Source organism: Cajanus cajan, chromosome 11 (genome assembly GCF_000230855.2).
Source record: "Cajanus cajan strain Asha chromosome 11, NIPB_CcT2T_4, whole genome shotgun sequence".
In the NCBI taxonomy this organism is placed as follows: Eukaryota; Viridiplantae; Streptophyta; class Magnoliopsida; order Fabales; family Fabaceae; genus Cajanus; species Cajanus cajan.
The window spans coordinates 36082061-36153580 of NC_138527.1; the positions used below are offsets into that span (position 1 = coordinate 36082061).

General features: G+C 31.8%; 8 protein-coding genes and 1 long non-coding RNA gene across 19 annotated transcripts; 7 read left to right on the forward strand and 2 right to left on the reverse strand.

Moving 5' to 3' along the window:
* The first annotated feature begins 8281 nt into the window (after positions 1 to 8281).
* On the forward strand, positions 8282 to 12607 carry LOC109800761 (uncharacterized). The gene is made up of 5 exons (XM_020361620.3): positions 8282 to 8488; positions 9614 to 9731; positions 10079 to 10178; positions 10540 to 10629; positions 12252 to 12607. The coding sequence occupies exons 1-5, from the start codon at positions 8428 to 8430 to the stop codon at positions 12384 to 12386; spliced, it is 504 nt and encodes a 167-aa protein (XP_020217209.1). The 5' UTR covers positions 8282 to 8427; the 3' UTR covers positions 12387 to 12607.
* A 4141-nt stretch (positions 12608 to 16748) lies between these two features.
* Positions 16749 to 26716, forward strand: LOC109800813 (protein PIN-LIKES 7). Of its 2 annotated transcripts, none has more exons than XM_020361694.3 (11): positions 16749 to 16891; positions 22248 to 22465; positions 22613 to 22692; positions 23859 to 23983; positions 24201 to 24322; positions 24422 to 24637; positions 24929 to 25048; positions 25170 to 25270; positions 25364 to 25416; positions 25515 to 25700; positions 26046 to 26716. In XM_020361694.3, exons 2-11 carry the CDS (start codon positions 22328 to 22330, stop codon positions 26168 to 26170), a joined length of 1266 nt encoding a protein of 421 aa, XP_020217283.1. In that variant the 5' UTR covers positions 16749 to 16891; positions 22248 to 22327; the 3' UTR covers positions 26171 to 26716. The 2 variants fall into 2 exon arrangements, with proteins under 2 accessions (XP_020217283.1, XP_020217284.1); XM_020361695.3 differs by having other exon boundaries at positions 24422 to 24631.
* A 955-nt stretch (positions 26717 to 27671) lies between these two features.
* Positions 27672 to 35075, forward strand: LOC109800128 (serine/threonine-protein kinase/endoribonuclease IRE1a). The gene is made up of 6 exons (XM_020360837.3): positions 27672 to 28155; positions 28265 to 29706; positions 30451 to 30623; positions 30887 to 31133; positions 32566 to 32869; positions 34457 to 35075. The coding sequence occupies exons 1-6, from the start codon at positions 27817 to 27819 to the stop codon at positions 34598 to 34600; spliced, it is 2649 nt and encodes an 882-aa protein (XP_020216426.1). The 5' UTR covers positions 27672 to 27816; the 3' UTR covers positions 34601 to 35075.
* Positions 35076 to 35968: 893 nt separating this feature from the next.
* On the reverse strand, positions 35969 to 42376 carry LOC109800990 (glutamate receptor 3.6). 4 transcript variants are annotated; one of them, XM_083066333.1, is made up of 8 exons: positions 42249 to 42376; positions 41541 to 41895; positions 40680 to 41432; positions 40081 to 40538; positions 39370 to 39647; positions 39159 to 39190; positions 38660 to 39066; positions 35969 to 36681 (listed from the first exon to the last, which is right to left on the reverse strand). In XM_083066333.1, exons 1-8 carry the CDS (start codon positions 42249 to 42251, stop codon positions 36229 to 36231), a joined length of 2739 nt encoding a protein of 912 aa, XP_082922459.1. In that variant the 5' UTR covers positions 42252 to 42376; the 3' UTR covers positions 35969 to 36228. The 4 variants fall into 4 exon arrangements, with proteins under 4 accessions (XP_082922459.1, XP_020217527.1, XP_082922458.1 ...); XM_020361938.3 differs by having other exon boundaries at positions 40081 to 41432; XM_083066332.1 differs by having other exon boundaries at positions 40081 to 41432; positions 42203 to 42281.
* Positions 42377 to 42417: 41 nt separating this feature from the next.
* LOC145953015 (uncharacterized) lies at positions 42418 to 46943 on the forward strand. The gene is made up of 2 exons (XR_014430540.1): positions 42418 to 43201; positions 43837 to 46943. It is a non-coding gene; the product is annotated as an uncharacterized LOC145953015 (long non-coding RNA).
* LOC109800250 (glutamate receptor 3.6) lies at positions 44355 to 49545 on the reverse strand. Of its 7 annotated transcripts, none has more exons than XM_083066337.1 (8): positions 49052 to 49545; positions 48380 to 48676; positions 47543 to 48287; positions 46944 to 47329; positions 46583 to 46860; positions 46365 to 46396; positions 45866 to 46272; positions 44355 to 45033 (listed from the first exon to the last, which is right to left on the reverse strand). In XM_083066337.1, the coding sequence occupies exons 2-8, from the start codon at positions 48659 to 48661 to the stop codon at positions 44557 to 44559; spliced, it is 2607 nt and encodes an 868-aa protein (XP_082922463.1). In that variant the 5' UTR covers positions 48662 to 48676; positions 49052 to 49545; the 3' UTR covers positions 44355 to 44556. The 7 variants fall into 7 exon arrangements, with proteins under 7 accessions (XP_082922463.1, XP_082922462.1, XP_082922460.1 ...); XM_083066336.1 differs by having other exon boundaries at positions 46944 to 47401; XM_083066334.1 differs by having other exon boundaries at positions 46944 to 48287.
* Positions 49546 to 56314: 6769 nt separating this feature from the next.
* On the forward strand, positions 56315 to 59730 carry LOC109800475 (putative protein phosphatase 2C 47). Its single transcript, XM_029271859.2, has 4 exons — positions 56315 to 57006; positions 57467 to 57661; positions 58023 to 58228; positions 58350 to 59730. Exons 1-4 carry the CDS (start codon positions 56839 to 56841, stop codon positions 58903 to 58905), a joined length of 1125 nt encoding a protein of 374 aa, XP_029127692.2. The 5' UTR covers positions 56315 to 56838; the 3' UTR covers positions 58906 to 59730.
* A 1419-nt stretch (positions 59731 to 61149) lies between these two features.
* Positions 61150 to 63344, forward strand: LOC109801120 (Pentatricopeptide repeat (PPR) superfamily protein). Its single transcript, XM_020362118.3, has one exon. The coding sequence runs from the start codon at positions 61314 to 61316 to the stop codon at positions 63168 to 63170; it is 1857 nt and encodes a 618-aa protein (XP_020217707.1). The 5' UTR covers positions 61150 to 61313; the 3' UTR covers positions 63171 to 63344.
* A 4118-nt stretch (positions 63345 to 67462) lies between these two features.
* On the forward strand, positions 67463 to 69081 carry LOC109800654 (amino acid transporter AVT3C). Its single transcript, XM_020361465.3, has one exon. It carries the CDS (start codon positions 67557 to 67559, stop codon positions 68817 to 68819), a length of 1263 nt encoding a protein of 420 aa, XP_020217054.1. The 5' UTR covers positions 67463 to 67556; the 3' UTR covers positions 68820 to 69081.
* The last annotated feature ends 2439 nt before the right edge of the window (positions 69082 to 71520 follow it).

Consider the following 71520-nt stretch of genomic DNA (forward strand, 5'->3'; position numbering starts at 1 on the left):
ACATCCTATCAGAGCGAAACCCAAACAGAAGCCTAAGCTTCACCACCAACATCCTCAGCCTCATGCTAATTATCTGCATCATAATTTAAATATACACAAAAATGACAAGGGAGTGAGAAACTTCTCACTCAGTTGCAGATATAGAAATAAAAGTTAAATAGCACACACACACGCAATATAATTCACATATATAATCAATCTCACATATATGCTTATGTATAATGATTTTCTTGACTTGACTCACTAATGTATGCATGTGGCGCCATACGGAAGTTGCAGAATTCATCACTGGTGACCCGAAGGCACACCTATACAATTGTCGGTGACCCTAAGGTACACCTATCATTGGTGTTCATACACCTCGTTAGCATATCGTGGGTGACCCAAAGGTACACCTTGTTAGTCGTGGGTATGCGGCCTCAGCGGCACACCTGGAGTAATATGTGCATATGATGCATGTCATACATTCACAGACTCAACCTTTAGCATGTTACACATATCATATTCATATTTCATAATTAAGAATTATTTCAATAATCCAATTTAATAGTCCAATAGTCCAACAGTCCAAACAGTCCAACAGTCCAAACAGTCCAATAGTCCAACAATCCAACAATCCAACAATCCAGAGGTTGCTTAAGTATCATATTTTTCAATAATAATATATTAAGATCTTTTAAGTAAAGTAGGAAGCTTAAAAGGTAATATAAGATAATAAGGAGGCTCAGCCTTCCATTTAAATAATAGATTACAAATTTATAAATACTTAGGAGGCTTAGCCTTCCATTCAAATAATAGATTCTAATATGTAAATAAATAAGATATAAAACAAAACACATCAATAATACATATTCAAAGAAATAAACAACAGGCAAGGGATCGGGAGCCAATCCAACAAACAGACTATTTAACAATTATTTCTACACCCCCAAGCAAGGTTTCCCACTCCCCCCCTTACCTGGATAAATAGGAATTTGGGCAGAATCTCCTCTCTTTTTCCTTAAACCGGAACCGGAACTAGAGCAGAACCTTCTCTATTCTCCTCCTCTGTTCACAACCTAGGCAGAACCTTCTCTCTTATTTTCTCTTTCTATCTCTCTAGAATTCCTTCTCTCTAAACTTTTCTTCTCTCTAGTTATGAATTTTCAAAATCCTTAGGTCCCTATTTATAGAAATTTTGAAGTTACTATGCACTATGCACTATTCATTAAAATAATATTATAAGTTACTATGCACTATGCACTATTCATTATTATATTCAAATTAATTAAAATTTTGAAACGGAAAGAATCCGCAGCCCACGTTTCAGCTAGGGATGGCAAAACGGGCCAGCCCGGCCCGTTTTGGCCCGGCCCGCCATTGGCCCGCCAAAAACGGGGCGGGCCGGCCCGGCCCGCCAATGTAAAACGGGCTGGAGATGCTGGCCCGCCCCGCCTAAGGGTGGGCTGGCGGGCTGGCGGGCCAGCCCGCTTACAAAAATAAAAAATAAAAAAAAATGGAAAAAAAATTTATTTTATGGTTAAATAAAATTTTTTTTGCTACAAATAAATAAATATAATCATATGAAATTAAAAATGCATACATATTGTACTTAATATATGTTCAACAAAAATAAATTACAAACTTAAAACAAAATCAAATAGAAATTAGTCCATTTACACCAAAATCAAAACTAAATTATAAACTTACAAATTATTTATACACTAAATTTTTTGATAGTCCACAAACAAGTTTAAATACAATTAATTAACTTTAAATTTTTATTTTAAGAATATTAGAAGCTCTCTTGAAAGAAGATGTCTCTACTTTTTTTCTTAATCATCTTCATCCTCATCTTCTACATCAAAATAAAATAAACATAAAAATAATTAAATTAAAATATATATATATATATGCGGGCCGGCGGGTTGTGGCGGGCCGGCCCGCTATTTGGCCCGGCGGGTTGGCGGGCTTGGCGGGGCGGGCTTGGCGGGTTGGCGGGTTGAAATGCTTGGCCCGGCCCGCCAATTTTTGGCGGGCCAACGGGCCGGCCCGCGGGCCATGGCCCACTTTGCCATCTCTAGTTTCAGCCGCCCCTTCACTGTGCAATTGCATAGTAAAATACTATTCATTAAAATAATAATATAATTACTATTCATGAATAGTAAAATACTATTCATCCAAATAATTTGAGTTTTACGTTTTTTTTCAAAATTACTATTCATATGAATAGTAAAATACTATTCATAAATACGTATTCGTAAATAGTAAAATACGTATACGTAAATAGTAAAATACATAAATAAAATACTTATTCACATAATAATACATAAAAAAATATTTCTTTTCATTAAATAAAATTTGGGATGTTACAGGAGGAGGTGCATTTGGAAGGCTTGCACCATTTTAATTCTATCCAAGATTTTGTTGGTGTTATTCTCCTTTTGTGTTGAAACTCTCACCTTGATAATCTATATATCTTCTTTGATTACTCATTTAGTTAACTTTTTACTGAGGTTCCTCCATCACTACTTCACATTGTCCTTGTAGATGCATGCCTCTACAAATCTTACACTCACTAATGTAATATGCACAAGTAAATGCAGATGCCTCAGATTGAACCTATTGGATTTGTTGTGACAACCTTTTCATTGTCTTATTCAGTATCTTAATTTATTGTGTTGGAACCTAACTCATATACTCCCTTCCATGGTGCAATTCTTGTCTTATGGGATCCGTTATGATTGTTGAAAATATTGTCAATGGTGATAACTACTTCTTTTGGTGCCTTGTAATTAATATTTCCTCTAGCCAAGACATCTATGATGAGTTTAGTATCATACAACAGTATGTCTAGAAAGGTGCACATGTGGTCCCTATAATCTAGTCCATGGTTTGGGTATTTCTCAACAGATTTCAGTATCTATCTCATGCTTCTAATAGTGACTCATCTGTCTTCTATTGAAAGTTGTTGATGACCATCTTACATTGCTTGATTTTCTCCAAAGGAAAGTACTTCTCCAAAAATTTATTAGTCAAATCATCCCATGTAGTGAAACTATTGGGTGGGATTGATTGTAGCCAAAAGCTCGCTCTCCCAAACAATGAAAAAAGAAACATTGCTAATTTGATGGTGTAATCTGGAACACCCTAATATTGCATGGTGTTGCAAAATCATGATAAAATCAAATAAGTGTGTATGAGGATCTTTGTTGTTGGCTCCAGATAATTGATTCCCCATTATAAAATTTAGCAATGTCAACTTAATCTCAAACTAGGTTGCGATAGTAGTAGGTCGTGCAATGCTATTGAACTCCATAGGGCCACAATGTGTCATGTGGTTGACCATTATTCTCCTTTTTGATTATGAATTAAGGTTAGGAAGGGGAGGAGGAGGAGCAACATTAAGATTAGTATTTGCTCCTTCATCTGCCATTAGCTCAAATCTTGGAGTGTTTTGGCTCGTTAGAAGTCGTCTCTTTTGTAGAGCATTTCTTTAGCAAGTCCTTTCAATTTTTGAATCATAGTACAACTTTACGATTGAAGTTTCACCTTGCATAACACATGATTCAGGCTAGAAAAAAATAAGTGAGATCTTACAAAGATAAAAAAAAGGTTGTTTGAATAAATTTTTAAAAAAATAAAACAAAATAAAAAAGTCTAATTTAATACCATATTATAATTAAACAATTATAGGATGCAAGTCTCTGACAACGACACCATTTACTTGATACACATTTGGAAAATATATAAATTGTTGTAGGTAATAAATTAGATAGAAGCCTAATTTATCGAATCTACAAGAACTTGAGTACTTGAGTTATAACTGTTTAATCTAATTTCGGTACTAAGTAAATGATTTGGTAAAACAACTAAATTTGTTTGACAAGAATTATCAAATTTAACCAAAATAAAATAAAGTAGTAAATTATATAAAGCTTAAATTTATGATGGATCAGTTGGAAATTGAATCATTTACTTTTCCTATGTAAAATCTCTTAATTTCTCATTCAATATAAAGATTATACAGTTAATTCGATAGTTTACAATTATATTTAAACTCTAATTTCTTAGATAAAAAATATTATGTTGTTTTAAAAAATAACTTTATGTTAATTTTTGCTAAATAATCATACATTAAGATCCGAGACCAAAAGTCAACTATTAAAATTTTATATATAATTATGTTACGTTAGTCGGATACATGAAAAAAGAAGCATGATAAAAATATCAACGAAAGACTAAAAAGTATAATAAAACATATACGAGTTATATACATGAAATGAATAATAATGCATGTCCATTAGAGAATATCGATTCAATTTGGATCGGTTCCATTTTAAAGATTATTAACCGAAAATTGATCCGAAGTAATCGGTTATGCATGAAAAAAAAAGTTATTTATTTATTTCAACTTAGGATTCTTTAATTGTATAGGATTGGATGAGCCTAATTAAAACCGTGTCATCTATTTTTGAGGTACAGCCTTGAGAATAATGATCGAAAAGAACAAAGTCAGATAATTTTTGCTGAGAGACTGGGAAACATACGCGTTGAATCTTCTTTGCTAACCCAAACGCCCAATCATTTTTCCTCCTTTCATATTTCACATTTGGACCAAAGTCTCCCCAATGGGTGGACCTCAAATTACTGATCAATCACTGTTATATACAACCAAATGTCGTTTCTTCAATTTGGATGTATGTTTCATGATCATCCAAGCTTGTTCATATGGAATAATAATTTTCATTTCATAGAAAAAAAATATATTTTGAGAGAGAAAATAAATCAAAGAAGTGTACAAACTCGGTTTCGATTTGACACGTAGAAGAGAAGTAGGGTCTAGGGCATTGAACATATCTGATTTATTTGACATTTGTCGTTTCACACATGTGTTCCACATTTCCTTTTCAAACCTGTGAGGAAGAAAAAGACAAGTACGTAGTGGACAAAAATGGGGCACCATCTCACCTATAAGTCAGGTACTAGAACCATAGAATGTTAGAAACGAGTTATTTCCCCAGTTTGATTGCACAGTTATTTCCACTGCTCATGAACATGGGAATATGATCTATAGACTTACGCAGTTATGCGGTATAGATGTATATGTTAGACCATCTTCAACTGTGATTCTTATACATTTTTTAATTTAACAAATCATGTCATTCAACTTTGAATTTGCATAACTTATCAAAGAAATTTCTAAATTTCTTATATTTTGTTACCAATTAATTACTCAACTCTTAAATATGTTTCCTTTCTTTATATTTATTTTTGTCCCTTAAATTAAAAATAAATATTTTTAGTCTATATAATTTTAAAAAATATTTTTTAATTTCTCATATCACAAGTAACATATTTAATAGTGACAGATTTAGACAATCATACAGTTAGTTTAATGTGATATTTCTAGGATTTAATATGAACAAAAATACCTAAAAGTGATTTTTTGCGATAATATTTCACATGTTCACTAATGAAATTTGACCATAATGATTCAAACAAACTTTTTTTTCAAATTATAGGGGTTAAAATAACTTATTTTAAATTTTAGGGACCTAAATAAATTTATTATAAATTTGAAGAATTAAAACTTATTTAAATCTCTAATTAATGTTGTTAGTTGACACTCATGAGACACATTTACTCTTAACCTGAATTGATGATATAACATAAAGATAATAAAGTGACATAATGTGTTACATAAAAAATGAGTATAATATGTTAGCGATTAATACATCACAAATTAACATGTAACAAAATATATGAAAATTTGAAATTTTGGTTATAAAATATGCAAATTCAAAAGTTAGGTGGTAACATCAGCAAAATCATGAAACATGAGTGATAAAAAAAAAGTGTAATTAAATCAAAAAAATAAAATGGATCCCCAAAAAAAGAACTAGATTAGATTTTATAATGTTGGAGTAGAAAGTAACAATGTTCTTAAAATCCTTCTTAAACCTAGAAGACTAACTAAGGTGGCAAAGTGGACAGACACACCCTGTTTAAGGATGGGTTAGTAGACTAGCCTACCAAAAATGAAAAAGAAGATTTAAATTTTTTTAATTAATTTTAAAAGCAACCAAATTTGAGAAATTTAGTTAAATAATTTAAAGTATATTAATAATATATTATAATCAACTTAAAAGAAAACTTTCTAATCTAAATTTTTTAGAAAAATTAATTTAACTATATTTCAAAACTTAAAATTATAATATATTACATTTTTTTTATACTAATACTAGACCAACTTTAGTCATATAACAAATATTTATTTTAGGAATGATTAGTTATACATTGATACATGTAATATTCAAATTTAAAAATGCATTACATATATATTATATAAAAAAGTGGCCTAACATACTAAATTAGGGAGTTCACGGAAAAGACCTTCTATCCCGTCCTATTTATTTTAAGGGGTTTAGAGCATAAGCTCGTCAAATCCAACCTACTTCACCATTCCCATAGAAGAGAAACAAAAATTGAGATATAAGAACCCAAAATAACTATGTTCTTAGCAAGCATGATTAGTAAGGGAATAGTGTATGATTTGGCTGTCTTGGGGTTGGTGCATGGATAATGATCACCATAAATAATAAATCAATTTCGTTCATGGGAACAAACCATTTCGTAGTAATAAGTTGCTCGATCTTTGCTTGAACTTAATTAGAACTCAGATTTAAAATTTGAATTTCATGTTTAATTAATATAAATCAACAACAACAACCATGATTGGGTTGGTGTTGATTAAGCTAGCATGGATCTCCCAGTCCCACGTGGAAAATGTACGTTAAGATACAAACTTGAAACTTCACCAAATGAAATGAAATGAGATCAGCACCCTCACAAGCAATGGATGATTAACCATGCATCTTATTTCTTTATATAAATGGGGAGTATTTTGCACTCTATATAGTATTCCAAATGAGACCATCATCTAATAATTAATACGGGACAAGGTTAAGAAAAAACGTGGTCAGAACTAACTCAGACATATTACTTAAAACTTGAGATTCGTCAAATCAATCTATACATTTAAAATATTCTATAGAATATTTTATTTTAAAGGTGTTTTTATTCTATGTAATATTTTATTTAAATTTAAATTTTTAAAAATAATATTTGTAATATTCAAATTTATAGGTGAGTCCGGCCGTTATTTGGTCACCATTAATTTCTGAGATCTGAGATGATTAAAATACCAAGAATTAAATTAAGTATATTAAAAAAAGAGGATATATTATAGAGACTAAATTAAAATCAATCACTATATATTAAATTTGAATTTTTATCTTATGTGACTTTAACACGAACATATTTACATAATTTTTAATTTTTCATATAATTTAATTTTTATTTATCACATTTATTTATAAATTAATTTTTAATATTTTTAAAATAAATTTGACAATAAATTTTTTAAATATTTTTAACATCTTATCTAAATAATAATTTTATCATATTTATATATAAATTATAATTTAATAATTTTAAAATAAATTATCAATAATTAAAAAATAATTTTATACCATAATATAAATTATTTATCATAAATTTAAAATATAATTTATATTCATAAAAATACATATTTATATAAATTTTAAATATAACCTGTATATTCAAATATAATATTTATTTATATATATAACTTATTATAACATTTAACATATGAATTACACAAACTAAAATACTAATTTGTATAAAAGGAATGTCATTAAATTAACAGTAATGAACACAACTAATTCAATAATTATCAGGACTTACACTAAAAAGATGAATATTATAAAAATATCATTTGAAATAAAATTAAAAATGCAAAAATCAATATATATATGTATATAATTTAGGAATTGTTATATAATTTTATTAGTTTAAGAACTAAATTGATAAATATTCAATATTTTAAAAACTATTTGTATAACTTTGTTAGTTTAAGAATTGTCTAAGAGAGAATACTTTATGGAAAGAATTGATGATTTATCTGTCAATTCATCAACGGGATGAGAATTAGATTTTCTTAAAATGAATCATAATTTCAATATTTATATTCAAATAAGAGTCACGCCAAAATTAATATAGAAGCATGTGATTGCTTCCACTCATCCACATTTAACATACAACATACTGAATTTAAACATGCAAATATAATTATATTTAATTATATTCAGGACAAACAAAAAAGAAAAGGAGGATTTGCATCGAGTAAATTAATGGGCCAAGCCCAAAGAATTGAGACCAATTTCAACTCATGGTAACGGTCTTTAATTTTAATAACGAAACGAAAACACTAAAACGTGATCTAGCGACATTATCGAAGCTTAAAACGAAAAGTCGGATCTGTTTTTCTTGGGTTTCGTTTTCTACGAGGAAGCAAAGCAAAATAACAATAACAGAGGAAGAAAGAAAAATTCACAGTTTCACTTTCAGTTTCGCTCCGTAGAAATGGCTTCGCTATCGAGCTTCATCGCTACGCCAAAGAATCCTCAGACCCTCTTTCTCTCAGGTTATTACTTCCATCACCATCGCCATGCCCAAAAGGGCACCACTCTAAAGTGAAAATCTTTTCCCTTTTTTCTTCTCTCCGTTTACACTATCCATTGTTGTTCCTTCCTCCTTAGATTGTATTTATATATGCCTTTGTGATGTTGTTACGGATATCAAGTTTACAGCTTTTATTTATTTCTGCTTGTGTATTTGTAATTCTCGGATATTCCGAAAATCATTTTTTTTATTAAACGAAAGTCGAAAAAAACTATAAAAGAAGTACTTTTGGTATGGTTTTAATCGTTTGTGGCTTTGGTGTTGGGTTCCTAGATAATGGGGAAGCTCAATTAGACTCATTTGGCCGAATTGCGTTAAGAGAATCCACTTGCGTTAAGCTCGATTAGACTCATTTGGCTCGATTAGACTCATTTTCCGCTCCAAACAACTTTAGCATACCCAGCGTATATTTATCCTGGTTTCATTTATGAGGAGGATGTTGATATTTTATAGATATACATGATGCCTTCTTTTTCATTGTTTTGTTTTAGAGAAAAATATGCAAATGGTGCCCCAAGGGATGTTACTCGTGTTACTGTGTTTTTCTGGTATCCAAAAGTTTCTATCTGTACAAATTGATCCCCAAATATATGAAATTGTTAGCATCTAGAAAATTTTCAACATTGGTAGAGTTAACTTGTTAGCAAGCTAACCATTTCATGAATAATTTGCTTAGATGAAAATCTTCAAAGACCAAGGCGATGCAAGTATCATCTTTCAAGGATAAAATATATTTGCTCTTTGTTTTATGCCTTTTGTGGATATGTGTTTAAATTAGTGTACATGTTAATATAATTTTGGAGCCACGTAATCCTAATGTCTGGAGATGCAGTCTTGGGCAAGGTATTTGGGTTTTTTTATTATTTTTTATTATTATTTTTTTATCTTTCCATGGTTTAGAGAGTTTTATATCTGTTTGGGTGGCAAATAACACAATGAAAACATTTTTGGGCTAAATTCATGGGAATAAAGCATGTTGTGTGATCCTTGCTACTGTAATTATGAATGGTTACTTATTGAAGCTTAACATATCCAACAACCTTTTCTAGTGATTTCCCAGGAAATCTAATATTCAGATTAATGTCAGGTTCCTCATTGAAACCAATGGACAAATGCTTCTTGAAAATCAGCTCTGGTGAACACTTTCCAGGTTCCGCTTTTAGGGCTAAATCAACACGAAACCAGCCACTTGTTATTCGAGCTAGGTAGGAGGACATATCTTTCTGGTGCTTTCTTTTTTTTTTTTTTTTTTTTTTTTTTCTTTTTTCGAGGGGGGCGGGGGGGGGGGGGGGTGTGTTACATGACTGCTTAGTATATAAGAATATAAGCCTAGAATATGGTTTGGCTACAACAAATATTATAAACCCGCTGCTATTCTTTTTCTTGTTTCATTTCGTGTTTATAATTAAATTGAGCTGTTATTGGCAAATGTATCTCACATTTAACTCATTTGCTTGTCTAAAATATTGGCACAAGCATAATTGTAACAGGTTGGTATACCTTTTGGGGTTCTGTTAACATTTTAGTGTTTTTGATCTCTCTGCTTGAACAGTGGTGATGGTGGAAGATCAACTAGTGGAAGTGTCTTTGTTGGTGGTTTTGTATTGGGAGGACTAATTGTTGGAGCATTGGGTTGTTTATATGCACCTCAGGTATATCTGCAGAACCAACTTCGTCTATTTTTTTACATTTTCCTTTTCATGTGGCTGGGCAGAAGGTCTCTTTTCTTGTTTCTCTAGTTTATTACCATTTAAGTTTCATTCATGCGAATGTACTCCCATAAGCGTCTCATTACCCATATTGTGGAATATTGTCTGTTAAACTCGAAGAATATACTGTAGTTCACTTTGGTCAATCTAAAGTTGCATGATATTCCCTCATTATGTTCACATGCATCAAATTTCAATGTGATTTCTTCATTTTTTTTAATTGGCGCATCTGCAATGAATTGGCTCTCTTTGGCTTCTCATTTTGTCTTTCACTCTCTAAAGAATGATGTTGTTAACTTTCCAGATAAGCAGGACACTAGCTGCTGCAGCTGACAGCAAAGACTTAATGAGGAAACTTCCAAAATTTATGTATGATGAAGAAAAAGCTCTGGAGGTCAGGAAATTTTCCCGCTGTTACTATTTAGTGTGTGAGCCTGGGGAAGATTATTTCCTAACTCTTGATTGTGGAATAAGCTAGTTGTTTGGAACAACAACTTATTTTATAATCAGTTTTTTTTACTTCCAAAAAATAAGTTATTTTTATGAATATGAAAATTTTTCATCAGTTATTTTTTTTTACTTCTGAAATTGATTTACTATATAAAAGCTAATTTTTTGTTGTATTCAAATGAAATTAATATTTCAAAATCGTTCTTCATCAAATTTACTCAAATAAAAATTCATTTTGATTATAATCGACTATAATAATAAATTATAATCGATTATTGAAGTAATCTAATTTTCACAACGTTCTTAATCAATGTGTGAATAATTGTCAAAGAGAATGAATTTAAGCATAAATTTAATATGTGAAATGCACTCCTCCCCCTCTCAAGGGAAAAAGAAGACTTAAATATGTTTTTAATTCTTATAAAAAATAAACAAGTTTTTATTTTGGTTCCATTATTTTTTTTTCTGTTTTTCATTCTTTTAATATTTTTAAACATTGTTTTTAGTCCTTGTAAAATATTTTTCCTTGACTTTCATCTCTCTAAAATTTAAAGTTATTTTTTTTGTCTCAATGACCATTTTATGTTATATATATAACAGTTATTTTAAGGACTTATACAAAAATTTAGAAGTATCACATACAATTATGAGTACCACTTGGAATGGTCACATAAATACATGAATAGTTAAAAAGGGTCACGTAGTAATAGGAACTTAACAATAGTTTCTATTTTTAGAGGAATAAAAAATGGAAAATATTTATAGATACCTAAATCAAAAGATACTCATTTTACGGTGACTAAAAACATATTTAAATCAAAATAATATTAGAACATAACCGAAAATTGGTGGTTAGTTCAAACTCATTAGAGTTTATCCAACAATGGAAGTCAATGACCCCAAATATATGGCACAGATGAACCATTGAACCCAGAAAATTTGGGTGACCAAGGACAATACTTGCACATAAGTAAATATTTGTAAATCAATCACATTCACATATAAAAGATACAATTCAACATAACAAGCCAAATTCATTATCAGTCATATATTACTTACCATTAAGAAAACCTCTATGTTGGTTATATTATGCAGTAAGTGAAGGTAAATTCTTATGGAATATATCAAAATTAAAAAAATAAAATAAACTATGAAAACCCCCCACCAGCAATGGTAGAAGGGGGTGACATGCCCTTTCGAGCTACAATGTAGGGGCCTTATGGTTGTGGAATTGTGGAGGAAAGTGACTCATGTCATATCATTTATTTTATCCTTTTGTTCATGTTATGAACTTGTGATGTGAAGTTTGGTTGTATTTTTGCCAAAAAAGTGACATGATACACCATTATTTGTTATTAAGAGTTTTCCATATCATTAATAAATGATATGGAACTTGTGTAGCTTGATTTTGAGGGTTTTTTTTTTTATTTATTTAATTTTCTATTTAGAACTACTGATATTTTCACTAAACTCGAGTGAAGTGCAGTGTTTGTTGACTGTGCATATGAACTTGGCCTCTCATGTTTTCATACAAACTAATATGGTGAAATTCCTGTAATAAAACAGAGGACCCGCAAGAAGCTAACTGAGAAAATAGCTCAGCTGAATTCTGCCATAGATGGTGTTTCTCCACAGTTGCGGCCAGATGCAGAACCAAGTGAATCTGCAGTGGACAAGGAGGACATTGAAGTTTCCGTATAATTAATCATTTCACGATACTTGAGCACAAATTATCATCTCTTTTTCCTAGTCAAGAAAATATGAACTTCGGTTATTGGATTTAAGTTTATCACATTTAACTATTTCCTTTTATAATGGTTCATTGTATACGTACAACATATAATATATCTGGTGAGAACTCTTGGCTATTGTAAGAAACAAAAGTAAGTTAATGACCACATAAATCATGATCACTTTAACAAGTTGTGTATATTTATCATCCGTGTATGATTGTTATATTCCCATTTCTTACAATAAATAAGTGGTTCACTTTTTCTTCTCCTAGTATAGTGACAGCCCCAATCAGCCACTGGTCTTGGGGTGAAAATGAAATTGGAATAGAAAAATAAAAGGTGTTGTCATTTACTTCAAGTTGATGACAACAAATTAATTTTGCATTATTGAATATATGAATATCTATTTGTCACAAGTTGGTTTCAAAAAACGTAGATTAGACGGGGCTTGAAATTTACCTCAATGTACAGTTCCAGAACAAGTCTTCGTTTAGAAGAGTTTGTGATCATGATCTTATATTATAAGCAATATTTGGGAGCAGATACATGTTAACTTTTTTTATTATTCAAATGCAATCTCATTTATTTAAAATTTTCTGCATGTTGGCCACTAGTTGTTGTAAATAGAGATGACAACAACTCCAAGCGTGTGGTTCAGCGGTAGGGGTTGATCCACGCTTAAGCAAGGTCAGAGGTTCGAATCCTGCCTTGTGTATGCAGCCGCGTTAAATCTTGGGGCCAGCTATCCCATCCTTTGAGGTGCCTCTAACGTAGCGAGGAGATTAGAGTGCTAAACTATGCATTGGTACAAAAAAATTCAATTATAAATTTTATTAATTGATTAAAATATTTCTCAAAGACGCACAAACATAATATAATCTATTAAATTATATTAGTAAATAATGATGCAATTGTTTAAGATATTTATCCATTGTTTTATGCATTGATGACGATTTAAGTGGGATAAGTTTCTAATTTAAATTTTATTATAATTTATTTTCTCATATTTCTTTGGAATGAAACACTCTAATACCACTTTATTCTCATCTATTTATTATCTATTTTTTTCTTTAATTATTTCTTTTCTCACAATCAAACAACTGCTGAGTAGCGAGTTAAAAACAAATACCATATTTATTGACTCTAGAAGTCAATTTGATTTTTTTGACACATTTATATCTTTTATCCCATTTTTAATCGATAGAAATTATAATAATGACACCAATGTTTGGATCTAAAACCTTTCTTTTTAATTATTAATTTACAATACACTAAAACATTAAATAGTTTTCTCTCATTATACCTTTAATCATTATTATTGAGTGAGAAGTTAAAAAAGTATAGATTATTGTTATCAGATTCGACTTAGACTTATCGGTCCAATCAGTTGACTCAAAAAATGATCATTTAACTATCCGAGCTGATTAATAGGTTGAGGATGCTTTCAACCAGGTACAATTTGATCTGACTTGGCGGGTTTGGCCTAAAATTGGTGACTTAGCAAGTTTGGCTGACCTAGTTGAGTCAATGCATTTTTTTTATCTTAGCAATAAGACATTCATGACTCTCCTCTGTTTGTCCGTCCCCTTTTTTCGTTGCTCTCCTTCGTTGGACACTTGTCGTCTCTACTCTCTCCCAGTCATGCACTCAGACAACAGTGGTGCAACTATGTTGGTGCGGTGCATTCATCATCTCCTCATTGTACAACAACACCACCTTTCACGTTTATCATCATTCATCATTTGTCCTTGACAAATAATGACACATTCATCATCTGCTCATCGCACAACAATGTAACCATAATTTAGTGCATGAGTCGTTAATTATATTTTTATTTTATTTTATTTTGTCTGTTGCTTTCTGGTTGGACTGAGTGGAAGTTGCTTTGTTACTACTTGCTTGTGCATGTGTTTTTATTTTTATTTTTTAATTTTGTTTATTATGTTATTCAATTGCTTTGATTCTGATTTGATGAAAGTGTCTATAATTTTAAAAATTTTAATGTCTATATTCATGGAAACTTTATAATATGTTTTTACTTGTTTATAATGTATATTTTGAAGTATAAATTTTACATATTGTCAATTATTTATATTCTTTTAATATAGACTGGATCACGCGGATCAATTAGTGACTCAGTGACTCGATCTCTCATCTAGTGATTTGATATCTCGACTAAGTTGTCAATCAGGTTGAATCTGATAACATTGGTATAGATGAATAGTCTATCCATTTTATTTTGTTAGATATTTTAGTAATTTTTTATTTTGATTTTCATTTTACAACATCAATTAAACATTAAATGTAATTTTTTATAGTATATTCTTAATTGTTTATTGTGAAGGGGAAATGATTTAAAAGGAGGTTAAATAAGGTCCAATCTAATAAATATAAAAATTAAAGGGTATATTAGAAAAATGTATAACATTATTTATGAAATCTAAATATTAGTTGCATTTCATAATATTTGTAAAAACTTTAAATGTCAAATAAAATAAAATAATATTTAATATTAGAAATTTGCATATTTGTTTAAGAAATCTAAAACATTAATTACATTTTTTAATTCATATGTCAAAATATTAAATGTCTAATAAAATGATACATAAAAAAAGCACTTAATAATGATAAATGAAAATAAATAAATAGTGTAAATAAGAGTTAGAGACGTTGACGCTAATCATCTCTTTTGCATATAAGAAGAAAAGTTTGCCACGATTTTAGGTTTAATTTCCAAGTCAGCAATTGTTAGTTTAGTTGCCCATCGTCACCAACAGCCAATGACAAACACAACACTTCCATTTGTTTGGGAACAATTCTTTTAACGTTGTGCATCTGTCACTAATATATACATAAATAAAAGTATACATCACAAAAATTGAAGAAGTTGAGTTTGGGTTTTCTTTCCTAATTCATTTGATTTCAGTAAACATTGATGGCTGTTGACATTGCTTCATCATTTTATTATTCCCTCCGATTATCATTGTTACATGATGTATCCAAATTATACATGTTGTATGGACTAATTTAATACATTTATTTTCTCATGTAATTATTTTTTTTAGTTACTATAATTTTATTTACTTTATTTTTTGGTTTCTATAATTTAAATGAGATATTTTTTAATTGTTATTATTATAAAATATTCACCAGCTTTTTGTTTATTTTTTGTAAAAAAATATGATTGATTACTTTTTAATAGAATATTTTTTCAACTCTCTTTTTTTTTCTCTCTCAACATAATCTTAAATTTAAAATTTTACTTAAAGAAATCGAGTCCACTATTACTTTATTTAATACAAACCACTTGATTTAGTGTATATTTAATCTCTTTATTAGTTATATTCATCGCATATCTTTTACAATGTTTATTATTTAATGATTCTTAAAATATACTAAAATAAAAACTGAACAACAGAAGCAATGATTGAATTTTACCACTTACAATTAATAAAAAGAAATCAATTGGTCAATGAAATATGAAAAAAAAAATAGATTAACAACTTTCTTTTCTCCTCAAAATCAATTCAATGTATCCACTATTCCATATTAGAAGTTTTAACAACAGAAGTTATTTATATATCTATGGCACCAATTTTTACTACTCAATTGACTTTTAATAATTGATATGCTTCCCTAATTTAGTTATAAGGACAAAGTACTCAGATCCTACAGGTGTCGTGTTCAGTGATTATCACCTACAGTTGGCTTTTCCAGTTGTATTTCTTAAATAGCTAGCTACCCTCCCATTTGTGCAAGTGTATGTACAATCACCACTTTTTTTAACATCAAAATTTCTATAACGTTCTAAACAATTAACATCACAAGTAGCCAAATGCAATATATATAACATTAGCTGTCCAAACCATACCTATATCCTCTTCATTATGATTTGTCACAGAACAATGTTAATTACTTAAAGGAATTTCTTTCATTTTCATTCAAGCAATTACAACAAAAATTATACAATATTAGCCATGTGTTTATCTCTCTCAATCACTTCATTTATTATAAAGAAACATAGACATAAAATTAATGTTATACAATTTTTGTTGTAGCATAAATATTAACTTTTAATAATTTATGTTACTTGCTATGTTGAAAAAACACGATTTCAAATATTCTTTCCAGAAATAAATAAATCTGTACATAGATATGAAATCTAAACTACCATAAGCGCAGATAACGTATACATAGAAATTAACAGCCATGTACATGAATAGATCATATTATTTATACATGTCCAAAACCAATGGAACATACATAGCATCAATTTTAATTTGCTTATTGACTCGTTTGGCTTTGGTCAAACTTAGACGACAGAGAAAACAACCTCTCTCTATTTTCCTTTATATATATGTTTATATATTCAATCAAACCTCCAAGGCGAAGTGTATATTCCCTCCTTCGAAATTAAAGTACTGCTTCTGCTGAAGATTACTTTTGCTCGAACTTGGAGCCTCTCATTCCCAGGTTTCATACTTCTTCAACATATATACATGCATCAGCATATAATATATATATATATCTCATCATCATTCATTTTATAGTGTAGCTTGTTATTCAGAAAGTATCATTTTCATGTATTATAAGTGAGCAATCAATTTCTGTGTGAAAATCTAATCGATATATAATTGCTGTTCCAAAGGTAACTCTACGTTTGATTTTTATAATCATATACAAAAGATAATTCATTTTCACGGTAATTTTGTGGATGCAAAAGTGGAACAATTGATTAAGTTTTATATCTTCTCATATGAATTTGCACTTATAATAGAGTAGATGATTCGTAATTCTACTTAAAATCCTAAAAAAAATGTTAGAGATTGGTTTGATTTTGTATGAGTGTCTTAGTTTAATTTAAATTTTTTTAAAAAAAATTCAGGACACTAGCTGACCCACCTAGAATGTATCTGGGCTTGTGTGTTTGTGTATGTCAATGTCAATGCATACAAAAGTATGTGTTTATATATATCTGTTAAATAATGCTTTAGTATTTTGCCTAAGGTGTTGTGTTATTTGAAGATGGTGAAGGTAGAGTTTTCTTGGTGGAGTGGTTGGAAATGGGGGGAACTTATAGCTTTTTTTTAGTAAAGAAAGGAAATAAAAGAGATACATATAAAATTTTAAAAGGAGAGAAAATATTTCAGAATTATACTTATATATTTATTTTTCTTCTATTACTTTATTTTCTGCATTTTCCTTTCTTATCTCATCACTTATGGCATATTAGCCATTATCTCTTTCTTTCTTTTTATTTTTCCTCGTATACCTCTCTTTCAACCACCTATATTCTAGGATATGACAATGGAAAATTTAAAATGCATTTGACTACCTTCGTTTTTGACGCACTAGTGGCGAGGTAATTTATAAAAAAAAAAAACGAGTAAGAAAAATTAAAACTCAAATCGAGATTTTTTTTATAAAAAAAAGACAAATTAACTCGGCTAATCTAAAAAAAAAAATATTACATGCATTTAATTTTAAATAAACCATATACTAAATTATTAATTACATTCTAATTTAAATTATAATATAAAATTAATAAAAGACATCAATCATAAAAATAAGAAGTTTAAAAATTAATTCATTATTCAAATATTATTATAATTAATCCTTTGATTTTATTATAAGAAAATTGTCATATAGTGACACAATACATATCATTAAAAATTACTTTTACACACACAATAATTATAATATATGTTGGTATATTGTTAAAAAGTATAGGTATAGACTATAATGTCACATAAAATATGTTGTTAAATTTCATTCGAAATCAAAACTAAAATTGTATGTAATTATATGTCAAATAGATATATATACCTACATATATTGTACTTATAGTAATATTTTTTGTATATCACTACATGTAATTTTTTTTTTGTAGTGTTTATAATTTTAATAATTATAAAAAAATCACTTGTGTGAATGGTGTGAGATAGGTTCGGGAACTCACCCTCTCAAACTTTGATTCCACTTAAAGCAATTTTTTTTCCATGTATAACTGGGTTTGAAGTTGGACAAATACCTTCAACTTCATAATTGTCTTATAAACAACTTATTTGAAGTATAAATTTTCATGAAGGTGTTTAAGATGGTTTATACAAATATCTTTTAACTGGTTTATATATAAGCATTTTTAACTTATTTTCATATGTTCTTCTAAATAAATTATAGGAGTAACTCATGCGAAGTTTGTAAATAGACTCACATTCAAATATGACAAGGTCAAATAAGTATATCTATTTTTTTCTAATTTTTTTTTTGGTTTCTTAATCCAAATTAACATAAAATATTAACTTTTACACAAAGCAATTATAATTATTTGTTTTTAGTAATTTTTTTTAGCATTTTCTTATTTTCACTAAAATATAATTAAATTAAACTTTATATTTTCATGTGTAGCTAGTAATTTATTTTATGCCTATTAATATATATTTTTATATCTTTCATTCTACAATAGCGTGTAGTAGTTTGAAAAAATAGAAAATAAAACATAAATTAGAATATATTGATAATAATAATCTTAGCTGTTTTTGGGACGTTGATTTATGAATGACATAATATGTTCTTACTTCTTAGACGTTGATCTATGCATGACATAATATGGGAGTTTGTTGTTGTATAAGACAAACACCGCGTGATCAACCAAATCATAATCGAATATTGCATTTGACGAGTTAACGTTTGTACAACTGTACATGATATTTTAATTTCAATAATAAATTACTTTCACCAACTGGGTCAGACTATAAATTTATAATTAAGTATAATAATTATCAATACTTTATATTTATTAAAATATTACTCAAAATTAATTAATTTATTTTTGATAAATAATTTAATTTTCAATGAAATATAGCTATATATTTGAAATTAATATTTTAATTACTTACATAAGTGAAAACGATGTGGACAATATATACACAGCACAAAACTCCAAATAATTCATGTCTGAATTAATATTCTTCAAATCAAAATAAAAATGATACTTGATGAAAAAGGAAAGGAGGTTGTTGTCAATAAGAATACAACAATACTATAGCAGCCAAAGAAAGTCTTGGGAATTTACGAAACCAAAATTGTTTTGCAGCTACGTGAACATTGAGAACTGCTAAAATACAAATTAAATGTTCGTTCAAACATGTTTCGTCATTTTCTGAGCCACTTGTGTATATAATGCTAACGTACGTACATTGATCAAGGATTTGTTAACTCAAGAACCGTAAGAAAGAAAAAAAAAAAAAAACTATGGTTGTTTCTAACTCATTGGATTTTTTTAGATGTATTTTGCACCACATGTTTTTTTGGTCGAGATTAACTTCATAATCCAACTAATTATCACATCTTTCACGTCAATCAGGTATTAATTGGTGTATTAATATAATATAGCACAATGTGTTATTGTTTTTATTTTAACTTAAGGCCCAACTTGTGTCCCTAGATATTATTGACAATACATATTATTTTCGATTATTATACCAATTGATACTAAAATCAGTTAACAGATAAAATTAATGTCTCATAAAGTTATCTAGAAATAAATTTCTGAGCCATCAATCATTCAATTTGAAAATAATTTTAACAAAAGGACACAAACAGGTGAGGGGGGTTGAACGTAAAGCATGCCATGGAGTATACCTTTCGACCAGGGGGAGGTGGGATCTGTGATTATTTTTCTTATTGACTATTTCTATCCTATATATACAAAACAATCTTTTATTAAATAAGGTAAAACTATTATAAACAATAAATTTATGACTTCAAAGAATATTAGTATTTAACGCAATTGCATGTTTAGACGCAAACTCGTAACACTGGTCTGGTTAAAATAACCTTAACAAATTTACACAAGATGATCTGCGTTGTGTTTCACTGTGTTCGGTCGTGAATTCTTGATCAATATAATGCAGGAGAAAACTGCAGTTTTTGTTGCAGATAAACGTATACTTAAGTTTAGTATATTTAATAAAATTATCAAAGTAATGTATTTTATACAATGAATTTTCGAATTGTTGTCTCCACAAATATAAAATGCAATTTACTACTTCTTTATGTGGATGTTTAAGAATTAAAAATAATGATTCAAGTTGGAGAAGGATACACGTCTTTGTTATCATGACTAGATTCATTTGATTTTTGAGATCTTGTTGGAACTAAGAATGAAAGCTCCATGCTATCCTTGTGTATGGGTAATTTTGTAAATTTAAATTAATCTAAATTAATGTAATGAGTTTATATTAGATTTTTTTAATATTTGGATCGGATTCAAATTAATTTGATCAAAATTTGATACTGCATAAATTGAATTAACGAGTTTTAAATTTTGACTCTTAACTCAATTCAACTTAGTTATAACAACAACAATAATAATAATAATTTGATATTTATATGATCACTTGCTTAAACAATATTCTTTATCATTCTTACATAATAATAAATTTTATGATTTTAGATTACAACATTATATAATATAATATTTATTTTAAATTTTATTTTGAATTAATATTGATTATTTGAATTGATAATAATGTAGCAAATTAATAAATTTATTTTAAAATTAAATTTTTATCAATATTTTAAAAATAAGAGTACTAAAACACACAATATCAAATATAATTATATATAAAAATATACAAATATTCGTGTCATATACAATTATTTATTTATATTAGAAACATGCAATGATGAGGTTATTTTAAAGCGACGTGAGATACCGCAAGATTTGAATTGTCTTTTTTAAGTTTGTATGCTTGGAGGTAAGTTAGAGAAAAATAAACCAATTTTTTACTGCTTGACTAACTTAATATTTACAAATATTATTATAATTATTAAAAATGATATAAGACGCAATAAAAAAAAGGAGTTCACTATATGGGTGAAATTGGTTCGAGTTTAAATGAAAATCTATCGTAAAAATATTATGAGATTTTTTTGAGTTGACACAGATAGTAAGTTTCAACTTGAAGTCTTTACGATGCAAATTTGAAATCACTTACCATAAAATCTTACTTTAACTGACTATTAAAAGGACAGTAGGAAGTGCAGGTAAGCAATGACATTACCACATGAGTAACAGAAGCACGTTGTGCTTTCAATGCGCTCTAGTCATTGTTTCACTTTTCACGAAAAACAGACAAATAGATCATCTTAAATAAATATGTTGAATTCGACACAGGGTGATTGGTCCAACTTACTCTGCACTACGTCCCCACTTCACCACACTAGTTAATTATTGGTTACTGAAATAGTACATATGGTACAACAATTTGATCTCAGATCATCTCCGGTGGGGTGGGCTTGCTTATAAGCAATGTTCTGTGCCATATCATTGTCATATTAGTTCTGGTCTATTTTAAATTTTAGCAAAGTTACTTGTAAAAGTAAGAGTATTTATAATGAGAATTGTTTATAAGTAACCCCATGTGTCACATTACTGCCACATCAGCTCTAGCCCACTTTATAGGTTGCTTAAATTTGACTTTGCTAAAATTTAAACAACCCATAAAATGGACCAGAACTAATGTGACAATGATGTGACACAGAAAATTGCTTACCGGAGATGCTCTTACAAGCTGTGAAGATATTCGGTCTTTTGATATAAATATTTTTTTTTACACAATTCATGCAATGCCAATCAAAGATTAATATATAATTTCTGCTGGTAAGTATTATTTTAACACTGAAATAATCAACAACCAGACTTTCACATTGGTTTTGTTAGGCTTAGTTAGTAATTTTTTTAGGCTATCACCTATCTTATTCTGCTGCTGGACTCTTATGATTCATCTCTGTTCTTTCCTGTAAACTCATCCTATATATATAGGAAAAAAATAAAATCAGAGAGAGAAGTGATACTAAGCGGCAAAGAGAAGTAGATAAGCACAAGAAAAGCAAAGGAAGAAGATGGGTTTTCTGGAACTAATGGAGGTGGCGTCTATGCCAGTTATTCAAGTCCTACTTATCAGTGCATTGGGTGCACTCATGGCAACTGAATATTTCAGCAATCTTCTTTCACCAGACACTCGCAAAGCCTTGAACAAGGTAAGAACCATATTGATGGATGCTAATATTCAATGAATATATATTTCAATAGAGGTTAGAGAACAAATGCAGCACGAACTCTGCATGATGATGATTCTAATTGAACAATAATAAACTTTTTATTGTTTTTGTTTACCTGTTTTGCAGATTGTGTTCCTTGTATTCACTCCTTCGCTCGTCTTCTCCAGCTTCGCCAAGAGTGTTTCACTTGAAGACATGATATCATGGTACGCGTGGATTTGCTTTCCACTCTCAAAAATTTTGCATCATTTTTGTGTCATTTTTAGAAAGAAAAAAAAACTAATTAGTACGATTCTTGCAATAGTTCTAATCTAACTCGTGTCGTATAAGTACAGACAAAACACTAATTAATTAGTACTTTTGATTTTCGTTAAAGTTTTATTTTTTAATCATCGATCAACATGCCGATTTTGTATTTGACTATTTGCTACGTGCAAAAAGGCTTCTTAGAACATCTTCTTATGGGTTTTTAAGTTCAAAGTGTAAGAATCCTTCTTGCATAAAAGTCTGGTTTTTAATAGTAATTAAAAGATAACTTGCGAAACCGAAATCTATTTTTAAGAAATATAAAAATTTGAAATAAATTTTACATTGCCTGGAATATTGAAACTGGAACACTTTATTTGTTTTCCTAAGCATCAGAGCTATTGCACAAAATTAGATCCCAATGAACCAATAATTTGTTTTGAACCTATGTATGGCCATTCTTGCTTGATCGTTAAAGTGGGTTGCTACATGTCTAAAATAAAGCTCGTTAAAAGAAAAGCCTTGAATGATTTTAGATTTTTGCATAAATTTCGACATGGAAGCTGAGCTAATAATACCTGTGGTTCAATTCACCTGGCTCTGGATGTCTTCCAGAGCATCAATTATTGGAACAAAGTCACTTGAAATTGTTTCAATTAAAATGTGAGACGTGAATGAAAAAGTTAACTATCTGTGGAGTGAGAGTGATAGTTTTTAAACCAATGTCACTTTAATTAGGGACAGGGAGGGAGGTAAGCAATCTCACTCATTGGGACAAGAGTACAGAGCCATAAGCTTCACTAATTATAGCACAAACTTTAATTATTGCTAACTTTGTCACTGGGATTTCCCTGATTAAAAAAGTAAACAATCTTAATCTCATGATTGATATTCATATACTCGAATGCTTTGTCGTGCATGAACAAGTAATATTAATAATTGATTTTCTCATCAACATGAATAAGTATGAGGTTTATACTTTAGGGTTTATTTTATCATTGATAATGAGGATGGATTATTTATGCATATTTAATGAAAGTAGAGAGTATAAGTAGGATGTTCATTTAATTTGTATTAATTGGTTCTTGTAAACCATAACGTGTTGATCCATCTTACATCTATGCAGGTGGTTTATGCCCGTTAACGTTGGACTTACCTTCTTAATTGGAGGGATTATAGGATGGATACTTGTAAAATTACTGAAGCCTAATTTGAAAGTGGAAGGTCTTATTATTGCTGCATGTTCATCAGGTATCATAGCATAAAGTTACAGTATGCTCAGCAAAAATTAAATTTGAAGGAATGGAGAATCTGAAGTAGGAAAATTGACGATGTATTTAAACATTGACGCATGCCTTAATACATTATGTCACCAATCACCATCCAAACTTCCAAATTTCAACGTCTTAATTATATTAGAAAACCTTAATCTAAAATGATGTTATTTCATGAACGCTTCTTTGATCAGGAAATATGGGTAACCTTCCTATTGTAATCATCCCTGCTATCTGTGATGAGAAGGGAGGACCATTTGGTGCACGTGATGTTTGCCGCAATAATGCACTCTCTTATGCATCTTTCTCTATGGCTGTAAGACATCCTATTTACATTATTTAAGATATTTGCTTAGAGAATATTAATTGTGAATAGTTACTCATTAACTCACTTTAATTGTTTTGGTAATTGTAGCTTGGTGGCGTCTTCATCTGGACCTACACTTTCCAAGTGATAAGAAGCAGATCTATGAAATTTAAGGCAGTTGAGGCTGCTAAGATCTTAAAGGTTCCCAACAGAGATCTTGATGCTAATGAAGAAACTCACCTTCTCAAGGATAAAGACAGTGAAAACACAATAGAAGAGCCACCATCAACTTATATTGGTGACACTGAAAACCAAATTGTAAGAGTAAGACATTAATAAACCATGCACTACAGGATGGTTATACTTGTCTCAGTGGGAAGGTTTTGAAAATCAAAATTAGTTTACATTTACTTCGGTACTAGTTTAATGAAGTGCAGCTCATACACCCTGACAAAATTAACTATATGAAAGTGATTATCCACTCAGTTAACCAAGTTACAAAATAACAATAACAAGTATAATCCTATCCCATTGTGTGTATTCTCATTTTTCACCTGATCAAAGAATATGCATATTCAACTAGTTACTAAAAGGGATGTGGATCTGAATTTTCAGATTGTAGACCATGATCAGTTCAATGCACCGAATAAGGGGACAGGATCTTTTTGGCATAGAATGGTGGAAGTTGTGAGCCATCTTGTGGCAGAACTAGTGTCACCACCAGTAATTGCAACAGTGAGTTACTTTTCTTTTCTTTTTTTTTTGCTTTGTTATATTTGTTTCTTGGATTTTAGTTTCTAGTTCCAACTACTTCAATACAATTAGACATTCACCTACTTCCATATTCCATGGTCAGTTTTTTGGTTTCCTCTTTGGTGCGGTTGGATGGTTAAGGAACATAATAGTCGGAGACAATGCTCCACTGCATGTCATCCAGGACACTCTTCAATTACTTGGGTATGTGACTTTGCTCACAAAATCAAATAGTTCTCCAGTGTCTATTTCTTTTACAACTACATAGTTATCTGATTGAACTCATTTCTTTTACAGGAATGGTACCATTCCTTGCATCACCCTTTTGCTTGGTGGTAACCTCACTCAAGGTATTAAAAAAAAAAAAAAAAAAACTAGCTGTTATAGATATCTTAGCATAATTTTTACCAAAAAAAATGGCTTAGCTAACTTTGTCTTGAAATTGCAGGCTTGAAATCATCAAGTGTCAAACCATTGACCCTCATCAGCATCATTATTGCTCGACTTTTCGTACTACCTGTTATTGGATTCTTTATTGTAAGAGAAGCTGCAAAGTTGGGCTTACTCCCTGTTGATCCTTTATTTCAGTATGTCCTAGTGATGCAGTATGCCATGCCACCGGCTATGAATATTAGTAAGTGATGGATACCATTCTATGTATCACTTTAGAGTGTATTTGGATAAACTTATTTAGAAGGAAAATCAAAATAAATTTCTCTATAAGCAAAAACTAGTTTATATAAGAATTAAAATTAAGATTTTGGAGAAGCTAATAAAAGAGAATTTCTACATATTAGCTTATGTATAAATTAATTTTAATTTATAGAAAACCTTATTTCATTTTCATTCTTACTTTTTTTCTCCTACGAGTACTTTTGGATAAGTTTACCCAAACAGACATTTAATTGAAGTACTTTTCCTTGATCTTTCATTAGCCATATAATCCTTATTGTCAAAATTCAATGATATTGTTATGCAGGTACCATGGCTCAGCTGTTTGATGTAGGAAATGAAGAGTGTTCAGTTATCCTCTTGTGGACATATAGTGCTGCAGCCATAGCACTCACTACCTGGTCAACATTCCTCTTGTGGGCATTGTCTTAAGGCGTCTTCAGTTTCTGATTTCTCTGCCTTTGAAAAACTCTTCACAACATCAAACTCTTCTATACAGAACCACTTATAATCGCACACAGCAGTTTTCTTTCACCCCTTTTGTTCGAGTCAATGTAATGTCACAAAAAGCAAGAAGAATGGCTTGGTTGAGATTTTGAGTGAAATTTTGACAATGCTTACTCTCATATCAACACATGCCACACAAAAAAAAAAAGTTAGGAAACTCGAGTGATTTGACTTTCAAGACCCCTACACAGGACACTACCATTTAAAATTAAGTATCTAAGTAGCAACGTATACATATTTTTCCTTCAGTATACTACCCATTTGTTCCTCTTCGGCCACCTTTTAAGGGGACAAGTCATATTACTTGACACTGAACAAAGTTGGTGTTTTTCATGTAGTTCTCCAATTATCGTCATTTTTTCCCCTTTTGATTCTTTGTATTTTTGTTCCATTTTAGTTCAATGCTTCCCGGTTGTATTTCAGAGACAAGTCTTGCCGAATATATATATATATATATCCATCTTTTTTAAATTTTTATACATATCGAAAGTTTTTTAACTTTAAAGTCAATGGAATTAAAAGTTTCCATTATTAAGGAGATATTTAGAAAGAATAACAAAAGTACTTTGAAATAAAATTATAAAAATAGTTTGACTTCTATTAGTTTTTAAAATTTACTTTAAAATTTTTCTTGATGTAGTTAATTAAAATAAGGGGAAAACGTATCTATCTTTAAAAAAGAAAAAAGAAAAATAAAATAATATATATATATATATATATATATATATTACTCTTATAATTATTTACATAAAATTTTATTTCTCTTCCGATAAATTATATTCTTCAAATATATTCATACTCCAATTCATCATCCAAAAATAATGGAAATTAAATAAGTTTAGATGATGAATCGGGATTGTGAATATATTTGAAGAGTGTAATTTATTGGAAGTAATTAGAAGATAAATAATATTTTATGTAAATTGTTATAAGAGTCATATATATATATATATATATATATATATTTTTTTTATTTTTTTTTCTAAAACAAACAATTTAGTTAAGTCTTATAAGGAACTAAAGCTTATGTAATGAACTTAGACTCTTACACTTAAATATAAAACTAGAGAAGTAAACCAACAAGTTTTTAATCCAAATAGCATTGGACTTACTCTCTTTAAGTGTTTTTAATCCAAATAGCATTGGACTTACTCTCTTTAAGTTACATCATGAGTTCAAGGTTTTAGATTTTTCATCAGATATTAGTGATCAATGAATATTATATACCAATATCATGCTTGAAAAAAATAAATAGAGGAAGACTTCCGCTGGTGCCTTGGGCCTTATAAGTTATAACCACCGAATTAAAAAGTTTGGTAAAAAAAAAAAATAATAATAATAATAATAAATATATATATATATATATATATGTCACGTCACTTAAAAGCTGGTTATATATATATATAAAAAAAACATTTATTAGTTATTAATTGAAAGGTGAAGTGTTGGATTGTTGTTCCTGCGCGTTTGACGGAAAACGGATTTTGCCAATCCCAACAGAACATCGCATCGCAGAAAACACCGAACGAAAGGTGTTTTGATGTCCGTCCCCTTTTTCCCAAACAAGTCAGATGAAATTTCGCGTTTCAACCTCTCTGCAAACCCTAATCCTCTTTTTCTTCTTTCTCTTCTTCCTCGATGGCACCTTCTCCACCTCACAATCCCAACTCTCCCTTCTCTCTCTCCCTCCCTCAGTTAAACAGGCCACGGCCCTCGTCGCCGCCCTCGATGGCACCATGTACTTGGTCGACAGTGTTTCCGGGAGGGTCATTTGGTCTTTTTCCACCGGATCCCCAATCTACCATTCCTATCACGCTCCCATCAATAACCCTAAGGACAACGTTACCGGCCTCATCGAATGCGGCGATGACTGGGAATTAATCGTTCACGACACTCACTTTGGTAAAACGGTATTCTCCTTTTATACCTCAATTATGTTGATGCTCAATGCTAGGTTTGTGATGAAAATGATGCCTGTTAGCTTGAAGTTATGTTTGAGGCTTTTTTTCGTGCTTGCAGAGGCTCTCTGAATCAATCGCAGATTATGTTGCTTTTACTCCTACGGTAACGAAGGAGGGAGCTGTTGTACTTGGATCCAAAAGAAGCACTGTGTTTGAAGTGAATGCTAGAACTGGAGCGCTTTTTCGAAGCTACTCTGTTTCTGATTTTCATGACAATGCTTCTAGTGTGGTGTCAAGTGATGGTGACGGGAAGCGGGTTAGAACTGCCAAGAATAACGAGCTTGCTGACCCTGCTCAACTGAGTTCACCTCAGTTCTTGCTCAGGATTTTCAGGACGGATTATTTCTTGCAATCGGTTGGTCCAGGAAGTGGATTAGTTTTGTGGACAATGGCTGTGGCTGAATTTAAGGCTGTATTGCTTTGTCAACATAATGAGAATCGTTCTGACGGCGGTTCGTTTGATGCAGAGGATGTGTATGTTTCTGAGAGTGACTTGGATTTTGCTATGCCGTATGCATGTTGGGACAGAAATCTGAAAGAAGTCTACCGCCAACGCAAGAATTTTCTGTTGGAACATGCTGACCTTGAAAGACTGTCTGGGGCTTATCAAGAGAATGATATGCGTACTTCAGAGCTGATGCTTCCATCACAGCCTGATATTGATAGATTTGTCCCTGGTCAAGAAGGTAAAATGATGCTACCTTTGCCTATGCCAAACTCCGTGCCCTTGTTGCCACAAAAAGTCAGCTTCTACGAGAGCAATGATAATGCCGTTGTGCTCCCTCAGCCTCTTATGGAGATTGCTGCCCCAGAGAAAGTTGGTCCAAATAGGGCTATTGAATGGTTGACAGGGTTGCCTCTTATATTATTTACAGTCTTTTTTGGTTTTTTTATCTTCCACTCTCTTGGGGTTAAAAATAAAGTTGTATTAAAAGAGCAAAACAATGAGTTAAGCTCAAAAAGTTTACCTCCTCCCAAGAAGAAGAAAGCAAGAAAGTCAGGAAAGAATAATATCATTGTTGACAAGCAGGATAAACATATATCATTGACTGACGAGGATATACTGTTAGCTGATGGACGCAGGATTGGTAAACTATTTGTATCAAATAAAGAAATTGCTAAGGGAAGTAATGGTACCATTGTCCTTGAAGGGACATACGAAGGCCGAGCAGTTGCTGTCAAACGTCTTGTTCAGGCTCATCATGATGTAGCCCACAAAGAAATCCAAAATCTCATTGCATCCGACAGACATCCAAACATTGTCCGATGGTATGGGATGGAAAGCGATCATGATTTTGTTTACCTTGCTCTGGAGCGCTGTACATGCAACTTGGATGATTTGATTCATATTTATTCTGATATGATTGACAATCCAGCATATAGCAAGGACCAATATTCTAGAATTTTGAAAAATGCTCTGAGGGAGACAGAGACAAATGATATACAATATCTTTGGAAAGCAAATGGCTTTCCATCACCTCTACTACTGAAACTGATGAGGTTAGTGAAAATGTTAAAACACGCTGATTTTTGATTCAGTAAACTCTTACCGGTGTTGTAGAGATTGCAATGATCACAATTTTCCTAGGTTAAAAAATATCATAATATTTTTCTCTCAGCTAATGAGAAAAAATGATGTGTGAAAGCTGTTAGAACTTTACGACACAAGGGGGATGCCTCAAGTGTGGTTGAGTGCCAACTAGGTAGAAACTTCTTGTTTGGCGTGTTGCTATTATAAATAGAGTCAAGCTATAGAAGCTAAGTTTTATATGGTAGTTTAGTTTAGTTGTAGGCTAAGAAAATCGACTTTTTTGGTCATTTAAAGGATCATTTCTGCAACTGACAAGAAAAGCAAAGGATATCTGCCATTAATGAGGGGTCCTAGGTAGTAGGCTGGTAGCTTCCATAAAGAAAATGTCAGATGATTGGCTGGAATAATTTGGGCATTTACTTGTAATAAGAGAATTCAATAGGACGATAAAGATAAGAAACATCATATGGAGGTAATGAGGTAGCAAAAGATTCGTGGAAAGGGTAGCGGTGAAAGAGTTAAGAAAATGCATGAAGGGTGATGTTTAATTTCCATTAGGACTTTTGTAGTTGAGTCAAGTCATTGAAGGTTGATTATTATCTTCATTTAGTTATAGCTCAAACATGAACGTTCACTTTCTACATTTTGTTTTAATGTATTTATTTATTTTTTGTTGATATATTATTGACTTTCACTTTTATATTGAAACACAGGGATGTAGTTTCTGGGCTTGTTCATTTGCATGAACTAGGAATAATACATCGGGATTTGAAACCCCAAAATGTTTTGATAATAAAAGAAAGATCTTTATGTGCAAAGCTTTCTGATATGGGAATTAGCAAACGCCTCCTTGAAGATATGTCTTCTCTGGGTCATAGTACTACTGGTGAGTAGAAGAATTTATATAATGGTGTCTAGCATGGGATGACTATCTTTGTATGATATTACTGAAGTTTTTCTCTCATTCCTTTTATTTAAGCTAGGTTGGCATCCTTTAACACATGAACAACTTTTCAGGATTTTTTCTCAGGGATTTTTCCTAGTTTTGTTAATATGTTTTTCTGAATACAAAATAAGTTAATCTAAACGCATATTTAGTCTTATCCTGCATTATTAATCTTATAATAAGGTTTAATGTCTTATTTTCAGGCTGTGGCAGTTCAGGTTGGCAAGCACCAGAACAACTTGTTAAAGGACGCCAAACACGAGCGGTAGATTTATTTAGTTTAGGTTGTGTCCTCTTTTTCTGCATGACTGGAGGAAGACATCCATTTGGAGAACGTCTTGAACGTGATATCAATATTGTGAAAAATCAAAAGGACCTTTTCTTAGTGGAGTTCATTCCCGAAGCTGAGGATCTTATTTCTAGTTTGTTAAACCCTAACCCCGATCTAAGGTATGTCATTTTCATTCAATGTGAGTTTTCGGAGGATTGAGTTTTACTCTCTCATACATTTATTAATAGTTTGCATCTTGTTATGAATTACTTAATTGTAGTGTAGTATAAAGGATGGGTTTACATATGAAATGTTAATACACCATTACATTTGAGGATCCGGCTTTTTGGTTTGCTAGATGCTATCCATGTATCGTACGTCAATTGAGTTTTTTTCCTCTATAGTATATAAAGTTCTATTTAACGTGAATGTTTATAAATGGAAAGATATTATTCTATTTTGATAAATCTATAATAATCAGAATTTTGTATATTATAAGTTGTTGAATATATGCGAATATTTATGGGACTTCTCTTAAATTGATCCTAAAATTGGTCAGAAATCAGAATGGGTGAAACAAAAATTATGTGATTTAATAAAACTTCCCCCAATTAGATATGGAGGTATTCATCTTGAATATAGTAGAGATTAGAGAACAGTCACTCAAGTTGTTATGGACCTGATGTAACCCTTGTTACTGATACTTATTTTCATTGATCTTCAATGAGTGTTATTGAAAAATCTCCGTTTAATGGTGCTGGCGGGCGATGCACCTTCACTGACTTTTTAGTTCTAGCAGCAGTTAGGACATTACAAGATGGTTCTTCTTGTAAGGATATTCATTTAGTGCTTTTGGGCCATGGATGAATCCTATATCAAGAAGCTGGTTGAAAAGTATCTCTTATTTAGGGAAATTGAATCTCTTCTAGTCTTATTTAGCGAAAATATCATTTTTTTAGATCTATATTATTTTGATTGTATAGTTGTATTTCTTTGTTTCCTTGTTTACTTCATTCCCTTTTATTAGTGATTGTGAATCTTGTATATATGAAGAATCTTACTGGGGTTATTTTCCGAATCAATTCAACTATATTTTGTCTCCCTCAAGAAGTCTTGATTAATTATGCAAGATTCTGGTACCAATGAACTTGTTTGATTTCTCAATGTTCTCTATCTGTATGTCTCATATCAGGAAAATGTTTTATTTTGTAGTACCCTTTTTTTTTTATCTTAAATTAAGATTCTTTTTTTTATTGAAGATGTGTGCAATTGTGTTGTGGTGTGACCTTGTCATTCAGTCAGTCAGAGAGTTTGTGTCAAGTGGTTTATTCTCTTCAAAAGATTCAAAATATGCTATAATATTAGTGCAAATTACAGGCCAAGGTGATTTGCCTTGCACATGCATGCAGAGGCATGGTTGGAACAAAATATTTTTCCTTGGTATGTTATTGAAGGGATCATGTTGTATGAATAGCCAAATTGACGTGAGATTTGATTTGCATAAATTATGATCAGATTCAGAGGGACTGTATGATATTATATATTTTTGTGTTTGTGTTTGTCTTGTTACAAGCAAGCAATCATTTGAAGAAATTATTCATTTATTCTCAGGCCAAAAGCTATTGAAGTATTGCATCATCCTCTTTTTTGGAGCTCTGAGATGAGACTTTCATTTCTTCGCGATGTAAGTGACAGGGTGGAACTTGAAGATAGAGAAACTGATTCTGATCTTTTGAAGACACTAGAAAGCAGTGCTCCACTGGCTTTAGGTGCAAAATGGGATGAGAAGCTGGATCCTGATTTCATTACTAACATTGGTCGTTACAGGAGATATAAATTTGACAGTGTTCGAGACTTGTTGAGGGTTGTGAGGAACAAGCTAAATCATTATAGAGAATTGCCTCAAGAAATCCAGGTTTTTTTTCTTGGACTAGCATTTTCTCATGGTATTTCTTTTTCTCTGGGTGAAAAACATGAAACTCTTTGTTCACTGTAGAAGTCTCGTGTTAAATAGCCCAATGTTGATTTAAAAAATTGTAGCAATTAGCAGGAAATGATTGTCAAGTTTTCCTAGGTGTCAATAAATACGTTTAGCAAAGAAAAAATGTAGCTTCTCTTGCTCAGAATCAGTTCTAAATGGCATGGTCAACTCCAGTTTTCAAATGTACCGTATACCAATTATACTAAGTAGTCTCCTGAATATTTTATGACTGTATTTTAGTAATTTTTCATTTTAATATGATTTTGCCTTGCCATATCCACAATGTTTTGTTTTTTCTTTTTTCACAATCAACTCCTAAAACATTTCTCCAATATCTTTCAAAATGAAACTTATTTTCCACTAAAACTATATATGTCCATTTAAACTTCTACTTTACTAAATATATCTCTGAACTCTGGTATTTTATTGTAATGATAGTTGTCACTTAAACAACATATTCATTATAGAAAATATAATAGTAAAACATTTTTTGTAGAGTATGAAGCTTATTGTGCACTGAGTCTTAAGCCAAGTACACCGACCATGAGTGCACATCTTAATGATGATAATGCTAATGATTGGTTGTTATGATAGTGTTGTAACTTTGTGGTCACACTAATGACGTTATCTTGTGTGGTGATTGGAAAATGCAAATGTTTATTCGTCTTAGATGTCCTGTTTATTTATTTATTTAATTAGTGAATAACAACTTTGTCGTTGTGCTTGAATTTAAGCTTTTAATTTCCATAATGCGGTTCATTGAAAATCAATTGTTTGAATTTACTATCCTTATTTTATTTCCTGGTAATAGCTTTTTATATAAAAATTAAAAAATACATCTTTATTAACATATGGTACTATCTTCCAAGACCATAAACTTATATGATAATATATAAGGCAAATTACACTCACATTCCCTAAGGTTTAATGATATTATACTCTATATTCCTTCTTTTTTAACCACAGATGGACTTCTCTCTATTCATATAACAATATTATATTATGCTGTTTATTTACCTTTTCTAGTAAAACCAACTTTTTTATGCAATTCAAAAAGAAAAGAGGAAACATAAGGCTGAAACAAGAGTGTTTAAGAAGGTGGGGTGTTTTGATTATACGGGGTAATCTTGTGAAGGAAACACGAGATGGTTTCAGAGGAAATTTCCTTTCATTGCCTTTTTTATTTTATATTTCCGATCATTTTCATGATTGGGTAGTTACAGGATTTACGATCACATGGGTAGGGTTGGAGGTTATTAGTAGGAGTTTAAGACGAAATATATGAGCACAATTTTCAGTCAGGAATGGATATTTCTACTCATTTCCAGCATAATGTCTCCGCTGTGCCCATTTTTATGATTCTTTGATATCACTTTTCCTTTTTATTTTTTTTTATTTTATGAATGTGAATGTGAATGTGTAGGTAATTTGTCATAATACACATTAACCAATGCCAATAACATGTGAACGAGTTGGTCATCTCTGTATATAGCTTCTAATTTATTTCCTCTTGCTTATCAGGAACTGATAGGACCTGTTCCGGAAGGATTCAATGACTACTTTGCTAGTCGATTCCCAAGGCTCTTGATTGAAGTGTACAAAGTTATATGCAAAAATTGCAAGGATGATGAATGTTTTCAAAGATATTTTAGATACAATAACTAGTGCCTTGGTCTTGCTTGGATGTCTTGAGAATTAATCAATAGAAATACAGCGGTTGGTTGCAGCATGGAGCCAAATGAGTTTACATTTACAAAGTGGAGCAATGGACTTGTAATGTAGTATAATGTAAATATGTTGCCACTTGACACTGACTACTCTAACCCAAAGTTACAATGGAATGGCATCATTATTGCCCCTACTGTTTATTAGACTTTAGAGGTTTCAGCTAAATGTACATTAATTTATTTTACAAGGCTATGGCCTGGGTAATTCTCTCAAATCATGTAGAATTAAGAATTACAAAAACTTTATGTATCAGAATTTCTCATACATCAGAGACCTAGTTTTGGAGGTCACAATGCTATACAAACAAGAATTGGAACTAGGCCATTTGTCCGTTAGCTCATGTAAACCAAAAAAATGATTATGATATCTCAAAGATATCCCGTGATTAAATTTTTCATCTGATTTCGCTTTATATTTTGTATTCTATTACAGTCTAATAGAAGGAGCGGAAGTTGGAAAGCCAGCCATGCACATCCCGTGCTCTAACATCCCCGTGCAGTTCTAAACTGACATTATATATAGGTTAAATTTAAGTTTTGGTCTCAAATCCTTTTAATTTGATTCATGTAAGATATGCAAATCATATATTGTATATGCGAAATTGTTTCGGTTCATTCCTATTGCCTTCAAATATGATAACACCATTTATCCGTTTCATGTGGCTCAGAATATGAATTGACGTTTATTGTATCAGATTAGCTGTGTTATGTTATGTTTCTGGTTTCATATGTAACCCTCATGTATAATGGGTGCTTACCCATAAAATTGTACATCCGTTGTCTGTAGTTGTGATAAATTGTGGGAATTGCAGTTTTCACTGCGTTCATTGTGATCACACTGGCTAAGAAACAAAGTAGCTTGAGAAAATCGTATTTGTTAGGAACCTCTCTGCAAATTGAAATGCAGGACATGAAATGTACGTGATGATTAAGAAGATGTAGGAGCTGCAAGAGGAGGATGATAGTGTTCCACGACATGTAGCAGTACATACAACTCTAGCAACTAATTATAGTCAAAGCAGGAAAGTATTAGTACAGCACATGGAAATGGTGGGTGGTCATTGTCATCTTATTTTGTTTCCTGCGAAGGCTCGTTGTTATGCTAAGGGTATTAGAGTAAAGCTATGATTGTCTATCCAACGACAGTCTCAACCATGTTCACGTTGGTAAGCCTTTACATTTAACTTATTGCTTATGTATTTTTTACATTCATAAGACAAATAACTGATGTTACGTTATATAATCCATTGGCCTCATAAGGAATCTAAATTGGTTTTACATATATATATATATATATATATATATATATATATATATATTATTTATTTATTTATTTCTGCTGAATGTGGTTTTACATATATTAACTGAATCAAAAACTATTTTTTTTGGTAGAAAGACCAAGTTAAAAATAAGTATTACATACCAAAAGCTTTAGATTATCCAACGAATATTTAATAGGGGAAAAAATACTAGTTGCAGTAGGGATGAAGAGGATTGCAGATGTAATAAGAGACTATAGATAATCGTGCAGAAATGGCAACAGTTGGTCATACTTTGCTAGCACATTCACTTCTGCGTGAAGCATATCCCCTTATTGGAGTTGATGGATGACTCGATGCTTCTGTATGAAATCCTCTCCTTTTTCCTTCTCTTGGACCGGCTCTTAATGGTCTCTTCCTTTTCATCTACAAATGAAAGGAAAGTCTTAAGTCGTGAAGATCTTGATGATCCTGACCTTTGGTCAGTGGACCGAAGTTCCTCTGGGTAATGCTTGTGGTATTGCTTCCAAATATGTATAAGATGTATGAAGAGTGCAAGCAAACAGGCTAGCCCACAGATCACATAGATGCCCCAAAAGCTTTTAAGTTGGAGTCTTTCCACTTCTAGCTTTGCACCCTGTGATATGCAAGCTCGACTTAAAAGCCATTTGTCATGGATCCTTTGTAAATCTCCACTATCTATCATTTGCAATATGGAAGTTGACAGGTCAACTGCTAATTGCGAGTCTCGTGGAAAGGCCTGAAGAAATATAAAGGATGAGAAGACATGTTACCATAAGCTGGCAACTTTAAATGTGGGAACAAACAATCAAGAATCCTGAACTAGATTCCAGGACCGGTAATAGAACTTATTATTTTCAATAATGTAAAAATTAAAAGGTAATACTAATTTCTTTCAACTTTTGTTAAATTTCATCTTAATATCCATTGACATTAAGTGAAGTTGTTCAATAGATATATAAGTTGCATAGTTGCATCCCAAGAAGTGAGACGTGATGTGAGACCTTCCAATCCCCACTCCTACCTTCTCCATAGATATCTACCAAAATAGGCAAGACTACTAGAATAAACAATTTATCAAGATGAACAATAGACTCTAATGTCATGTTAAATTTCATCTTAAAATAAATTGACATCGACTGAAGTTGTTCAATAGATATATGAGTTGCATCTCAAGAATTGAGACATCTGAAGTGAGTTTTTCTAACATTTCCCTTCTTACTAAGAATAACAAGTTGAATTCAGTTTATTTGAGCAATAAATAGATTAAGAATATGCTCCGGGAAGATTGATCAATTAAAGCTTTCAATATATAAAGAAAATCACATCTTTGTTTTTTCCCCTTTGCCTCCAAAACAAAGTTGTATGTATAGTTAGATGCTATTGATGTTTTATGATTACATGCTTTTACAAACTGTACAAACGTTTTTAGTGGACTCTTGACTCATCGTTAAGGGCATGCATGGCAGGAAGAATTGAAGAATTTAAAGATTAGAACAAGATAAGGTGATATTTTGTTGGTGAAAAATCCCCTTTTTATGCACAATGAAGATCAAAGGGTATGGATATACATAAACAACACAAATATAAAATAGTGGAGACATGGATTTAACGTATTTTGACACTTGATGCTTACATCCACTAAAATTAGAGATGACAAATAAGTTTATTTATCCATCATCCATTCGATTCATCTACAAGCAGGTCCATCTAATTTATTCATTATAATAAAAATAAATAATGGATCAAATTCAATCTATCGATTTAGTTTTATAGATAGTTAGTAATCCACCCACTACTTTTTCACAATCCATTAAAATTTTAAAATTTTATTTTAACATAAAAAGTGTTTTGTTAATTTTAAAAGACTATATAAAATATAATGACTTATAAAGAAAAGTGAAAGAAATAAGATATTTTAAAAAATAAAAATTATTTAATTTTTAAGTATTATTTTTATTGATGATTGAATATCCATCCATGAAAAAGTTATTAATGGATGAATTAGATGAAATTTTTTGCTTTAAATAAATTAATTGGATTGGATTTTTTTGTGAACTTTTAATGAATCTAAATAGATTAATGAATTATTTTTATTCAATCCATTATGATTAGCCTAAAAAGTTATCTGATATATTCATTTGTCATTCTTAATCGGAACATCGTAACAAACATTTATTATCTCAAATCACATTACAAGTTTTTCGGATAAACTTGAGAAACTCTCCATTACAACCCCCTCCTCCTTCTCACATAGGGCAATAATTCTTTTTCAACCTCTGAATAAGTGGTATCTCTTCTCATTACAATATCTTTTTTTATAGTCGAGATTTAAGACTATAATCATAAATGTCTCACCTCTTCATTTACTTCTCATGATGATAGTGGGGTTTTTCAAGAGTCAAGATACATTTAGCACCTTTTGTATGTATCTCTTAACTTTCCACTTTCTTCATTTATTTGGAAATATTAATTGTTAATTTTTTAACATATTTCTATTGCATGCAAGTATTGGGGGGGATTTCATCAATACGCAAGCCATGTGAAACCTTCCAAGTATGGGTTTTGGTAATGTCTGTCTTAGAAACTATGCAATGTAATATCTAACAATCATTAAAAAAAATTGTAAATTGCAAGTAGTTACAGTTGATTCTTAGAAAAGGAAAAGAAAAAAAATGTAAATTGTAAAGAGTAAAGACCATTTGGAAGATACTTACAAATCCCCAACCGTTTCTAGTGAACTCTTGACCTACAACAGTTAAATCACAACGGCTGGAGAGGAAGATGTCAATGTAGGCACGCTCATCAATGTATGCAGCAACACCGCCATTTTGGGGACCCTTTCTCAGTGCTTTAGCAGCTTCTTCCGGTGTTGTTAGAGGAACAAGCCTGGATTCATCGATACCAATTTCCTGAACTAAATAATTTCCAGCAAATGAGCCCTGCTTGTACCCAATAGGCTCTTTGCCATTTACTAAACTTTCAATGCCTTTAATGGGTGAATAAAGCTGTTGCACTGTGAGGATTGAGGTTAGACTTGCCGTGTAACTTGAGTTAATTATAAGAACTACAAATAACCATATGATCAACACAAAGCGACCAAGTGTGCTCACTGTATTTTCCCCTGCATGGTATAGAGAAACACAACTTAATTAATCGAAGGGAAACTACCACATTGACCATAGATGTCATAATAGACAGAGAACTGGTACTTACGGTGGGAAAAGAACATTGTTGAAAAACTAAACCTGCCAGATGCAACACAAACAAGTTACAAACATAAATAACAAGCTATATACAGGCAGAGATAATAGGGAAATTGAAACCTCTTTTTAATTATGGCTTGTATCATTAACATTTGTTGTGTTCTAAAAATGTTAGAATATGGTGAGCCTTGTAAACGGGGGGAAATACAAGATTTCCTTACCATAAAACAGTAACTAATTGTTTTTTGGGTGGTCCCCTAAATTCATCATTCACCTTATGCTCCAAAATCCAAACAACAGCTCCCACTAATATGAAAAAGATCGCTATGACAAACCACATCATTGGTGTAAACGGGGCCAAAAAGGGCAAAGCACTAGATTCTGCTCTCCTAACTGGTGCTACTACCACTAGACCAGACTCAATATATGGCTGAGTAAAATCCACCATCCTTGTTCTTTCTGAAGTAATTGCAATGTCACCTACTGCACCATCAAATTCCTGCACAGGATGAAGAAAATTGGTCCGAGGTTATAATAAAAATCCAAACTCCACACAATTATTGGCTTGATACTTGTTAGAAAATGTAATTGTCAGTAGAACAATAAAACATTAAAACCATAAAAACAGAGAAAAGGAAAGTGAGAGAACAAAACAATCACGTATTTGTTGGATAACTATACTATTTTACATATTTTTTATTCATATAGAAGGCAAGTACATTAGAAAATGACATCCATATATCATGCTCATACATGCCGTCGACAAAAACATGTATTTATCATCATTAAGTGTATAGATTTGTCAAAAATCAAGTATTTAGAAGGACATTACTCATTAAATTGAACAAATATAATTGCAATAGAAAAGCAACCATAATTAATTACCACAGTAAAAAAGAAAGAAATTTTTTTACTGGTTTAACAATACTCACACCCGTTGTGATCAGACGAGTAAGCTCAGTCATACTAGGATTGTTCTTGCCATCTCCATATGTGACGAACTTATAGGGAACAGCATAAGACAGCAGGTTAACTGCAGCAAGAAATACATCAATGCAGAATCCCTCAAACAAATGAGTGCCTTTTATTTGCGAGACAAACTCGGGGTAACTAACGCTTTTTGGTACTACAATCTTTAAGACCCTTCCATTGTTTGGAAAAACCCAACCGCGAGGTCTCTGAACGGTGTTTCCAGGCCAAATCACAGGGAACAAGTTTTGATTTTCCCTGCAAAGACTGGCTGGTTTGGAATGAAGTTTTTCTGGAGGAACAACTGATAATCCAGAGTAATTAGACCAATAACCGATCCTTCGAGTTCCTGTTCCGACCACATTAATGATTTCATATGCAGGATTAACAAGGTTTCTGTCAGATGTATACTTGATTGGACCTGACACACCAGTCATGTTAATCTCATAAATGTTATTGCGTAATAAATTTCCTTCATTAAAAATTTTCAAGGCATCAAGATGCAAGTTGTCTCCATGTAGGCTAGATAGCTTTGAATCAGTTGAGAAAGTAATTTGGTTACCTTGTTTGAAAAATGCATCAAGTCCATGAGCAAGCATATAAATAGTGTCATATGCATAAAGAGCTAAAAAACTTAATCCAAGGGGGACATTAGCATTATTTCCACTGGTCATGTTTTTCCACTTAGAAACAAACCTCCTTTTGAGCTCTGAATCTGTCGTGTATATACGCAGTGTAAGAACTCCTTGAATTTCATCCATTGCTTCTGAAGAGAGGGGATTGTTGATATCAAGCAGAGAAGAGAGGAAAGCAGTGGCTATCCAGACATACCCAGCTTTCATCATCCCAAGATTATTTGCAACAGTAAACACCTTGGGGCCCCATTGAGTATCGGCATGAACAACTATTACCCGTGAATCTGCCAGAGCCACCTGAACAAGCACATTAGTAATCTCTTCAAGAGATGCTTCGGGGCTCAAAGGTGCTTTATATGATATCCTGCACCGCTTCTCAGCCAGCTTATCACCTAATGCACCAATTCCATTTCTCCCATTATCATCATCAATGTAGACAGCAATAACATCTTTCCAACCATAGTAGTCAACAAGGTCTGCTATTGCAGCCATTTGATAAAGATCACTATGACAAGTTCTAATGAAGAATGGGAATTCAAGTGAAGAGAGGGTAGGGTCCAAAGCTGAAAATGACAGCAGAGGAACTTGAAGCTCATTTGCAATATGAGTTATGACATGAGCTGTTACAGAGCTATGAGGGCCAATTATTGCCACCGTTTTTCTTGCCATGACCTGCAAAACTGTAATCACATAGAACTATAATCTGACAAAGTTGAAGTAACTTCATCTGTGGCTGAGAAAGATCTTTTTTAAACTTTAACACAAGGGTGATACTGTGAAAGACATACCCTCAACAATGCTCAGGAAACCTCTATACTTTGAATCTTCTTGCAGTGAGAGGTTCAGCTTGGTTTGACCAAGAATATTTGGATTAGAATTTACATCTTCAACTGCAGCTTCTATAGCAATTTGTATACTTCTACCAACACTGGTATTAAAAGAGAAGAGAGCCCCAATATTTACATAATATGGTCTTGTGGAATTATTCCTGCCCTCCCCAGTTGAAGCGTACCCATTGGAGATAACCATCAAAGCCAAGAGCCAAACTTTAATCATGTTGGATGAGTTGCCTATATAACAATTGCGACTAATGATCACCGTCTTCCACAAACAACTGAAGCAACATCTCCACTTTTTTATTTTCTGAAATACAAAATTACAACTACTAAATTAATATCCCAGAAAGAGGTTTCAACATAACAAATTCAAAAGCCAAACATAACAACATATGTAAAGCAAATCTTAAACACACAAGCAAGATGAGAAAGAAAAAAGCACTAAAGTGCCCGCTAATAAAGGAAACAAGCATAGGATTGCAAGGACAATAACTAGTGCCTTGGCCTTGCTCGGATGGCTTAAGAATTAATCAATAGAAATAGAGCGGTTGGTTGCAGCTTGAAGCAAAATGAGTTAACATTTACAGAATGGAGCAAAATGTGTTTACATTTACCTAATGGAACAATCGACTTCTATTGACTACTCTAACTCAAACTTACCATGGAATGGCATCTGTATCGTCCTTGGTGTTTAGACTTTAGGATTCAGCTAACTGTACATTAATATATTTTATAAGGCATTGGGGAGGGTAGGAGGGGATCTTAAATGATCTCTTGTAGTGTATTTTACCTATAAGTAATGACATTTACTAGTAACTCTCATTGGAGTGTGATACGCCCCAGAAAATTGCTTAAAAATAAATGACTCTAAAGTAAGTAATGTTACTCATAAATAAATTACTCTCGTAAATAAAAAATTAGTCATGCATTATTAACTTTTCATCTTTCATGAATCATAAATTAATCACCTATAATGTTATATATTTTTCATGGTTATGTAATTTTTTTACTTTTAATATTTAATATTTTTTATACACATTAAATTAGTTATGTGAATTTTATTATTTTATATGTAAAAATATTATTTATTATGTTTAATTCAATTAATATTTAATTATAATAATTACATTAATTTTTTAAGTGGTCAAAAAGTGAAGTGTAAATAAAAAATTATAAAATAAGGATTGTTTATAAGATCCAATCATCGAAAAAAATTGTAAAAATATAATATAAATTATTTAAGAATAATGTGACATGATAGATCTCATTTAAAATAAAATAGCAATCTTAATAAATTACTTGTAAGAACTACAATTAAAGATGTTTTAAAAACTTTGTATCATATCAGAATTTCTTGTACATCATAGACCTATTATGGATGTCATAATGCTATGCAAACATGAATCGGAACCATTTAGTTTGTCCGTTAGCTCATGTGAACCAAAATAAATGATTATTATGACATATCAAAGATATCCCGTGATTAGATTTTTCACCTGATTTCGCTTTATACTTTGTATTGTATGACAGTCTATAGAAGGAGCGGAAGTTGGAAACCATACTCATCCCGTGCTCTAACTTCACGTGCAGTTCTAAATTGACATTATACACAGGTTAAATTTAAGTTTTGCTCTCAAATCAGTGTAATTTGATTCTTGAAAATATGCAATCAAATATTGTGTGCCAATTATTTTCGGCTTACTCCTATTGTGTACAATTATAATACACACCAATTATTCGATTATGTGGCTCTCAAATTATGAATTGATGTTTCTTTCTATCAGACTAGCTGTGTGAAGTTATGTTTCTAACTTCATATGTAACCCTAATCCACAATCTGTCTTTACACATAAAAAGTCTGTTTGGATAATTTTTTCAAAAGCACTTCTAAGAGAAAAAAAATAGAAAGAGAAAATGAAATGAATTTCTCCAGGATTTAAAATTAGTTTATACATAAACTAAAATCAACTTATATATAAGCTAATTTGTAAAAATCCAAAATCTTATTTTTAACTCATTCATAATTTAGTTTTAATTAATAAAAAAAATTATTTTTCTCTTCTATAAGTGCTTTTAGAAAAAATTATCCAAATAGGTTCAAAATTGAACATTTGTTGTCTGTAGTTATGATAAATTGTGAACTGCACACAACAACTAGTTCATTTTTCCTCCTTTTCTCCCTTCACATGCACAAAAGAAGTAAAAACTTTTCTTCCACTTAGATCTTGATTTACTGTTAGAATTGCAGTTTTCACTGTGTTCAATGTGATCACACTGGCTAGGAAACAAAGTAGCTTGAGAAAGTCATAATTGTTAGAAACCTCTCCACAAATTGAAATGCAGTGTATGACTTGTACGTGAAGATTAAGAAGATGGTGGAGCTTCAAAAGGAGGAAGATATTGTTCTACGAGATGTAGAAGTACACGCTCTAGCAACTAAATATGGTGTCAAGCAGGAAAGTGTTATTACAGAATATGGAAATGATGGGTGGTCATTGTCATCTCAATTTGTATCCATTGAAGGCTCGTTGTTATGCTAAGGCTATTAGAGTAAAGCTATGATGGTCAATCCAACGATGGTCTCAACCTTGCTCACGTTGGTAAGCCTTTACATTTAACCTACTGCTTATGTAGTTTTCATCTTCATTAGACAAATAACTGATGTTATGTTATAATCCATTCCATTGACCACATAAGACAAATAGTGACACTGTTATCATGATTGCAATCTGCAAGTGAATTGAAATTGATTTTACATATATAAACTGAATCAAAACCTTTTTTTTTTTTTTGTATAAAGACCAAGTTAAAAGTGAGTGTTACATATAGCTAGCAAAAGTTTTAATTTATCCAACGTATATTTACTAGGGGGAAAAAAGTACTAGTAGGCCACTATTTGCAGTAGGGATGAGGAGGGTTACAGATGTAATAAAAGGCTAGAAAATCGTGCAGAAATGGCAACTGTTGGTCATACTTCGCCAGCACATTCACTTCTGCGTGAAGCATATCCCTTATTGGAGTTAATGGATGAGCTTCCCTCACTGCTTCTGTATGAGATCCTCTCCATTTTCCTTCTCTTGGTCCGGCTCTTAATGGTCTCTTCTTTTTCATCTGCAAAGGAAAGGAAAGTCTTAAGACGTGAAGATCTTGATGATCCTGGGCTTTGGTCAGCCGACTCAAGTTCTTCAGAGTAATGCTTGTGGTATTGCCTCCAAATCTGTATTAGATATATGAAGAGTGCGAGCAAACAGGCAAGCCCACAGATCACATAGAGGCCCCAAAAGCTTTTAAGTTGGAGTCTTTCCACTTCAAGCTTTGCACCTTGTGATAAGCAAGCACTACTCAAAAGCCATTTGTCATGGATCCTTTGTAAATCTCCACTATCTATCATTTGCAATATGGCAGTTGACAGGTCAACTGCTAATGGCGAGTCTCGTGGAAATGCCTGAAGAAAAATGAAGGATAAGAAAACATATTACCATAAGATGGCAAATTCAAATATGGGAACCAACAATCAAGTCGGGTATATTATTAATGCAGAACTAGGTTCCAGGTACCGGTAATAAAACTTATTATACTCAATAATGTAAAAATTAAAAGGTAGTTTCCTTCAACTTTTTCCACCCACCCAAGAATAACAAGTTGAATTCAGTTCAATCGAGTAGTAAATAAATTAAGGATTTATTTGGATAAACTTTTTTAGAAGAAAGAATGAAATTCGTTTTTCCATAAACTAAAATTGGCTTATATACAAGTCAGAAAACATATGTTGAAGAAACTTATTTCTTTTTGTCTTTCCTTAGAAGAGTTTATGGAAAAGTTTATTCAATTAGACCCTAAAAATATGCCATAGGGAAAATTGATCAAGCTTACAATCAATATATACAGAAAATCACGTCTGTTTTTCCTAGTTTTCCTCCAAAACAAAGTTGTATACTTGTATGTATGGTCAAATGCTACTGATGTTTTATGAATACATGACTTTACAAACTGTACAAATGTACCAGCGGACTCTTGACTCTCGCTATCATTTATTATCATGCATGGCATGAAGAATTGAAGAATTCAAAGATTAGAAACAGCTAGGATGATATTTCTATTGCATGCAAGTATTTATATGGGCTTTGGTAACATCTGTCTTAGAAACTATTTGATGCAAAGTATAACCATCTAATAAACATTCCAAAAATTGTAAATTGCCAGTAGTTACACATGCTTTTTAGAAAAGGAAAAGAAAAAACCAATGTAAATGTAAAGACCATGACGAAGATACTTACAAATCCCCAACCGTTTCTGGTGAACTCTTGACCTACAACAGTTAAATTACATCGGGTGGAAAGGAAGATGTCCATGTAGGCACGCTCATCGATGTATGCAGAAACACCCCCATTTTGGGGACCCTTTCTCAGTGCTTTAGCAGCTTCTTCTGGTGTTGTTAGAGGAACAAGCCTGGACTCAACAATACCAATTTCCTGAACTAAATAATTTCTAGCAAAAGAACCCTGCGTGTACCCAATAGGCTCTTTGCCACTTAATAAACTTTCAATGCCTTTAATGGGCGAATAAAGCTGTTGCACTGTGAGGATTGAGGTAAGACTTGCCGTGTAACTTGAGTTAATTATAAGAACTACAAATAACCATATGATCAACACAAAGCGACCAAGTGTGCTCACTGTATTTTCCCCTGCATGATATAGAGAAAAGCAACATGATTAATCGAAGAGAAGCTACCACTTTGACCATAGATGTCATAATAGACAAAGAACTGGTACTTACGGTGGGAAAAGAACATTGTTGAAAAACTAAACCTGCCAGATGCAACGCAAACAAGTTACAAACATAAATAGCTAAAACCAAAGCTATATACCAGCAAATATAGCAAGATAATTGAAACCTCTTTATAATTATTGCATGTATCATTAACATAGGTTGTGTTCTAAAAAATTTCAATGTGGTGAGCTTTGGAAAAGAGGGGAGATACAAGATTTCCTTACCATAAAACAGTAATTAATTGTTTTTTGGGTGGTCCCCTAAATTCATCATTCACCCTATGCTCCAAAATCCAAACAACAGCTCCCACTAATATGAAAAAGATAGCTGTGACACACCACATCTTTGGTGTAAACGGAGCCAAAAAGGCCAAAGCATTGGTTTCTGCCCTCTTAACTGGTGCTACTACCACAAGACCAGACTCAATATATGGCTGAGTAAAATCCACCATCCTTGTTCTTTCTGTAGTAATTGCAATGTCACCAACAGCACCATCAAATTCCTGCATGGGATGAAGAAAATTGGTCTCAGAAGATTATCATAAAACATCCAAACTCCACACAAAATCATTGGCATGATACTCACGCCGGTTGTGATCAGACGAGTCAGCTCGGTCATACTAGGATTGTTCTTGCCATCCCCATATGGTACGAACTTATAGGGGACAGCATAAGACAACAGGTTCACTGCAGCAAGAAATACATCGATGCAGAATCCCTCAAACAAATCGGTGCCTCTTATTTGGGAGACAAATTCATGGTAAAAAACACCTTTTGGTACTCCAATCTTTAAGACCCTTCCATTGTTAGGGAAAACCCAACCACGAGGTCTCTGATCGGTGTTTCCAGGCCAAATCACAGGGAACAGCTTTTGACTTTGCCTGGAAAGACTGGCTGGTTTGGACTGAAGAGTTCCTGGAGCGACAACTGATAATCCAGAGTAATTAGACCAATAACCGATCCTCCGAGTCCCTGTTCCAACCACATTAATGATTTCATATGCAGGATTAACAAGGTTTCTATCAGATGTATACTTGATTGGACCTGATACACCAGTCATGTTAACCTCGTAAATATTACTGCGTAACAAGTTTCCTTCATTAAAGATTTTCAAGGCATCAAGATGCAAATTGTCTCCATGTATGCTAGATAGCTTTGAATCAGTTGAGAATGTAATTTGGTTACCTTGTTTGAAAAATGCATCAAGTGCATGAGCAAGCACATAAACAGTGTCATATGCATAGAGAGCTACAAAACTCAATCCAAGGGGGACATTAGCATTATCTCCACTAGTCAAGTTTTTCCACTTAGAAACAAACCTCCTTTTGAGCTTTGAATCTGGTGTGTATATACGCAGTGTAAGAACGCCTTGAATTTCATCGATTGCATCTGAAGAGAGGTGATTTTGAATATCAAGCAGAGCAGAGAGGAAAGCAGTGGCTATCCAGACATACCCAGTTCCCATCATCCCAAGATTATTCGCAACAGTAAACACCTTGGGCCCCCATTGAGTATTGGCATGAACAACTATTACTCGTGATTCTGCCAGAGCCACCTGAACAAGCACATTAGTAATCTCTTCAAGAGATGCTTCAGGGCTCAAAGGTGCTTTATATGATATCCTGCACCGCTTCTCAGCCAGCTTATCACCTAATGCGCCAATTCCATTTCTCCCATTATCATCATCAAAGTAGACAGCAATAACATCTTTCCAACCATAGTAGTCAACAAGGTCTGCTATTGCAGCCATTTGATAAAGATCACTATGACAAGTTCTAATGAAGAATGGGAATTGAAGTGAAGAGAGGGTAGGGTCCAAAGCTGAAAATGACAGCAGAGGAACTTGGAGCTCATTTGCAATATGAGTTATGACATGAGCTGTTACAGAGCTATGAGGGCCAATTATTGCCACCGATTGTCTTGCCATGACCTGCAAAACTATAATCACATAGAACTATAATCTGACAGAGTTGAAGTAATTTCATCTGTGTTTTAAGCTTTAACAAACAAGAAGGGTGATACCATGAAAGACATACCCTCAGCAATGCTCAGGAAACCTCTATACTTTGAATCTTCTTGCAGTGAGAGGTTCAGCTTGGTTTGACCAAGAATATTTGGATTAGAATTTACATCTTCAATCGCAGCTTCTATAGCAATTTGTACACTTTTACCAACACTGGTATTGAAAGAGAAGAGAGCCCCAATATTTACAAAATCTGGTATTGTGGAATTATTCATGCCCGCTCCAGTTGAAGCGTATCCATTGGAGAAAACCATCAAAGCCAAGAGCCAAACTTTAATCATGGTTGGATGAGTTGCCTATACAACAATATCCACTAATTATCACCCTTCTCCACAAACAAGGGAAGCAACATCTTCACTTACTTTTTTCTATAAAAAAAAGTACAACTGCTAAATTAAGATCCCAGAAAGAGGTATTAACATAACCCCAAAATTAAGGGTGTTATTGCATTACATAACACATTCAAAAGCGAAAACATAACAACATATATATGGCAAATCTTAAACACACAAGCTAGATGGGAGAGAAAAAAGCACTAAAGTGCCTGCTAACAAAGGAAACATGTATAGGATTGCAAGGACAAGGACAAACAGCAACGTGTAAAGAATAGAACTTCCACCAAAAGGGTAATACAGGCCTGTTAGATTCCCAAAAAAAAGTGGCTTCTTTACCTAGCACCAATTTGGTGTAGAAAACGTGCAGCTTGTTTGAATTGGACAAAGTTTAACCAGTGGCACAGGAAGAGGGAACCAAAAGTAGTCGCAGAGGAAGACCATAAAAAGCATAATGGAATATGGAGAATCCGAGCACTGGGGAAAAAAAAGTAGAGGAAATTGAAGGGGGAAAGGAGATGACAAAAAGGCTAATGCTATGGTATGGCTATAGTTGGTGATGAGAAATATGGTCCATAAAAATTAATGCTTATGATCACATAGTATTTTTGTTCTCTTTGTCGTTATTTATTTGTATGATGGGAATAGAATAGCAATAGCAAAAGCAACAGTGACCCTTGGCATCAATAGCTTGGGCATTGAAATGAAAACACCTCATGTGTGAAATTGTCTTGAAAAAGTTGGAGATAATTGTCACTGTACAAAAGAGCACGAGGCAACAACGTGATATGAACCCCTCTGAACTTTGAGGACTCTCCTCTCTCTCTCAGAGGAGTGGGTCTGATTCTGAAACAGGACACAGAGTCACACATCATTGGATTGGTTGTGATTAAATCGGTGTCAATGACGTGGAATTTTCTTGAACGGAATATTCCATTTCCACGTTTTTATTTTATTGTTTACAACGAAGAAGACGACTTTGCGTAGAATAAATAATTAACAGAGTGTGAATACTGAATACTGAATACGTATATTCTATATTTAATATTTAATATATGAAATAATAACAGTATGTTTACGTTTTCATGTGAAATAATAAACTGGGCCTTTGGTTCAAAGTGGTAAATTATTGATGTGTTGCAGGTGTGATGATTATATAATGTAAAATCAAAGTAATGTAAGAATGGTTTAAGACCAATTGTTTTCAAATTAGTTTTAGGATTTTTTTTGTTTGGTTATGTATGAAAATAAAAGACAAGCAACAGAAAGTACGCCATCAATGTTTTAATTATAAATTAGTTTTAGGGTTTAATGATTATATATCCACAGAGTAAAAAATTTTAATTTTTTTAAAATCAAGAAATTTATTATATGACAATTTTTTATTGTAAGGCAATGTAAAAAAAAAAATTACACCATCAATATATAAATTATTTTCTCTTAGTTTTAAAAAAATTAATTTGAAGTTATGAAATGTAAATGAAATATGCATTTAAAATAAAAAAAATTAATTAAAATATCGTTTAAAGTGTATATATGTAGGTGAATGTTTTCGCCACATTCATTGTATAAGAAGAATAAGAGAGAGGTGGGTGATGCTGTTGTATTCACACCACAAACAGAAAGTGCATTACCATTAACATCACCAACATGTTGGAGATTAAGATATATATCGTCATTCTAAATACAGTGGGACCGACTACCGAGATGAAAAAATAAAAAGAATACAACCTTAATTTCTTTCCGTGTCGCTGTCAGATCTCTCTTCACTATTTTTGCCAAAACCTGATTTACTCCAAATATCAATTAAATCATGCTCTATGAAATGAAATGGTGTCATTTACTTATGCATAGTTGCATTTTTTTTTATTTGTGTAGTATAGTGTTTATTTTCTATATTTTTTAATTGTGCAAATTTTTGTTTTTATATTTTTAAAGTGAAATTTACGGTACAAACTTGATTTATGCATTAAAAATTTTTAATTTAATTATTTAATTGTTAAAATTTAATATAAAATATTAGTTATTGAATAGAATAAATTAAGATAAATTTACTTTTTGAATAAGTGGATTTCTCCTCTATAATATTTTTATTTAGTAGTATTAAATAAATAAATATATATATATATATATATAATTTCTATTGTAACAACCTTTCATAATCTCTACATTCAATGATTTAACTAATAGTAGTGGGAAAACATCTAACTACGTAGGATTAATATATAAACAATATTTGGATATATGCACAATAATATATACGTGTAAAAAGTTAAAACAACAACTAAAAGACTATAACAACTAGACAAGTATACAAATATGTACAAAACCCAGTATTGAATATTAATCCTAAATTGTCGGTTAAGCAACTTAACTACACTAGCTACATCAAAGTAGCCCAAAACAAAACACGGGTCTGCCACTAACTAGCATGGCCTCTAAGCAAACCTTATGCCTCTAATCTATCCCTCTCCTACTTTTATGTAAACATGATCATCACAATCCAACCACAAGGAAACAAACAGGGTTAAACTAGTATTCAAAAGAATAATTATGTATCTAGTATAAAAGTATAACAATTATACTACTGACACCAACATGTAAACCACACAACATGACACCTCATGGTTTACAACATAACAACATATGATAATTTCAACTTGTACCATGACACATACAATTTAGCAACAACTCAACATAACATATGAACATCACCACAACCAACACATTGTATGCATAACACCTGAACTACATGCATTGTCACACATTCACTTACAGAAATCCCCTACAATAAAGGTGAACAATCTAAGTGACGCAACCCTATCAAACCAACATGATCTTTTTACACCTACTGGATTAATAGTCAATTTGGATACCAATCCATAACATGGTTTCTTGGATTTTGTCACTTAAATTAGGAAGTCTAGTATTTCTCTCAGGATAGAACAACTTAAGTGTGAGTCTACCACAACATTAGCTTGCATAAATAAATCACTTATGGAATTAGCCTATTGACTACCTTTTAAATACTATGTCCTTTCAATACTTAGTTAGGAATTTTGTCCCCTAACCTTGTACCTTTCTCAGTTAGTTATTTTATATACGTATGTCTCAACCTTGCTCACATACGGATCAACATTGGTCACTTGTAATCAATATGGTTTGACATGGTCCTTATACTATGATCACTTATAGTCAGTATGCCTAGACCTTGCTCACATACTACATCAACTAAAGTCCTAAAGAAAACTCAACTATCTATTTCAAGAGTTAACTACTAAAAAAAGGATTTTCAACAACTAGGCTCGTAAAACATCACATCAAAATATCTTCACAATGAAATATCCAATTTTCGAAAATACCTTCTCCTTTAGTCTTAAGTGAATCAACACAACACACCTTGATGCCTTAATGCCTCACTAATTCTCAACATCATCGCCTCAACATTTCAACAATATAATCATCTATATACATTATTCCATATCAATGTATAGAGAACTAACAACATACATCAACATACAACATGTAATAAATTCAACTAACCTATACATATTTACCATTTTATTAAGAAAAAAACACATTTTCATGAGGTAACTCATGTCTAGTAGTATTCTCTCCGCGCTTGACATCATTGAAGTTAGGAGCTATTGGTCTCGCACACATTCGACACTACTCATCCCACGACCGACGTGAATGAGACAAAGAGCCTTTGTTGGAGTCATGTCTAGCATGACTAAACTCATGTCCAACCCTATTTCAAGCAGAGAGTTTATGCCTGATGTCTGGCATCATTGAATTGACATCTATGTTGTCTAGGGTAGAAAGCCTCTGTCTAGATCATGTTTGATGCCCCCTTCTACAAGGGCCTAACATCACCTAGTCAAAGACATTACTTTCTCATCACACCTGACACCATTCAAATTATGTTAGACATGATCAAGTCAAAGACATTTGCCTCTCTTCATGTTTGACACCACCAATCTCACACCTAATTCAATCAAAGTAGAGAATCCCTAATTTGAGCTACGCCTAGCACGATGGAAATTTTTGCATATAGCAAAAACATAAAATTGCTCAATCCACTTGAAAATCAAAAGAAACCAAGCATGCAACACCATAATGCATATTTAGGCACTTCAAGCAACTCATATCCAACTAGAATTACAACATATAACATCATATTCTCTAAAATCACCAAGTTCTCCTCCTTGAAAAAAACAAGAACACGAAGGTTAACAACCAAACTTCAAAATCATGCAATTCAACAACACAATTGCAATCATTCAACAACCCTTTCATGCACCACACTCAACAATCAACAACAATTGGGTTCTAACTTCCCTTATCTCGAAATCGAAATGAAATGGGTTAGAAGGGAAGGGAAGAATGACTCTGAGGTAACATTGAAACTCCTTACCAAACTCTGATTCTTTGCTCCAACAACTTTGAATCACCAATAAGCTTCTTGACTATGAGTTTCTACGACTCTTGGGAAGCTAGAAAGAAGAAGGGTTTCAAAAATTCAAAATTCCTTTCTCTACTACGTCACTAAGATTTATCAAGAAATAAAACCTATGAAACTCAAGTCTAAAAAGAAACCTTATATATTATCTCTTCTAGGTTAAACTAGACATTTACTCAAAAGAAACTCCCTAAATGTCTAAAAACTCATGATAATTCTTAAATTTTCTGAGTTTCTCAACAATGAACATCAAATCACATAACATGTAATTATTGATAAAAATTAACAATAGCTAATGAAAATGTACAATGTTACACCTAAAAACATATGTATAATTTTAGTTCTCATTAAAAGTATATATTTTCATTTATTTGTTAAAGAACCTATTAGTTTAATGATTAAGCTTTAGTATTGGAGGTAAATATAAAATATTATAATCTCACTAAATGTTTGGGGACTTAAATTCAATACTTCATATATTTAAATTATTTAAAATTTGGAAGATAAAAAAGTACAATTGTAATGCTAAGAGTATATTTAAAAAGAAATTACAACTTTTTTTTTTGCCTTCTTGTTACTTTTTTGTGTGGTTATTATTGGGGGAAAAAAATTAAATTCCACATTGATTAGTGATAAAAACAAATAAAGACTTTATAAGTGGGGGCAATCTTTACCTTAGGAACTGGTTTTGCAAAATTGAGTTAAGTTTGCACTCCATTAACTAAGATTGAATCAGAACTATCCTAAATTCACATTAAAAGATCATTTATCATTGGTACATGCACCAAATCCCAATAATGTTGAACATAAAAAGGTGTATGGTAAAAAAATTCAAGTCCTAATTACCCTAAATCATTAAAAAGGATTATCGATCATTTAACTATATATTAACCCCAACAGTACAAACGTGATAGAGTGTATTAAGAAAAATTTAAGTCTTTTATCAACTAGTAACAAATAAATTTTTTTTATTATAAAAGATAACTCTCACCTTTCAAATTAATTTTATAAAATTAAATTAAATTTAAACTCTTTAACTAACTTTTTCTTATTAAATAAGCATAAAGTTTGAATCAAGAGGTATGTAATCATAACAATAAAATACAAAAGTCAACATAATAATCATATTTTTTTTATTAAGAGTAAAAAAAATACACACTACCTACAGAAAGTCAACATACATTAAAAACACGTGACTTCATTCAAATTTATTCTATGAACAAAAAAAATCTGTGACCTTTTCTGGCTATTCACGACATTACAACCACATTCACGAGGGAAATACATATAGCCAGATATGAGGCATCTTTTTATTTGGTGAACTCGAATATTTTCTAGCCTTTCATTTGAAGAACTATAATGAGGCAAGTGAAATAAAAGAAGCAGAATAGAAAACCTGAGGAACCATCCATATTTATATAAAATTTTGTTAAATATTAGCAATATGATTATCCTCTCTAAACATGTGATCGGAGCACATGGGATTTGCTTGTTACACACAAAAATGAACTCAGGAACTATTTTACCCCTAAAATATTTATTTAAAAAATGATTTAAAAATAAATTAATCCAAACATACTTAAAAACTCGTGTTAAAATATAATAAATATATTATTTAGTTTGACATGTTAAAGGACTTAATTATATTTTATTTTTTTTAACATCAACATGATCCACACAATATCACAAAATTGACAACCAAAAATAAATATATATTTATAGGGTGTGACTTTTACTAACCAAGTATTATTTTAACTTTTTATTTTCTTTGTTTAAGTATTTTAGTCTATATGTTTTTTATCCATAAATATTATAATGGCAGCATTTCTTTTATTCATAAGTATACTTCTCAATTTCATACACATAATTTAAAGGAAAATTTATGGATTATAATTTTGTATACATTTAGTAAACCCTTTTTTATGAATTACTTTATTATTATTTTTTAATTTACAAAATACTTTTAACTCAATTTTAGTTATATTTTATTTTTAATAAATTTTTAATCTTAATTATTATTATTATTATCATGTAATGTTAACATTTTATCGATAATTTTCACTTAAAAAATTTTATAATTAATAATTAATAACAATATTAATAAAACTCAAGATAATTTTGTATAAATTTATTATAAATTCAAATATAATATATACATTTAAAAGTATTTCTTATTTTATATTTTAATTTTAATTTTAATATAATTTATATATTTAAAAATATTTATTTTCATTATAAATTTTAGTTGTACGAAAAATGCTTATCTTGTGTAAAGTACAAGATATGTTAGTTCTAATTAATTTTTATTTTTAAGATAAAATATCATAACTTTTGCATTTAAATAAATATTCATGAAAATTTCTCTGATCATAAACAACGAGAGACACACGGATGAAAAAGATAATTGATTGATATGAATGGTTATACATTGTGACAAAAGAAAAATAGAGAAAAAAAATGAGAAGTGTAAATTAAGTATTTGAATTGTTTTGGTGTCTATAAATCAACACTCTATTCACAAAAATGTTAAAAGTTAAATATTCTAACTGCGTTGAAAGTTATCATATATTTTCACTTTTTTTATATGGACACCAAGATGTTCTTTTGTGTATTTATTTCATTCAATGTTAATCCTAGTAATTCTATTCTCGCATGTTTTTATCATATAAATTTTAAAATACATTCTCAAAAATATTATAAATATTAGCCGAACGTATTTCTTTTTTTTAATTTACTTAAAAGTATTGGTGTTTCTAAAAATGCTATTCCTTAAAATTTCATAAATAAGATAAGGAAAAGAAAACACTTAATTCTTATGTAAAGAAGTATTGGGATGAAAGTAAAGTCTCACATTATTCAAATAAGAGGATAAACATGAGTTTATATACACACAATTGTGTTTAGAGGCTTTTTGAGTGATGTTTAAAAGAGAGCTGATTTTAAAAGATAATATCTCATTAACACGAAGACATGTGTATGTGTGAGAACAAAAAGTATATTTATATCTATTATTAGAATCTTATTTGAGTAATGTAAGATTATTATAAAAAAAATATTTTTTTTTCTGAATATTGAACCGAACTTTTGTATCCGGGACTGGACCTGGAATAGCATGAGTCTAAAAGTGAAATGTATAGAATATTGAGGTTGGAGCAGCAGAGGGCAGAGGCAGAAGGACAAGGCCATGCATGATGCATGCGGTCAACTAGTAACACAAATGGCAGCCACATGTCACTTCCTTTCATTCGCTACAATGGCGACCGCAAAACTTGCAATTGCCAATCACTTTATATATATTCTTCTCAACGGTTCCCCCTTCTCTCTCATATCCATTTATCTCTATTTTGGTCTTCGTTTTTCCGCTCTTAATCTTCTCCCTTTGTCCCTGCCACGCTTCCACCTACCAACACAAAAGGACCTCCTCTTCTCCCCTCATCTTCTCGGGTTCGCTAGCTTCACTACTGTTTCTTTTCTTTTTTTTCTTGGATCAAGTGCAAACCACCTTCGGAATACCTGTTTCTTCATGTGTCATCTTCTGGGGTTGTTTCAAATAGTTTCACAGGAGCTTCTGGCTTAAAGGGCACACGAAAAAATAAATCTTGTTTGGTTGTTGGTAGATTTGTGTTATGGGACAAGGACAGGTTGCACGTGCGAGGCTGCTACAATGAGTGGTGTCGGTGGTGGGTGCCCCTGCCCCAGGGGTAATAGTGAATGTTCCTTGGAGGATCTCAATGGTGATACTGTAGGGAGTTTGAATCAGAATATTGGGAAGCCTCCAAGGGATCATACGGTTATGCGCCATATCAGCAGCTCTTCTTGGTCTGCTGAACCGGTTAGTATTATCAAATTCAAATCTCTTCTATTCAGCTAGGTCGTATAATTCCATCCCACAAGGTCGGCCTATTTTAGAAATAAAGTAGTATTTTCTGTTGCGACTCCATGTCCAAGTCACAGATTGAACTACTTATGCTAATAGTTTTCGGTAAATACCATGTTTTTGTTGTTGTGGGTTGGATATCATATCATCTAGATTCAATGCCTGTGCACCCTTTGATGGTTGTGACACAATTTGGTAGGAACTTAGGACTTGGGAAAGGTTGGAACTTGGAACATATTGTTTCCTCGTTTATTGTTTTGATATTCTCCTAGGACTTAATAATTTTTGTATTACAAAAGAGGCTGGTTTGAGTTTCATGGAAAGAAAAGGGATTGTTTATTTGTTCAAGTTGTGGTAACCCGTATGTTTTGATATTGTTATAGCTAGTAACTATGCCTTATCTTCTTCTATCTAGGAATCAAATATTAATATCATTGGACTTAAAACAAGCACAGAAGAAAAATCAGAATTTTCACTTGCATTGCGATCTGGAAGTTGTTCTGATAAAGGACCAAAGCAGTACATGGAGGATGAGTTCATATGTGTTGATATTCTACAGGAAAGTCTCGGCCCAAGAGCAAACCTTCCTTCTCCTGCAGCATTTTATGGGGTATGTTTCTTCATGTCGAGCTAGATCAATCCTATTATTCACCTAATGAAATGGGAAAATTCTCTTCAGAAGTGGAGCAATCTCCAAGACATGACTGAACTTCCCATCATTGATTAACTACATAGGGCTAAAAGATTTACAAAGATTAATACAGGACATAAATTACCTATTTGACTACATTTATCGATTAAAATTCCAATGTGGTTTCCATTTAAATGCCTTTTAGATTAAATACTCATGACTAATGGGGTCTAGTTCAGTTGGTTGAACAGAGTATGTGAATGTTGTAAACTCTTTGGTACCAAGTTCAATTCTCGTGGATAAAAAAAAAATCTAGATACTCATGGAAATTGATATACAGGTATTTGATGGACATGGTGGTGTTGATGCAGCATCATTTACCAGAAAGAACATCCTTAAGTTTATAATTGAAGATGCACATTTCCCATCTGGCATTAAGAAAGCAGTTAAGAGTGCATTTGTGAAGGTTGATCTTGCATTTAGAGATGCTAGTACTCTTGATAATTCTTCAGGCACCACTGCTCTAGTGGCCCTTTTGTTGGGAAGGTGAGGACTGAGAACCATATAATTATGAATTCAAACTTAAGTACTCTTGCTACATGCATATAATATAAGGTTGGTGTTAATGGAAGTATATCAATAATTGTACTAGTATTTTATTTTGCAGTTCCATTCTGATTGCCAATGCGGGGGATTCACGTGCTGTATTAGGTAAACGGGGCAGAGCCATTGAACTTTCTAAAGACCACAAACCAAATTGCACTTCTGAGAGATTAAGAATTGAGAAACTTGGTGGTGTCATATATGATGGATACCTCAATGGCCAACTATCAGTGGCTCGTGCCCTTGGAGATTGGCACATCAAAGGTTCTAAAGGCTCTAAGAGCCCCTTGAGCTCTGAGCCAGAGCTGGAGGAGATTGTGTTGACAGAAGAAGATGAGTTTTTGATAATAGGTTGTGATGGATTATGGGATGTGATGAGCAGCCAGTGTGCTGTTACAATGGTGAGGAGGGAGCTCATGCAGCATAATGATCCCACCACATGTGCAAAGGTACTTGTTGCTGAGGCACTCCAACGCAACACATGTGACAACCTTACAGTTGTGGTGGTGTGTTTCTCCAAGGATCCACCTCCTAAGATTGAAATTCCTAGATCATATAGGAGGAGGAGTATTTCTGCTGAAGGCCTTGATCTTCTCAAGGGTGTCTTGAATGGTAGATGAATAAAAGTATAAAACTTGTTACTGATTTTGTACAGATTATTGAGTAGTGTTCTTCAGTGGGGATTTTTCTGACTAACTGCTACCCCTGCTGCCCTTGAACATTGTTGTTTGCTTAAATGTCAATAATAATGTTACACAACTTGTAACAGCTCCAATTTGGGAGTACTAATCAGATTCAGAGCCTTCTACATTTGTACTATATGATTATTACAAGAGCAACGATCACCTGGCAAGGTTCACATACTTCTGGTCTTGTTATCCACAGCAAGCTTCTTGAAGTTCAATTTTTGAGAATCGGCTCGTCAATAAGGGTACATTTGGTTACATTTCTCCATATACATTTACAAAAAAGAAAATAAAATGAAAAAATGAAATAAATTTCATAAACTAAAATTAGCTTATGTATAAATTAATTTATAGAAATTTTCTTATATTAATTTCTTTTTAACTTATGCATAAGCTAATTTTAGTTTATAGATAACTTTATTACATTTTTTCTTCCTATTTTCTTATTCAGTAAGTGTTTATAGAAAAATTTATCCAAACATACCTTAAGTCTCCTTCAATGTCAGTCTTCCCATTTTCTATGGTGGGAAGTGATTCAAATACACAATACAACAGCAAACTTTCATTGTCCCCTGACCTGAAAAGAGAGCTATGGAGTAAATGTTTCGTATTCCCCTTCCCCTTAGTTTATCTTTTACTACATTTTGAAGTCACTGTAAATTTGTTAGGAACATTCACTGTTTTCTAATTCTTGTTGTTGACTTTTCCTTTACACATTTGGAAAATTGAAGGAAAAACATAGAATCACTTTTAAAGCTATGATATGATATCCAGTCTGTTGTACAACAGCTCACAGTTTCAATGAATATGTTAAAAAGACAAATCAACATAATTAGGAAGGATTGATTGCGTTAAATAAATGTACCATATTCAAGAAAACAATAAACATTCAAAAGTAAATCCCAAATTGAACCAGTAAAAATTTAGGAGTGATTGTTAAGAATTACAATGTTAGACCTATTAATCTTTGGGCTGGGAGAATGTTGAAAAGCTAGAGTTTAATTTATATACTATGTTAATGTAAAATAGTTATTATATAGATACTCAATGAGAATTCATTTCATTGTTATATTTTACTAATAAATAAAATGACACGATAAATTTTTTAAAAGTAAATCCCAAATTGGACATATGTTGTAGTTGTTGGTTATGTAAGTGATGGAAGTTGGCAACATGACATGTGTTTATAACAAATCTGGTTTAGGCATATCAAGAATTTGGAGGATAAGGGATTGTGCATAGATGGAGGAAAAATGCTTTTTGGTTATGCTGAATTATGCAGATCTTGGATTGACCAAAAGCAAGTGAAAGTTAAATAAAATTGTAAATTTCAATTTTGTATGAATTTTTTTTAAGAGAGTTGGAGTGATATAGCAGCAAAATGAATTGGTAGTATTTCTGTTGATTGGGAGTTAAGAATCAGATGTGGCTGGATGGACTGCATCAAATTATGTAGACATTGAAAAAGGCCTGCTGCATCAAGGAAACATTTTCACATTTTGATTGGGCAGCACTGCATGCTTTAAATTTAGTTTGTCATGACAGAAACATGTTTTCAAGATTATGATTTTTATGGGCTAGATTTGATAAGGTGAGGCTGCATGATTCTGCTGTTTAGAGATGATGATGCATTTGTTGCTTGGGGCGGCATTTTATCGTTTATAATTTTCAGATCAAACATGATTTGCTGTTATTTTTTGTGAGGGGGAATACATTGTAATTGAACTGATTTAGGTGCTTCACATTTTTCGACTATATTGCTTCATTTATTGTATTTGCCGTCTTGGATAGGTTATGACAACTTTTGTGCTTCAACCATGTTTATATTGAATAAAACTATTTGACCTCTAAAAAAAATCTCAAATTAGTCCGGTAAGATACGTCGCATAAATCTATATTAATTCTTAATTATTAATTTTGAGACATTATATAGATTAATCTATTAATATTTGAACCGTGACGGGATTAAAAATGTTATTTAGATGTTTTAAAACCTACATTTATACTTAAAATTGAATAAGATAAGAATTTAATATGAAAGTGTAATATAATTTTATATTATCAATTAATTAAATATTACTATTGGAATGATTTCTTATTTATTTATTAATTATAAAAATAAGAGGTCGTATAATAAAATAAAAATCAGTAAAAAAAAAAAGGCCTCAATTTTTTAATGCTGAAAACATTTATATGTAGCATTACTGTGTGGTATATATACATGTACAACAGCGTCAGTTAATTTGGTTTCAAACTTTTGCAGACCACTTCATAATTTTTTGTAAAATGCTAAATTATCCGATTCAGTTTTGGCAAGGTGAAGAGTAGTTTTTGTGCAGTTGATGATTGATGAAATGCGTAAACTGTGGAAAACACTACCATATCCTAAATCCTCATCAATCTCTTTCCTTAGGCATTTCCAATTCCAAACGCATTCATCTTCATCTGCACCAAGCGAGGAGCATGTTTCGCAGCTCATACTGGAGCAGAAATCTGCTTCCCAAGCATTGGAATGCTTCAGATCCATCCCCAACTTCGTCCATTCTCAATCCACATACCGCGCATTGATCCACAAGCTATGCACATTCCGCCGTTTCGACACTGTCAAGCAACTGCTCGACGAAATGCCCCAGTCACTTGGCGCACCACCCGGCGACGACATCTTCATCACCATCATCCGCGGCCTCGGCCGTGCCCGGATGACCAGAACTGTCATCAAAGTACTTGACTTGGCGTACAAGTTTCATGGCAGGCCTTCCCTCAAGATTTTCAACTCAATTTTGGATGTGCTTGTGAAGGAGGACATTGACATGGCTAGGGAGTTTTATAGGAAGAGCATGATGGCAAGTGGGGTTGAGGGGGATGATTACACTTTTGGTATCTTAATGAAAGGGCTGTGTCTCACTAATAGGATTGGTGAAGGTTTTAAGCTCTTGCAGCTCATTAAGGCTAGAGGGGTTACCCCAAACACTGTGGTGTACAACACTTTGCTCCATGCACTTTGTAGGAATGGGAAGGTTGGAAGGGCTAGGAGCTTGATGAGTGAGATGGAGGAGCCTAATGATGTTACCTTTAACATTTTGATATCTGGGTATTGTAAGGAGGGGAATTCAGTTCAGCCTCTTGTCCTGCTGGAGAAGAGTTTTAGCATGGGGTTTGTGCCTGATGTTGTTACCGTTACCAAGGTGCTGGAGGTTCTGTGTAATGCTGGCCGTGTCATGGAGGCAGCTGAGGTTTTAGAAAGAGTTGAGGGCATGGGAGGTTTGCTAGATGTTGTGGCTTACAACACCTTGATAAAGGGGTTTTGTGGAGGGGGGAAGGTGAAGGTTGGGCTTCATTTCCTGAAGCAGATGGAGAGGAAAGGCTGTCTACCAAATGTGGACACCTATAATGTACTGATATCTGGTTTTTGTGAGTCTGGGATGTTGGATTTGGCTCTTGATCTTTTTAATGATATGAAAACAGATGGGATCAAGTGGAACTTTGTTACTTTTGACACAGTAATTAGAGGTTTGTGTTCAGAAGGAAGAATTGAAGATGGGTTTTCCATTTTGGAGCTAATGGAGGAAAGCAAAGAAGGCTCTAGAGGGCACATCAGTCCTTATAATAGCATAATATATGGCCTGTTTAAGCAAGATCGTTTTGATGAGGCAACTGAGTTTCTAACAAAGATGGGAAACTTGTTCCCTAGAGCTGTTGACAGAAGCCTGGTGATTTTAGAGCACTGCAAGAAGGGGGATATTGAGGATGCAAAGAGGGTATATGATCAGATGATTGATGAAGGTGGAATTCCAAGTATTCTAGTTTATAACTGCCTTGTGCATGGATTTTCCCAACAAGGTAGTGTCCGAGAGGCTGTTGAGCTGATGAACGAAATGATTGGTAATAACTGTTTTCCCATTTCATCTACATTCAATGCTGTCATCAGTGGGTTTTGCAGACAAGGAAAAGTTGAAAGTGCCTTGAAGCTGGTGGAAGACATCACTGCAAGAGGTTGTGTACCCAATACAGAAACATACAGTCCTTTGATTGAAGTCCTGTGTAGGAAGGGGGACCTTCAGAAAGCCATGCAGGTCTTTATGGAAATGGTAGACAAGGGCATCCTTCCTGACCTCTTTATTTGGAATTCACTTCTTCACAGTCTGAATCAAGAAAGACACTACAATAAGAATATGCTCAACATAGATGACATACTCTAGCACTTAACGTGGATTATGCAAACTCTGCCCCACGATAAATTTATTAGCTTCAAACTCTTAATGCTCCCTCAACTGATTATTTTATACACCATGTATTCTTCACTTACGACAATTTTGTTCAAATTAGTAGGATTATTATGAGTAACAAAACTCTCCCTTCGAACATTTAATATAGTTGTATATCCAAAAATTAAACTTAAAATTACTGGTTAAACTAGAATAATTCTTTACAAGTTGATCCATGTACTCATCAGTAGTGCCTTATGTATTAACAAAGTATTCAGTTATGGTTTATTAAGGGGAAATTTTTGTAGACTTTCATCAACGGTTTCTAAATCCAACACCATGTAATTCATACAAACCTTATCTCAATCGTTATGGGTCTCCATATGTCTCCAAACCTTATTGGATTATCTTCTACAGAATTCAGCGTTTCTAATTGTAAAGTGCACACTAAATTTCTCTTGGTTCTTAATAATATATTAATGATATTCATAATTTATCTTGAAGATCTTAGCTCATACCTCCCTTTTCTGTATCTGTATAAGCTTGTCGTTTAAAAATTACAAGACTACACGTTTCTGGTTAAACGACAAGAAATACTCAAGTGGACGGCCTCAAATTTATGATCGAGTACACACACAATTGACCAATTTGGTTGGCAATGGGTAGGCAATTGTAGTTACCTTGTCACTGTCACACACCAGGGATATTTGGATTTTTGCTTCACTCTTCATCTTTAAGATAAACATCACGTGAATTATCTTTGCTCTCTATCACTGGGACCGTGCAAAAAATGATTTTTTCAAAAAAAAAATAAAATAGCCAAACAGTATCAAATCAAATTATTTTATAAAGATATTTCAGTTAATACGGAATTATTTTTATAAAATAGTTCGATTCAAATTCTTTCAATCGATTTACTTTAATTTGGTTCGATTAGTTTTTTTTTCTTCAAAGAATTAAAATGTTGTAGATTGATTTAGATATTTTTTTACACCTCTATCACACTGAAGATGAATTTTATGTGCAAAATACGATACATAAGTTGAATTATAAAAAAACGAAACAAAGTTGTGGTGTCCTTTCTTTTATAAGTGTCAAAGTCAGCTCTCGCATGGCTCTTACAAACTAAAGGCTTTTATACATGAAGAGAGTAATTTTTTTTTCCAAAATGGGTAAATACACGCCTATGTATTAAATTGGTTAAATTATATTGTTTTATCTTATTTTTTAATTCATGTTTATTTGTTTGTTAAAATGATCAGTTTACTTTCTTATTTTTTAAATTTGGGTCAAATTAAACTTTTTAAAACAATTTTTTTAAAATTTTAAAACATAATTTTAAATATATTTTTCTTAAGTAATCTCAAGATTTAAATTTGTCTCATTATGTTTATTTATATAAAATTACTGAATACAATTAAAGTTCAAAACAAATTCTTTAACTAACCTACCCTAAGTGGTATGGGAGGTTTGTTGTGAAATTCCAAGGGTGCTTGGATTTAATGTGACAACCAAGAGGGAGGTTTCATAGGTATGCACCTATCATTCAAAACATCAAGGAACTAATGGCTAATCTTTAGGATCTTAGATTAGTTCATAGGGAGGGAATTATTGTGCAGACTACTTGGTTAGACTATGCCTAAACTCTAATACTGCATTGCAAGAATTGGGTACCACACCTATTGCTTTACTCTATCAGCTTTTAGCTGATGCAAGAGGAGTTTCTCTCCCTCATTTGTAATTTGTTGGTTTTTTGTTTCAATTTACCTCTCTTTACCCAAAAAAAAAATGTTCAAAACAAAATAAGTGTTGTAAATATTGTGAAAATGATATGTAAATAAATTCAAATAACAAATAATTTTTTTTAAAAAATATATAATTTCATATTATTTTTTCATTGTTTATTAGATACATTTTTACATATTTTTACTATGTTTATAATCCCTTTTAAATTTGAATTTCAATTGAATCTCATATTTTATATAAGTGAATTTAATGTTATAGATTTCATACCTTAAATCAAATCAAAATTGATTTATAATTATGTTATAAAATTGAAAATAACCATTGTTTTAAAATGACCAAATCAATCTAAATATAAAAAGATCATAATGAATATTTTAACATATGAGAAAATAAAGTGAATTTAAAAAATAAGATAAAAGATCAAAAATAAAATGTATTAGTCTATTAAATACAAATGATTATTTTGTGCAATAATATTTTTAGGTTTGTTTTCAATAAGATAATATTGAAGAATTCTTTTTAACTTCTTATTTATTTCAATTTTTATCTATCATATTTATTTATAAGCTAGATTGAATATTTGAAAATAAATTACTAATAATATAAATTATTTACCATAAATTTAAATAAAATTTATATACCTTAAAATATCCATTCATTTTAAATATAATTTATATATTTAAATATATTATTTATTTATATATATTATAATTTATTATAAATTTTAATTATATATAATAAATATTTAACATGTATATTACACATTAAAATACTAGTTTATAAAAAAATTTAACAAAGAAATAAGTCATGTTAAAAAAATGAGAAGAGAAGTTGTATTTTAAAATGTGATTTCATATTTTTAATTTAAATAAATAAAAGTCGTGTTTACGCTATATATTTGACTGTTTTGATTTTTTTAAAATAAAAGTTATATTTTCGATACACGATACTTATTATTTTGACTATTTTAGTTTATAAGAGTCTCTCCGACGGATGTTCTTATTTCGCTTTTTTCTTAGTAAACGCTGTTATTTGATAAGATCTTATGAGGAGTATGTGCTTATCATGAACTCTTCAAATTGCAAGCACTTATATTAAACACTTCCCAAAAAAGCAAGTTTTTTAAAATTTAGAATTATTTATGTTCTTTTTTTAATGAATAAAAATAAAATAAAAAAATGTTCAACAGGATGACTTAAATCGTAATTTTCAATTACAACTTTTATTATATATATATATATATAAGTATGTTGAGACCCCTCCCAACACAACTTGAAAAAAAAAATAAAGTAGTAAAATGAAAGTTGTGTATAATTTAATAATTTGTAGCTTTAAAATAGAAGGTTGTGTAATTTGATAGATAAATTTAACTCTTTTATTATGGTTAGAGTTTTCAATCATAATTATCTTACCTTCTACGATTGTGTTTTTTTAATGTCTAATATACATCTCATTCATTATATTATTGGTCATATTTGTTGAATTCTTCGGTGGATTTTGATTTGTGAATATATTCTTTTCCTATAAAAAGAACTTTAAAAAATAGATAAATTATATTTTTTTATTTTTTATTTTTATTGATTCATAATTTTAATCCTTCTATTTGAAAATATATATAGTTTTTATAATTTTTAAAAATGTGAAATTTCAGTTCTCTTGCTAAATTGACATCTACAAATTTATTCATTTAATAACATGATATTTAGAAATTAAAAAAATTAAAAAAAAATATAAATAAGATTTTTATTAATAAAAATAAATACTAATTACTTATAAAAATAAATACAAATAAAAATTTTATATATATATATATATATATATATATATATATTATCTCTAAATATCATATTATTTAAGTGACTATTAAAGTATTAAGTAATATTAAAATTTAACGATTAATAAATATATAACTAATGATGAAAATAAAATTTTATAATTTTAAAGATAAAGAAATAAATATATTTATTTTAGATAAATAGAAAACTAAAAACACAATATAGAGAAGTAAAAAAAAATGTTGTGTATCGATTTATAAGACAAATCAATTAACTGTGTGTTTGTATCAGCGTTGAAACATGATTTTTCATGTTTAACTAGAAGGAAAAAATAATAGTTTCTCCGTAAATTGATAATTGGACGTGGAGAGAGATGAAGAACTTGCGTTTAAAAATTGAAACCAAACACGCACTAATTTGGATGTCAAATTTACTAAGTTGTTCAAATGGATAAACACTTAAAAATTTGGATTCGTTACAAAATTAAATTAATAAATATATCACTATAAGAGATTAAAAAATTTAAATGCTAGGTATAATGAATAAGAATACCTAATTAATACTAAGAATAATTTGAAAAACATGTAATTTTTTTAATAAAAAAAAAAAAAGCAGTCATATTAGATGAATAATTTTGTTATGAAAAATGATGACAAGCAGGAAAAGAAATGAATAATGATGGAGCCCACAAATTGTTTGCAAGTGTAAGAGGAAAACAAAATATTTTGGAAAGATGTAGGAAAGCACAGCATAGGCGCCACATATTTGTGAACCTAACTTACTTAATTGGGATGGAGATTGAAGCATCAAGCATCAAACATCAAACTTGCCTACCTACCAAGATAGGGTATCAGAAACAATGGTGTTCTCCCAGGAACCAGCTTCATCGTCCTATTCCCTTCCACCCTACCCTAGAGAGGACACTCCTCTTCTGGGCCAGGCCCCTCCTCACTCCTCCAACATCAAAACCTTCGCTAACATCTTCATCTCCATAGTGGGGGCCGGCGTATTGGGCCTCCCCTACAGCTTCAAGCGAACGGGCTGGCTCTTGGGCCTCTTGATGCTCTTCGCGGTCGCCTTCCTCACCTACCACTGCATGATGCTCCTCGTCCTCACGCGCCGCAAGCTCCACTCCGCCAAACTCCCCTCCTTCGGCGACCTGGGCTTCGCCATCTGCGGCCCACTGGGCCGCTTCACCGTGGACCTCATGATCGTCCTCTCCCAGGCCGGCTTCTGCGTCAGCTACCTCATTTTCATCTCCACCACGCTCGCCTATCTCACTACCGATAAAACGACGCCGCTTTTTCTCTTCTTCACCCCCAAGGTTCTCTACCTCTCTGCATGTTTCCCCTTTCAGCTAGGGCTCAATTCGATTCGCTCCTTGACTCACTTGGCTCCCTTGAGCATCTTCGCTGACTTGGTCGATTTCGCTTCCAAGAGCGCCGTCATGGTGGACGATGTCTTTGTCTTTGTCAAGAACAAGCCCCAGTTGAAAACGTTCGGGGGTTTGAATGTGTTTTTGTACGGAATCGGTGTGGCGGTTTATGCTTTCGAGGGGATTGGAATGGTTTTGCCGTTGGAGAGTGAGGCGAAGGATAAGGAGAAATTCGGTAGGGTTTTGGGTTTGGGGATGGGGTTTATTTCTGTGTTGTTTGGTCTGTTTGGGGGTTTGGGTTACTTTGCTTATGGGGAAGAAACGAAGGATATTATTACAACCAATTTGGGGCCAGGGGTGATTAGTGCGTTGGTTCAGTTGGGGCTTTGTGTGAATCTGTTTTTTACCTTTCCGATTATGATGAACCCGGTTTATGAGGTGGTGGAGAGACGGTGGTGTGGGTCCAGGTACTCGTTGTGGTTGAGGTGGTTGGTGGTGTTGCTCACAAGCTTGGTGGCGCTTTTGGTGCCGAATTTTGCCGATTTTTTGTCCTTTGTGGGAAGTTGTGTGTGTGTGGTTCTGAGTTTTGTGTTGCCTGCCTTGTTTCATTGTATTGTTTTTAAGGAGGAGTTGGGGTGGAGGTGTGTTCTTTCGGATGGGGCCATTGTGGTTTTTGGCTTCGTTATTGCTGTTTTCGGTACTTACACTTCCCTCATGGAGATTCTTTCTCCTAATCCTACTGCCTGATTCTTTTGTTTTTACTTTTCAGAAACCTATGCACCCATTAACCTTGCTTTCCATGCTTTGGGTATAAGCTTGGTTTTCCACTTTTCCTTCTTGCCACCCAAGGCTAATCGGTGTGGCAGGGTTTTGATGTTGCCTGAATCACGTGTTCTGTTTGTCTGCTCACCCTCTGTGTTGTAACAATGTAATAAAACTCTACCTATTCTTATATTCTTTGTTGTAGTAAAAATTGAGAAATACTATTTCATGAGTTATTTGTTTGGAATCTTCTTCTTCATTCATACCATACTGGTTCACTGCTTTCTATTTACTTCATCTTGTCCCTTTCTCTCGTGCAATTTAATGACCTGGACGGAGCATAATGCATAATGCATAAATCGTAGTCTGGAGTATGAGCTGCATTAAATATTATTTATCGAGATTTTGTTATAGTGATTTTATCCTTCTGAAACAAGATGGGTCTAAATCTGAAAGATACTTGAGATCTATATATATAAAAAATGTCCCACGAGGCCACGAGGGGACCTCTCTCGTGTCTGTTTTTTCCTGCTCAAAACACGCTACGCTACGCTTTCTATCTTCTCCCCTCATATGTTTTGCTTTTCCCGAACTTTCATGCTTTGTTTTTTCAACACCGATCTCGTTCGCACTCTTCTGCTTCGTTCTACATGTACTCCATACTTGTACTTTTTCCCCCACTCTTACGTATAAAGTCTAAAAATACACGACAACGCCATATTTTTCACTCTGTTTTGTTCATAATTTTCCTATATATGATTTTATTTATTTTGCTTGTTGCAAAAGTTTTTTAAAATATTAAAAAATAAATACTACCAAAGATTTAATATATATATATATATATATATGTATTGAACAAGGCTAAATATTTAAAATATAAATTTAAAAATTATACATAAGATTAAAGATGGACTCAAAATAAAAATACAAAAAATAACTTATTTTTATTCTTTTATTTTTAAAATTATAATCTACTCTTATATTAAAAATTACATAGAAACAATTAGGGATGGCAACGGGGCGGGTACGGGTTTCATGATACCCGTCCCTGCGAGCCAAACTCATTCCCGTCCCCGTCCCCGTCGGGTATGTGATTTTCATCTTCATCCCCGTCCCCGTTGGGTATCGGGTATACCCGTATCCGTACCCGTCAAATTTTTTTATTTTTTATTTTTTAAAAAAATAATATTTTTAAATTATTTTTTTTAATTATATTATAATTATAATCAGGTTATTTCTTTATCTCATATTATAATAAATAATCACACATAAAAAAATATTAAAATTCTTTAATAAAATTAAATTGAAAGTGGATATTAAATTAAAAATGGGAACGGGGACGGGTATGGGTACGGGGCGGGTAAGTACATACTCGTACCCGTACCCGATTTAATATATCGGGTTTTACCCATACCCGTACCCGTACCCGGTCAAACCGGATATTCCCCGTCAAAGTCAGGACGGGTTTGGGTATTACCCGCGGGTACGGGTATATTTGCCATCCCTAGAAACAATACATTTTTTTAATGCACTTTTTATTTTAATAATTCAACATTATTGAAAATCTCAGACTTGTTTTTTTTATAATGAATTTTATTCATTAGGAGTGTCAACAATGTGTTACTCTTTTTTTTTTTTTTTTTTTTTGATAGGCAAATGTTAGTTGTTAATTGTTAGTTTTTTTGTTAGTGGGAGGATTCGAACCCACACCCTCCTTATCACTCCAACCCTATGTCCCTCCCCCCAACCCACACCCTCGTTAAACAATGTGTTACTCTATTAATTGGAGAATGAGAAATTCACTTTCCTCACCCTTTTAATTAAGACATTTTAAGTAGTCTCATCTCTCATTTGAATGTGTATTTCACTTTTACATATTATTCCCCCAATGAGTTCAAATTTTTTTCCATTGACCATCTCAAATTATTCCCTTATCTCTATATTTGATTTTCTAATATCACAGTCTATTATTTTAATATACTATACTTTAGTTCATATTAAAATAATGCTCACTTACTTAATGTAAGTCAAACCCTTAAAAGAGATTAACCTTGGTGATTGGTAGAGAGAAATTCCCTAGTAATAAAGAAAAAGTATTAAAATAATGTCCATGTAGTTTACTACTTCTTATGCCATAAATATCTAATGAAGACGCGAAAAATGTGTGAAATTAGGAGAAGTGGTTGCAAGGATATTTTAATGTGAAATTAGGAGAATTTGTTTGTTATGGTCCAGCTTCGAAAAATATAAATTGGCCAATTTTATTCTTTTTCCCTGTTTGAACGTTAACAAACAAAAGTTATTCAATGCGGGGAAGTTTTTACGTATTCACATTTCATGGATATTTAAGTAAAATAATCGTAGGGTTATATATATTATTCACTCCGTTTCTAATATAAAAAAATCGCGTTAATCAATTAATTAATTAACATTATTTAATTTCATTTATCTCATTTAAAAATAATTTATTTTCTAAATTACTATTCTTTTTTAAAATTTAATATTAACAATAAAAAATCATTGAAAATACTAACTCAAATAAATGAAAGATATTTTGAGAATGATAACATTAAATAAAATGAAATTTGCTTTTTTCTTCTTATATTTGAAACTGTGCAAGTATCTTGTTGTATAGGATTTAATGATTTTCATTTATTAAAATATTTTGTAACCTGGTTGGATTGTA

Coding starts and splice junctions, on each gene's coding strand:
- LOC109801120 (XM_020362118.3), top strand. CDS start 61,314: ATGATTGATGAAATGCGTAAACTGTGGAAAACACTACCATATCCTAAA.
- LOC109800128 (XM_020360837.3), top strand. CDS start 27,817: ATGAAATTTCGCGTTTCAACCTCTCTGCAAACCCTAATCCTCTTTTTC. Junction 30,624..30,886: donor TCTGGGTCATAGTACTACTG/GTGAGTAGAAGA, acceptor TCTTATTTTCAG/GCTGTGGCAGTTCAGGTTGG. Junction 31,134..32,565: donor AACCCTAACCCCGATCTAAG/GTATGTCATTTT, acceptor ATTTATTCTCAG/GCCAAAAGCTATTGAAGTAT.
- LOC109800475 (XM_029271859.2), top strand. CDS start 56,839: ATGAGTGGTGTCGGTGGTGGGTGCCCCTGCCCCAGGGGTAATAGTGAA. Junction 57,662..58,022: donor CTCCTGCAGCATTTTATGGG/GTATGTTTCTTC, acceptor ATTGATATACAG/GTATTTGATGGACATGGTGG. Junction 58,229..58,349: donor GTGGCCCTTTTGTTGGGAAG/GTGAGGACTGAG, acceptor TTTATTTTGCAG/TTCCATTCTGATTGCCAATG.
- LOC109800250 (XM_083066334.1), bottom strand. CDS start 48,661: ATGATTAAAGTTTGGCTCTTGGCTTTGATGGTTTTCTCCAATGGATAC. Junction 48,288..48,379: donor CTGAGGGTATGTCTTTCATG/GTATCACCCTTC, acceptor ATAGTTTTGCAG/GTCATGGCAAGACAATCGGT. Junction 45,034..45,865: donor CCAGAAACGGTTGGGGATTT/GTAAGTATCTTC, acceptor ATTTTTCTTCAG/GCATTTCCACGAGACTCGCC.
- LOC109800813 (XM_020361694.3), top strand. CDS start 22,328: ATGGGTTTTCTGGAACTAATGGAGGTGGCGTCTATGCCAGTTATTCAA. Junction 22,466..22,612: donor CTCGCAAAGCCTTGAACAAG/GTAAGAACCATA, acceptor CCTGTTTTGCAG/ATTGTGTTCCTTGTATTCAC. Junction 23,984..24,200: donor TATTGCTGCATGTTCATCAG/GTATCATAGCAT, acceptor TTCTTTGATCAG/GAAATATGGGTAACCTTCCT.
- LOC109800761 (XM_020361620.3), top strand. CDS start 8,428: ATGGCTTCGCTATCGAGCTTCATCGCTACGCCAAAGAATCCTCAGACC. Junction 8,489..9,613: donor TCAGACCCTCTTTCTCTCAG/GTTATTACTTCC, acceptor GATTAATGTCAG/GTTCCTCATTGAAACCAATG. Junction 10,179..10,539: donor GTTGTTTATATGCACCTCAG/GTATATCTGCAG, acceptor TTAACTTTCCAG/ATAAGCAGGACACTAGCTGC.
- LOC109800990 (XM_020361938.3), bottom strand. Junction 39,648..40,080: donor CTCGTCTGATCACAACGGGT/GTGAGTATTGTT, acceptor CATCCTGTGCAG/GAATTTGATGGTGCAGTAGG. Junction 39,067..39,158: donor AACAATGTTCTTTTCCCACC/GTAAGTACCAGT, acceptor TATACCATGCAG/GGGAAAATACAGTGAGCACA.
- LOC109800654 (XM_020361465.3), top strand. CDS start 67,557: ATGGTGTTCTCCCAGGAACCAGCTTCATCGTCCTATTCCCTTCCACCC.